Here is a 72089-nt window from a genome sequence, read left to right as displayed (position 1 = left end):
AGCCCGCTCCAGTCTCTCCAGAGCCCGCTCCAGTCTCTCCAGAGCCCGCTCCAGTCTCTCCAGAGCCCGCTCCAGTCCCCACAGAGCCAGCTCCAGTGCCTGTGGGGATTTTAATTGTATTTGAGGGGATGAACGAGCCCTCTCCAGTCTCTCCAGAGCCCGCTCCAGTCTCTCCAGAGCCCGCTCCAGTCTCTCCAGAGCCCGCTCCAGTCTCTCCAGAGCCCGCTCCAGTCTCTCCAGAGCCCGCTCCAGTCTCTCCAGAGCCCGCTCCAGTCCCCACAGAGCCAGCTCCAGTGCCTGTGGGGATTTTAATTGGATTTGAGGGGATGAACGAGCCCTCAGCTCCAGCCGCCGCCTACGAGCCCTCTGCTCCAGCCGCCGCCTACGAGCCCTCTGCTCCAGCCGCCGCCTACGAGCCCTCTGCTCCAGCCGCCGCCTACGAGCCCTCAGCTCCAGCCGCCGCCGCCGAGCCAGCCGCTCCAGCCGCCGCCGCCGAGCCAGCCGCTCCAGCCGCCGCCTACGAGCCAGCCGCTCCAGCCGCCGCCTACGAGCCAGCCGCTCCAGCCGCCGCCTACGAGCCAGCCGCTCCAGCCGCCGCCTACGAGCCAGCCGCTCCAGCCGCCGCCTACGAGCCAGCCGCTCCAGCCGCCGCCGAGCTTACTGCCCCTATGAACTGTGTTTCTGAACCCGCCAGCTCTAAGACTGTTTTCCCTCCCTGCCTCCCTCTCCCACCTCCATCCATTTATGTTTACACTGAACCTCCACCTCAAGCCCCCTCGCCCAGATCTCCACCTCGGACCTCTGGGCGATTACCTTCACCCCGGCTCCAACCTCCCTCTGCTCCACCGTTACCCATCAGTCCACCAGCGTCACCAGTATCCATCCTGCCTCCACTCACACCTTGTGCACTCGTCAGCCTGCCCTTCCCTCTGGACTACACTCCTCCGTCTCCGCTCCGTCACTCCGTCCCTCAGTTTCAGTTGGCTTCCTCACTCCCCCCGGTGTTCTTTTTGTTGGCTGTCCTACTGCTTCCACTGCGGCCTTCTGGAGTCCCGGCTGCGCTTCGGTCGGCAGAGCCTTTGGTTCCGCCATCTCCCGCCGGTCCTTCTGCGCCGACTGGGCTCAACGCCTCGAAGGCTTCGGATCCTGACCCGCCATGGCTGCCCGCTGCACCTGACCCGCCATGGCTGCCCGCTGCACCTGACCCGCCATGTATGCCCGCTGCATGTCTGCCCGCTGCACCTGACCCGCCATGGCTGCCTTCAGCCCCTGACCCGCCGTGGCTGCCTTCGGCCCCTGACCCGCCGTGGCTGCCTCCGGCCCCTGACCCGCCATGGCTTTTGAACCTGCCCTGGAGACCTCCACTCCAGTCTGCTCCTCCCCCTGCACCAGCTTGAGGTCTCCAGGGCGCCCGCCCCCCTCCCGGTTGTTTCATCTACGGCGCGAGGACGCGCCTACCGGGAGGGGGGGGTAATGTCACAGATCCCTTGTTCCCCTGGACTCTATTTCCCATAATCCTCCTGTTTCTACACCTGCACTCACTTCCCTCGTCAGCTCCTCATCAGCACTCATCACCTGCACCTGGACTTGATCATCTGCACTCCCTTTATAATGCACTCACTCCCTGCACTCCTGGTCCGTTCTCTGTTTATGTTAAGTGTATGTTTGGTTACTCCTTGCCCGTGTTGATTAAAGTATTGTCTATAACTGTGGAAATCCGTATCTGCCTCATCTCTACACCACCATACCGTAACAATAATATAATATAATATAATATAATAATTACTGGCTGTTTACAAACTCTGTTTTTTTAACTATAGCTTTTATTAATATTTTGAATTAGTTATTTGTTTATTTTCCATTTTCATTTTAGTTAAAGTTTTAGTAATTTTGCTTTTTTTTTTGTCCTTTTTATTATAATTTTTTTACTTCTTTTACTTCATTTTGATGATTTTATTCAGAAAACAAGACTTAATATCTGAAGTTTCAGAATGTAAAAAAAATAAAGGTATAAATTCATTTTAAAAGATAATATAATATAATATAATAATTACTGGCTGTTTACAAACTCTGTTTTTTTAACTAAAGCTTTTATTAATATTTTGAATTAGTTATTTGTTTATTTTCCATTTTCATTTTAGTTAAAGTTTTAGTAATTTTTTTTTTGTCCTTTTTATTATTTTTTTTTTACTTCTTTTACTTCATTTTGATGATTTTATTCAGAAAACAAGACTTAATATCTGAAGTTTCAGAATGTAAAAAAAATAAAGGTATAAATTCATTTTAAAAGATAATATAATATAATATTTTTGTCCTATTTATTAATTTTTTTATAACAATGTCTATTTAGTTTTATTGATTATTACAGTTTTCAGTTATTTTAGTAAATCAAGTTAAACTAAATGAAAATGAGAAAACTTGCTCTGGCAACTAGCTGAAAATGAATGTTTTCTTTTTTTAATAAATATTTTATTTTATTTTATTTATATTTTTTATCCCAAGTAACAAACTTGTTTTTAATGGTTTTTGTTTTAGTTAACTACAATAGCCCTGGCATGAGAATCAGCATTCAGCTTTTCAGCCATTGATTCCACGTCTGAATACATTTACGCCACATAAAGTTTGTGTAAAGCTGCCTTGTTGTTGTGATTACAAGCTTGTCAAGTGCTTTGTTGTCAGAAAGAACAGGAATCATGGAGGACACCAGGTTTATTCTTGCCTATTTATGGAGAAAATCTTATGAAAGCAAAAAAAGGATATTATGCATCCCATTCTTTGACATCCATATAAACTAGATAATCAGCTGGCTGACGATTCTGGAATTTCTGCCAAATACAGGCTATTTTTGCTGCCTATAAAACATACAATACACTTCAAATGATTTATCATATATGTAAATATGTACTTTAATGACAAGAGCAGGCGATGTTGCTGTTGTGGAAAAACTAATAAAGAATAGCAGTCGCATCAATCGCTCTTCCCTCCGGCATGTTTAAAGTTCATGGATCGCCCAATTCAGGAACTTATCCCTGAGCTTCCCAGTGGTAAATATGACTTCATGTGCAATTTTTAAGTAGGAAACTCATATTTATGATAATTCTGAGTGAAGGCATTATGAATGCAGCTGTAGATTAAGCAGATTTCTGTGGTAATCATCAGCAGCAGCTGGAGGGGTTTATTCCCTGTTCCTCGTGTTTGTCCTCTCTGAAGGTCAGACTCAGACCCGTGAGATTCCTCTGTGTGTCGCCGGGTAACTGAGTCTCAGCGCTGCGGATCTAACAGCTCAGACCCATCAGAGACGCAGGCGGCAAGAATAAATCCCTCACGTTTAAATGTTTATCATGTTTAAATTCAGTCAGTGACGGAACATTTTCTGTTAACGCAACAAACATATGAACTTTTGTTCAAGTGTTTCAAAACAAGAGGAATACCTTGTATCACTAGTGTAAGATAAGATAATATTAATCAATTAACTGACACATTAAGTTACATATATAATACAGCATGTAAGAACATTATTTAATGCACTCTTACTAGATGACAACATGATGAAACATCTCAGGTGAGAGCTTCGAAAGAGCATGTGTGTGTGTTAATATGCTGATTAACATTAGCGTCAGCTCGTTAGAGGTCATTCTGTGTGTGTGTGTGTGTGTGTGTGTGTGTGTTTGTGCTTCATTGTGTTCAGAGTTTATAGTCTCTCTTAAGATTCAGAGTAACGACCTGCCAAACCAGCAGCGGACAAACGATTCATCCTTTACAGCGGCTGTATTTCAGCCTCCAGTGTGTGTGTGTGAGTGTAAAATAAATGCATTTGTGAGTGTGTTTGCACCACGACCATCAGTAGTCACATTTACCACCTGCAGTGCATTCTGGGAGTGTTTAGTCATTTATGGACATTCTGTTTCATTAGAAACTCAGACAGACAGATTTGACCACACACACACACACACACACACACACACACACACACACACTCACACTCACACACACACACACACAGTCCCGTCCTCCACTCACCATTGGCTGTGAGACACAGAAGCAGCTGTCAATCAGGACGTCCTCCAGAAGCTCCTGATCTACACAAAAGAGATCAAATAAACATGTTCAGACACACTGACGAAAGCAACGAAACAGACTGATATAGTTTTAGATCGCAGGGGAAAATGAAGAAACTGCATGAGAGAAAATATCCAAAACCATAAACCGAATCATTTGACTCGAGTGACTCGTTCAGACCTCAGAGACGCTTTAAAAGACTCGCTTTGACAACAAAAAAGGATGATCTAATTACAGTTTGTAATGAGAGATTTTATATTAAACAGCACTGAAATAGTCAAAACAATTTCATTTTAACCAAATAATAAAAAGTTAAAACCTTAAAACACATTTTATTGTTAACTATTTTTTTTAATAAATAATATTACATAATATAAATATTAGATGAAAAAACATAAATATTAGAAAGGTTGCCTTGGAAACTAAATTAAATAAAATACCTGACATACTAAAATTATTAAAACAAAAACTGAAATAGGAATGAATTAAAGCTATACTGAAATATTAATATTGCAAAAATATACTAATACACTAATAAAAATGACAAAATCACAAAATTACTAAAACTAAAATGATCTGATTCTGAAAAATGAAAGTTAATTCAAAATATTAATAAATACTATAATAGTATATGACTAATACAAATGGTGCATGATGATTTGTGTGAGGAAAAGACACACGTTTAGATAAATTTAGACACATTTTTTGATGGTATCAATCATCATCCACTTTTCTTGTGTGGAAAACCGAAGCTCAGACATTCTGCTGAAGATTAAAGAAAGAAAATTGTACAGTACAGAAGAAGAATAATTCCTTTAAACATAAAACATCTCTCACATTTTCCCAAATACTCAGCAAAACCTTACGATGATCAAAAGAAGAGCTCGTGCAAATACATTTTATAGCTCATTTTTCCCTGAGTGGGTAAAAATAGAGACCCTAATTCATTTTTATTTCATTTCTCTGGAGAATAGAGCTTGGAATTACGTATCATAACGAAGGCATCTGTCTCCCTGAGCGGAGAGAGAGAGAGCTGGGAATTTTCCTTCATGTTACACGCGAGTAAAAGGGAAATCGGTCGTTGGGGATTTACGTGTGGCTGTTTTTAGTCGCTCCTGCGGGGCTTTCAGACGCTTCGGCAGGTACAGAATCACCTGAAGAGTCTCGCAGGAGTCGTGTAAATGATGCGTGTGTGAGTGAAGATAAGCTCTTATCTTGATTGACAGGTGTGATCCCCGCCTCTGCCCATCAGCGGTTTCCATGACAACCACAAACATCCCATTCATCCGCCCTGACAGGAGACCATCACCATGTGTGGGCAACAAATATCAACAAACATCATCATCAATTCGCTGAGAAGAGTCTCTCTCACACACACACACACACACACACACACACACACACACACACACGGGGTCTCGTGTTCCTGACCGCCTTGATTCAGTCATTAACCCTCTGATCTCTGACTCATTACACAATTAATTATGTTCAAACATTTTAAATGAACACAGGAGAAAACATGTGACCTCCGTTAGTGAAGCAATCAGCACTGCATGTGGGCGTGGCCACAGCACAGCTGCTATCCAATCAGAAGAGAGCTGGGGCGGGACTAAGAAAGAGGCTGAAGAATCACAAGAGAGCGGTAGAAACGGGCCCAGCGGTGGTCATCATCACATAGATCACATTTACAGCCGCTCCTGTGGAGAAACGTCTGACAGGATAAATCCTCGGCCGCACTAATGGTCTGGAGCTGGAGCGCAATGAGAACGATGTTTATCGCGGCGCTGATCTGTTCACGGCCATATACTGAGATTACGCCTAATTCTTGTTGAGGGTTGTTGGTTTAAAGAAGGGCCACTAATTGCTCTGGGAGGAGGAGCGAAGCAGGAGCGATGATGTCAGGACTGTGGGCGGAGTCATGATGTCATCATTCTGGATTCAGACCAGGGGTTTTCCATCTGGGGCCCTGGGAGGGAGTGCTTGGAATTCCGTGGAAAATTTTAAAGAAAAGGTGTACAAAAAATGTAAAAATAAATAACAGAAAAATAAATTTATGATTATTAAATTAATTAAATAAAATAAATAGTATTGTAGTTTTTAATAATAAAATATTATATTACAGTTAATGAGCACAACTGTAAAATAACATTTTTATTATTAAATTTATTTTATTATTATACTGCAAAAATGTGTTGTAATATATTATAGTAATATATTTCTCAATATTATATTGAATAATAATAATAATATTGTACGTATTAAGAAAAATGTAATTTTACAATTGTACAGTACAATATTTGTTTAGAGTATAACAGAAGTTAAATCGTAATATATTTCTTGATATTTTATTTATTAATAATAATAATTATTATTATTATTATTATTATTATTTTATTTTACAATTGTACTGTAAAATAAAATTATTATTATTATTAAAAAATTAATATTTAATTTAATAATAATAATAATAATAATAATAATAATTAATATATTTGAGTTATTTTACAAAAAATGTAAAAATGAATAATAGAAAAATAAATTAATAATTATATAAAAAGAATTTATGAATAAACCTTAGATTAAAACAAACAAACAAATAATCAGATAAAAATAAATAAGCAAATAAATTAGATTAAAATAAATAAAAAATTAAAAAATAGATTTAAAAATGAATAAATAAAAATTCATTGAATGAGTAAATGGGTAAATAAATAAACAAATAAATAAGTAATAAATAAATGATTAAAATACATAAAAAATAACTAATCAAAAATTAGAATGAGAATCAGAAATAGAATAAAAAATAAACGTTTTTATATAAAATAGAATAAAATAAATAAACATTATATTAAAAATAATTAAACAATAATTTATTAAAATAAATGAGCGAGTAAACAAATAATCAAAAATTAGATTTAAAAATAAATAAATTAAAATTGATTAAATTAAATAAGTAAATGAGCAAATAAACAAATAATAAATAAAGGATTAAAATAAATAAAAAATAACTAATTCAAAAATTAGAATGAGAATTAGAAAATATAATAAAATAAATAAACAAACATTATATTAAAAATTAAATAATAACTAAATAATTAAAATAAATGAGTACATAAACAAATAAAAAAAATAACAAATAAGTGGGTAAATAAACACATAAGTAATAAATAAATAAATAAATAAATAAATAAATAAATAAATATTACATTAAAATAAAAAATAACCAAAAATTAGATTAAAACAATAAACATTTGATTAAAAAAGAAAGTAGATTGAAATAAATGCGGTAAATAAATAAATAAATAAATAAAATACAGCACTATAATGACTAGGCAGAATGTAAATTAATAGAAACTAAATATTTTCCAAATAATATTTTACATATATATATATATATATATATATATATATATATATACATTTTTCACAGTATAAATTTGGTCTTTATACACAAAACTATAAAAATGTCTTAGGATGTTTTAGTATGGGCGTCCCTCGCGCGATTACGATCATATTTAGGGGTCTGACTGAAAACCTGAGCGTATCGCTGCAGGATCAATGATGTCATCGCTCTGGGTGGGGTCATGAAACACAACTGATGATGCCATGCCTATGGGCGGAGTCCTGCGGCCCAGAGAGTCCAGTGATGGACGACAGCAGAGAAAAGAACAGCGAAACAAAGGAAAGAGAAATGAACGGGAGAACACAATGGAAGGAGCTCCATTTCTCTTCTTTATCTCTTCGATGTGAGAAACACACTGTACGCATGTTCACAAAAACACGCCCATCTATCTGCCAGAAGACAACCAACCCGGCCTGAGGAACGTCTCATTCTGGCCCAGAGTTTTAATCAGGCCGTTTGCATGAGTCACATGCTCTCCGGCTGATATTTACCGTGGTATCACTGGCAGGGGAACCGTTGTGCTGCTCAAGGACAAAATCACAATCAGCCCTGTGGACTTTCTGTTCAAGCCTTTATCTCCTCCAGTGAACTGCAACAATCCCAGAAACCCCGAGATTCGGCTCCAATCTCCTCCGGACGTGTCTCCGCACTCGGAAGCCTGATGAAAACTGATGAAGCCACAGGGGAATCATGGGAGAATAATCTGCAGTCGCCAATAAGTGAGGTCACCTGACCAATCAAGTCTCTGCCCTTTATTCCCACAGCCTGCTTCATTTGCATCTGATGGATTTGATCTCAACGAGAGAGAGAGAGAGAGAGAGAGAGAGAGAATCGAAGCAGATCTACAGAGCACATTTTACACATATTGAATTTCACATTAAATCGTTCTGCATCTTTGAGCGCCTCGTATACTTGATTCTTACACTTTTGCAGGCTGTGATCGGCCTTTCTGTCACGCTGAACCGGCTCGCTCCAGTGCACAGACATTTTAAAAAGCACTGGGAGGGCAAATGTAGAAGTGAAAGTATTTCTCTAAAGATCTCCTGATGGTGTGTGTCCGGCACACAGAGAGCCGTGTGTATGTGAGTCACGTTTGTGTGTGTGTGTATTGATCGTGCAGCGTGGAGTTAAGACAGATTAAAGCAGCTTTTCCCAGGTGATCGACCTCATGTGAAACACGCTCGCAAACCAAACCAGCCACATCCATATCACCGGCTTCAGTCTCAGCTCTGATCGCGTCCGACTTTCACACTGAAACTGGAGCAGTTCTTCAGTGTTATTCAGCCTAACATGAAATCAGTCAATCTTCACTAGTGCTGACAGTGATGTGATCGAACCTCTAACAGCATTAAAGTTCACAGAAAAATTTTATGATTAATATTATTAGATGAAAATATAAAATAAAATAATAGATTAGTATTGTAATACTATTGTACTGTAAAAATGGAGTATTAAATAATAAAATATTATTTATAGTTAATAAGTACAACTGTAAAAAAATTTTTATTATTAAATGCAAGTACTGCAGTATAATAGTATTAAAATAGTTATATATTTCTCAATATTTTATTTAATATAATAATATTAATTAATATATTTTACACATTAACAATAATTTAATTTTATAATTGTACAGTACAATATTTGTTTAGCGTATAACAGTAGTTAATTAGTAATATATTTCTTAATATTTTATTTACTATTAATAATAATTATTATTTTTTATTTACAATATAACAGTATTACAATTGTAATATATTTCTTACAATTTTATTTAATAATAATAACAATAATAATAATAATGACAATAATGTTTTAGTATTAATAATTTTATTTCACAGTATAACATTAGTTAAATAATAAATTTCTTAATCTTTTATTTATTAGTAATAATAATAATAATAATACATTTATTTTACAATTAATAATTTTCACAATTGTACTGTAAAATAAAATTATTATTATTATTATTACTATTAAAAATTAATTATTTAAAATATAAATATTACACTTAATATTATACTTAATATATTATTACACTTAATATATTAAATACGTAATATATTTAATATTTTATTTAATAATAATAATAATAATAATAATAATAATTTTACTTTATTATATTATTATTATTATTATTAAATAATAATTATTACTACAGTTCAACAGTATTAAAGTAATATTTCCTAATATTTTATTTAATAATAATAATAATAATTATTATTATTATTATTATTATAATTCATATATTTTTACAGTTAATAATAATTTTATTTCACAATTTTACTGTAAAATAATTTTAATACTATTATTAGAACTCTTAAATAATATTTTTAACAATATTACACTTGTAATATATTTCTTAATATTTTATTTAATAAAATAATAATAATTTTGCTCTAAAATTGTACTGTATTAACAAAAACAATAATAATTATCACAGTATAACAGTATAAAATTAGCAATATATTTATTTATATTTTATTTAATAATAATAATAATAATAATAATAATAATGATGATAATTCATATATTTTAAAGTTATTCATAATTTTATTTCACAATTGTACTGTACAATATTTGTTTACAGTATAACGGTAGTTAAATAGAAATATCTTTCTTATTTATTAGTAACAATACTTTTATTCTACAATTAATAATAACAATTTAATTTCAATTGTACTGTAAAATAAAACTATAATTATTTTATTTATATACTTCCAGTGAAAATGGCCCTCAGTCATACAGGATCAGAATATGGTATATTCTTCAGTGAATGTGTTTGTATTTATTGAGCGCTTCACCGTGGCGCAACAAGCGTTTATAATTAACATTCAGCTCGTCTACAAGCTCCTGCATCTCATTACCGACTCTAATTAAGGTGCATGTAAAGGCCCAGAGACGTCTGTGAGACAACTGTGATCATGTCTTAACTCCTAATTCTGCCTAATGAATACTGATAAACCGCCAAACCTGCGAACGACAGCAGAAAGGCATTCTGGGAAATGTAGGATTAGTGTATATCCACATTCGGACACTGATGGATGGATAACGGCTGTCAGACCACCGGCTCTACATGATCTTCACTGACACACACACAGAAATCAATCCTCGCTCCTGACGGATCCGACACCAATCTCATCACATCATCCGGCAGATGCCCGTATCGCCTCCAAGCAGCTCAGACAGCAGATGATTGGTCGAATTGATCTGTTGCATTGTGGGTAGCAGACCCAGCTGACACAGTCATCGATCATCATTCTGTCTCTGACATGTTTAGAAGGTCCCACAGGAGAGAAAAGTCACGAATGAGATCTCATTAACGTCTCAAATGCTTCTCCTGCACTGCAAAGAGATTAAATGGAAAGTGAGTCTCCTGCTTCTCAGGTGTTTCTCAACACCAACATACAAATCTCACTATGAACTGAAGTAGCGACAGATCCTTTATTCTGTATCGCGACGTACATCCGAGTGTAAAGGATCGCTGAAAAAGAAAAAAATGTAGGGCGGGGCTTGTTTCTGTGCAAGGAGTTGACTGGATGTTGAGATGTGGGCGTGGCTCTCAAAAGTGTATGCAGATGAGTGTGAGCTTGAGGGGAGGAGTTTAAGCGCACTAAACGATTGGACAATCATGCATACATCACCAGAGGGTAACACATTAAAAGTTACATAATCAGATTACTTTTTTAAGTAACTAGTAAAGTAATGCATTACTTTTAGATTTACAACAAAATATCTGAGTTACTTTTTCAAAAAAGTAACGCAAGTTACTTTCTTTTACCATTCATTTCACTTCTGGTATTAAAGGGCCTTTACATTTGCCAAAAATAGAACTTTTATTTATTTTTTTGTTAAAAATCAAACAAGCAAGCCCAGCCCAGGAAGTAAGGCAAAAGTAACGTAATGCATTACTTTACATAAAAAGTAACTAAGTAATGCAATCAGTTACTTTTTCAGGGAGTAACACAAAATTGTAACACATTACTTTTAAAAGTAACTTTCCCCAAAACTGTTAACAGGTAAATAAAAAATAAAAAAAATGTAAACACGCACGGATGAATTATTAACAATATGATCTATAACTTGCATTTGAAAATTGATCAAGATCAAGTGAATTTCATGCCGACATTAAAGCTGCACTATGTAACTTTTTAAAAATAAAACTGCATTCATCTTGTGGAAGAACATTGTTTTGGTTGTGCTTCGGCTCTGTCTTCAGTCCTTAGGGCTGTGTATTGCCATGAATCTGCCGATACGATATAATGTGATATATTGCAATAATGTAAGAAAGGCGAAATGTTGCGATATTTTTTGATTGTGCTTCGGCTCTATATTCAGTCATTTTGCCTCTAAAGTAAATGTATCTTGATTTAAGAATGTTTAGATATTTTTACTGGAAAACAAGACCCTAACCCTACTGAATAAGGGCCGGTTCACACAGAGCGTGCTGTCGCTGTTAAAAACGTGAGATGCAGGTCAGTGAAACAGAAAAAGATCAAGGTCTAGAAGTGCCTTTTTTTAAAGTTGAACATTTCTTGAGCGCCCATACACCGCGTCGTGTGTGAGACGCTGTAAAAGACGTAAACGCAAGCAAAGACTAAAGTATAACACAAGACGCGTCACTTGTATTGTTTTGAATGGGAGAAAGTGCAATATGGTGGAATAAGTCCCGCCTTCTAAATAAGAGCCAATCGCCGACTGGTAAATCGACATCACGTCACTGCAGCGGCCAATAGAAGCTCCGGTTCCTATAGAAACAGTCAGACGCGCGCCTCCGAAATGAGACACAAGAGACGCACACTTTAGCGCATGAGCATTAGCTTGATCCAGCCTGAAAAATACAGTTTTTTGTCATGATTCGAGCGTTTAGAAACAGAATTTATGAGACAGTTGTTGTCAGATTTCATTGGTGATTTCAAATATGAAATTTAATCTAAAGCTTGGCAGACAGATTTGGAGAATTTGATGTTTCAAAGGCATTTCTAAGATGGCCGCTGAGTGAAACGACTTGTCTTAAAGGGACTTTGACACAATGGTTAAAGGCCGTTTACATTGAAAAACAATGGAAAAGTAGCGCAGTGCAATGGAAAAACGTGCTCTGTATGAACCCGTCCTCAGAACATCAGTTTTTGCATTGTATGAAAATGACATATGCAGGGCCGTAACCACCATAGACAATAGTAAGAAATGGCCAAATTGCCCAGCACTCGTCAATGTCAAAATGACTGAAATGGCCAATCAAATCAAAGAAGGCGGGCCTTACTGTTCACAGAAGACGAGTAGCTAAATATGTAATATTTGACAACTTTTTTATGATAGAAATGTTCAGTAATATCCAGTGATGCAAACTACTCAATATTTTTATGAAATTTCAACAAATTGAATTGAAAATATGCTATTATTTACAAATCAGGTAAATCATAACTGAATGTGATGAGACAAAAAAGTTTTGCGTATTCATATTAGACATACGATTAAGTGTGAATGTGAGCATATTTACAAATTACTTGAGACAATAGACCTTTCTTTTTTTATTAAAACCCTTTTATTCATTTAATTATTTAATTTAGTTTGAATAAAAAGACCAATAACCTAATAACATACCCCTGCAAAAAAACAAAACAAACTTTGGTGTTCAAGATGTTCAAGACATGCTTATGGTCTCGGATGTACAATTTCCTCTAAAGTCAGTCCTGACAGCTCTACAGTATAAATCACTATTAGAGCTTCATCACAGTGTATTTGAGTAAAGACATGCAGACGTAGTGTAGCTTTAATTATGACACATTAGCTCGATGCTGATCGTCACACGGTACTGAATGTAGTACATGTTGTGTCGTACCGACTCTGTCTTAGTCTCTTGGGCACAAAGTGGCTCATTAGTTAGCTGTCGTTTAGCACACTTTCTTCCACAGCGATGTGCAGCGCGCTCAATAAAGCAGACGTCCCTCTGGAGCTCCGGCACATTAATTATTCTGCTAAAAGGACAGCGATACTGACCATCACGCAGGACTAAATTATGCTTCAGAAGTCATGCTCCTATTACCTGCACACTGCCAGAGACGCCCACGCCGTCATAAATGGGAATAAACACTTAATATGATGGAGTCAATGTGAAATTAAAAATCACAATGTTTGCTTTCCAAATATACATTCCTGTTCTTAGTGTGAATGATTCAACGGTTATTCTAAAGAAAAAAGTAGTGGTAACAACAATACACTTCACTACATTTCAAAAATGTCTTTGTTAAAGCATTATAAGCCATGAATCTCGCCTACGAGGAGAATCACGACACCAGACTTTGATTTGAAGCAAAAAAGTATTTGAAAATCAGACTAAAATACAAAGGTATAAGACTGTGAACTAAACAGATTTAGTGAGGGAAAGAACTACAATCCCATGAAGCATTACGAACAGCATAATCAAATTAAAAACGATAGAGAAATATAAAACTATTCATTTAAAAATACTGATTTTATATATATATATAGAAACAACATATTTTAAGTTTAATGCAAAATAAGCATTTATATATATATCATGAGAGTTATGTATATATTGAGAGAGTAGGGAGACCGACTCGATTATGTCATTACGAGATACGTCTTTTGGCATGTTACGATTGTGGCGACACTGATTGGTGGAATTTTCTGTAGAGCATCATGGGTAATGTAGTTTTTCGCCACAAATTCTGCTGTTAAGTGTGATTATTTTAAAAATAAGCTGAAATAATGCAGGCTGATGGCTTCTATAGAAGTAAATACCATCGATTAAAAACCTCATAAAAATGTGAAAAGTTGCTTTTCATGAAGAATAGCTTTTTAAAACAAAGTGCATTAACAGATATTCACAGATACAACTTTTGATTTTAATAATGTATTAATAAATGTTGAAATTACCATTAATACTGTAGACGTATTGTTCATTAACTAATATAGTTAACTTATGGTCACAGTATTGTATAGTATTTTACAATGTTTTTCATTTTCAACAACAAACATCATCAATCCCTCTTATTTTTAACCACCTTCATCTAGAAACACTTTTCATAATCCAATCAAATTCTCAAGGAGAAAATCATGTTTAATGAAAATGGGTCAAAAATAAATAGAGTTCAATTTCTGCTCAATATCTGCTAATGGGGTCAGAAAAATATTCTTGTTTTTCCCTTTAAATATTTTTATGAGCCCATTGGCAGAAAATACTAATTTTAATACATTTTTCAGACTTAATATCTTCAGTCATTTCTCTTCTCCAGAAAATGTATCTTGATTTAAGAATGTTTAGATATTTGTGCTGAGAAAACTTTTTTCTCAGTGTGGCTAACAGTTTTGGGATGAATCTGCTTTTTGTTGCCGCAACTTGAGAAATTTCTCTTCATTACTATGGGAAACATGTTTTGCACTTACATTTGAGCGTGTTGAAGGCGAGCTGGAACGCTAATCGTTGTGACGCCTCGGCTCTGACCGCAGGCACGCTGACCTCTGACCTGCTGCCGTAGCTGATGAGCCTCTGAGCGGCGGGTTTCTCCAGGTGTGTGCTCTGAAAGATGGCAGCGGCGTGCAGGTACACCTGGTCCGGGCAGGTGGTACTCTCGTCTGGAGCGGACGGATCGGTCTGGAGCGGAGGAGGTTCTGCAGTGGCCGGATCCAGCAGAGAGAGACGCTTGAGAGCGGAGATGTGAGAGCCATGCTTCGATGAACGCCGCACAGCGCCGCCTTTCCTGACCATCCTGACCAAATCAATAATCAAACGCTCCATAAATATAGGGTTCAAACTCTGACTGTGAGCAGAGAATCATTTCAGTATTTGAAAACCTACTTAAAAAAAAATTCTGAATGTCACTTCATTAACAAAATATTAAATCATTTATTGTAAAAGATGTACAAACACACTCTGACAACAAAACATTTGAGAAAAAGGTGAGTGCAAAATATTGTTCTGACATTTATAAGTGCCTTTACAAGAAACAAGTGTACTTCAAGTTCATTTCAATAAGTATTCTAAAGTAAAGTTCAAGTTTATTTTTAAGTATACTTTATGTAGTAAGTACAAATAGTAGTATATTTGTAAGTGTATTATTCAATACTACTAAACTAGAATGGCCCACTTGTTAGTGTATAAAGTATACTTTTAAGTACAATTTAAGTGTAATAGTAGTAAACTTTGAGTACACAACTAATTTTGTTTGTACTTAAACTATACTACAAGTATACTTATAAGTTTTCTTTATAATGCAATATTTTCAAACAATATAGTATTGGATGCCAAAATATGTAAGTTTATAAGAAAATATATTCAATAGGCTACTCAATAAAAAAATAAACACAACTACAAGACAAGTATACTTAGAATACTTTTATTTATAATACTTTTAAGTATATTTCGATCAAAAGATTAAGTACAAGTATTGGCCACAATATATAATATAGTATAGTATTTTATGCAAAATATTGTTCAGACATTTATAGGTGCCCTTACAAAATCAAGTATACTTCAAGTTCCTTTTATCAAGTATATTTTCAAGTATACTTTATGTAGTAAGTACTAATATCAACGTATTAATAGTATACTTGTAAGTGTACTATTTCAATAATAGTTGGGACAAAAATGGCCCACTTGTTAAAGTATAAAAATATAGTTTTAAGTACACTTTAAGTGTAACAGTAGTAAACTTTAGTACACAACTAGTTTAAAACTATGTTTTTTGTTTGTACTTAAACTATACTACAAGTATACTTATAAGTTTTCTTTATAATGCAATATTTTCAAACAATATAGTACTGGATGCCGAAATATGTAAGTTTATAAGAAACTATATTCAATAGGCTACGAAATAAAAAAATAAACACAACTACGAGACAAGTATACTTAGAATACTTTTATTTATAATACTTTTAAGTATATTTCGATCAAAAGATTAAGTACAAGTATTGGCCACAATATATAATATAGTATAGTATTTTATTCAAAAATAGTATTTTATGTAAAATATTGTTCAGACATTTATAGGTGCCCTTACAAAAATCAAGTATACTTCAAATTCCTTTTATCAAGTATATTTTCAAGTATACTTTATGTAGTAAGTACTAATATCAATGTATTAATAGTATACTTGCAAGATAATAGTTGGGACAAAAACGGCCCACTTGTTAAAGTATAAAAATATACTTTTAAGTACACTTTAAGTGTAGTAAACTTTAGTACACAACTAGTTTACAACTGTTTTTTTTTGTTGTTGTTTTTTTCTGCAACTAGTGAACTTATATACTGATAATTTATTACTAGTTAAATACTTTTAGGACATTTTTTTTTATTTTATGAAAGTACACTTTGAAGTACACTACAAGCATACTTATAGGTTTTCTTTATAATGCAATATCAACAAATCTATTGTATTGGATGCCAAAACATTTAAGTTTATGTAAAATTATGTGGAAAATATAACAATAGGCTACTCAATAAAACAAGTAAACACAACTATGAGACAAGTATACTTAGAATACTTAATTATATTTTTAAGTATATCTCGATCAAATTATTAAGTACAAGTATTGGCCACAATATACTGTTTTCTGTCAGTATAAGTCAAGTATACTTAAGTGTAATTTTAAGTAGCCTATATAAGAAGTACATAAAAAGTTGTACTTATTTTTAGTTTAAAGAAGTATACTAATAATAGCATACTTGAATAAATGTCTTTTTTTGTAAAGGTGTCCAAATACTTTATATATTTACACTTTATAATAAGGTTTCATTTGTAAACATTAGTTAAGAGTGAAAAATACATCTAAAGTATTTATTAATCTTACTTGGTGTAATTTCAACATTTACTAATACATCTAAAGTTGTATCTGAATATATTTTTATTAACTAACGTTAACAAAGATTAATAAATGCTGTAATGTATTAGTTAACTAACATCAACTAATATATTATTGTAATTTGACAGATTATTATAACCACAGTGATTTAAATCATTTCTCAACATCATTATTATCAAGTTTTAAAGCAGAGATATTAAAAATGCAAACATCTGTGCTGAACAAACAAATCAAAACAACTTCATCCTCAGTTTCTGTCAGAAAGAGTAGCCGAAATATTCGCTGATTAAGTGATTATTATGATTTATTCGCTCTGAAAATAGTAATAATATCGTTAATATAATATTTTAGACCACTGGAGGATGTTGTTTTCCTAAAAAATGACAGAAAGAAACTCACCCGAAACTCTTTGCTCATGAAAACATCGCAGAATCTCTGAAGATCTGAGGAAACTTCAGCAAACGAAAACAGCCTGAAACTGTCACGTGACGCAGGATTCCGTCTCCATGGCGACGGGAGGCGGAAAGGCGGGAATGATGCGGTGAGGGAGCAGCTTTACTTATTTCAGCAGCAAAACAAACGTAAGTTTTTACTTTAAAGTTCACACTAGGGGCAAATAGTTTACTCGTTGTGCCATTATGAGTCACTTTATACTTAATCGACCGTTTAATCCAATCTGCACATTCACATTTATACACTAAAAATGGAGTGTCCGTGTAGATAAAACCTTTTATAAATACTCAAAACTCGCTGCACGCGATATTTAACAGTAAAAACGTTCAGTGAATCTGTTACCGCACTAAAATGAAAGCGTAAATTAGTGTGTAACTTTATAAACTGGTTTAGAGATTAACAACAGATTGTTCAGTTTCTCTGAGGATCTGCTGCCATCTGGTGGACACGATCGGAACTGCAACTGCGGTGATCATCTGAAGATTAATGCATAATAATAATAAACATCTGTACTGTTTTGATATTAATTCATACCTATGCTCGTTTATCATTTATTTATTTTCTTTTATTTCTATTATTGAAAGAGACCAGATTAGATATGTGATATATGACGTTAGGAGGCGCTGAAACAGGCACAGAAATACTGATGGCAAATTAATATTATAAATGTGTAAAATATTTCATTTCTATTACAGTACATCATTGCGTTTTTGTCTACTTGCTGAAATACTGTTGGATATAAGTGAGATTTATTTTAAATAAACTTATTTAATCAAATTTTAACATTTTTTATTTTAATACTTTCAATAATTTAATTTATTTTAATTTAGTTATTTTTACATTTGTACTTTTTATTTAAACCAAGTTTTATTTGTTTAGTTATATCACATTTATTTTTTATTTCTCTATATGAAATGTTTTTATGTAGTTATTTATTTTATTACAATCAAATTGTATTTATTTATGTTAATCCATTTACTTTAATCTGAAGTATTTATTAATTTATTTTTTTAATTTAAATAAAAATAAATATATTTATTTTAATCAATATATTTAAATCTAACTAATAATTTATTATTTAATTATTTAAATTAAATTGTATTTATGTATTTATTTTTATTTATTTTCGTTTTAATCAATGTATTTATTTATTTATTTATTTATTTTTTACACAGTTTTCTCTAAGTATTTCCACAGACACCGTCATTCCCTCGTGGCCCCGGACCCCTGAACTGAAGTACTGAAATGGGAGGGATTGGTGGGCCGGACGTGATACAATAAAGGGGTCTAAATCATTTTCTTTTCATTATACGTTTTTATGGCGTACAGTTCACTCTCTATTAAAGTTTCTCAGTGCCAGAATAACTTTAAACCAGGTTAAATCTCATGAACAGAACAGAGGAGTCAGAAAGATGATGTACACTTCATATATCACATCAAGTCCTTTGATTAAAGTCAGATGATCATGTTTATTTGAGCAGTATGTTAAGACCTGCTAACAACAGTTCCCATTTTAAGTCAAATAGCAGTTTTATTTGTGTTTTTGTTCTAATATCAGCACTTTCAAGTCCTGTCCACTAAACAATCAGAGAAAAATAAAACAATGTATATAAAGGAATCAACAGAGAACAGAAAACAGTGCATGAATTACACAAACCTCTTATGGCCAAACTGAAAAATATACATGACAAGATTATTTATAGGTCAAAACATAAAACATTAATTTATGTAAAACATTTCTATGTACACAAACACAGGTGACACAGAGGCTTCTGGAAATTTACATGTATGCATTTACACTGCATTAATGCATTAAAGGTACAGTATGTATGTTATCAATCCAGCCCATACTGAACGTCACAGTATAATTGTGCACGTGTTTATCTAATATATAAATCCATTATACGTCTATGTATGTGCTTATTTGCATAGCTGTGTGTGTGTGTGTGTGTGTGTGTGTGTGTGTGTAATGTAGATGGTTACAGCCTTCTAATGAACAACAGCAGATCTCTTTTCAGAAAGACGGACATAACTGATGTGCTCATTGAGAGGCAAGATAGTCTACATTATTAATACTCAGATTAACTTACACACACACACACACACACACACACACACACTTGTACGTTGTGAGGACATTCATTGACACAGCTTCTTACTCTACCCTTTACCCAATTATCACCTGATCCCTAAAACCAAGTCTGACCCTCAAACAGGCCTTTAAAAGGATCTCAGAGACTGAAGAACGGCCAAAATGACCTCACTTTACTCCCTGTCACTGATGATCTAGTACACAAATACACTCACACATACACTCTCACAAACACACACACACACACACATTTGAAGAAGTTAAGAAGACTCTTAAGACTCTTCTTAACTTAAATCACATTCTCTGAAATTTTCTGCACTGCAAAGTAAACATGAGTTTGAGTATTTCTGTCTTGTTTTCCAGTACAAAGATCTAAACATTCTTAAATCAAGATACATTTACTGGAGAAGCAAATTGACTTAAAACTAGGGATGCACCAATGTATCGGCTGCCAATATTTATCGGCCGATTTTTGCTCAATTTACAACCATCGGCTGTAGCAGGAAAAAGGCCGATATAACAAATCGATGGTTTATTAAAGGGTTAGTTCACCCAAAAATGAAAATTCTGTCATTTATTAATCACCCTCATGTCGTTCCACACCTGTAAGACATTCGTTAATCTTCGGAACACAAATTAAGATATTTTTGTTGAACTCAGTGAGGCCTGCATAGCCAGCAATGACATTTCCTCTCTCAAGATCCATTAATGTACTAAAAACATATTTAAATCAGTTCATGTGAGTACAGTGGTTCAATATTAATATTATAAAGCCACGAGAATATTTTTGGTGCGGCAAAAAAACAAAATAACGACTTATATAGTGATGGCCGATTTCAAAACACTGTTTCAGGAAGCTTCGGAGCGTTATGAAACTTCTGTGTCGAATCATGATTCGGATTGCGTGTCAAACTGCCAAACTGCTGAAATCACGTGACTTTGGCGTTCCGAACCACTGATTCGACACACTGATTCATTACGCTCCGATGCTTCCTGAAGCAGTGTTTTGAAATCGGCCATCACTAAGTAAGTCGTTATTTTGTTTTTTTGGTGCACCAAAAATATTCTCGTGGCTTTATAATATTAATATTGAACCACTGTACTCACATGAACTGATTTAAATATGTTTTTAGTACATTAACCCTCTGGAGTCTGAGGCTGATTTGGGGCCTGGAGAAGTTTTGACATGCCCTGACATTTGTGCTTTTTTCAGTTTTTCATAAACATATTAATGACAAAAGTGTCATTACACTGTATTCAGCACAAACTAGGCTACAATAATATGTGAGGAACATGTATGTGCATGTTTGTGTTTTTGAAGGAATAACATTTATGCGTGGTTACTGAAAAAACAAAAAACTTAAGTCACTGAAATAAGGCCAAAAAAAGTATATTAAATCTGTGTTTACAATACTTTAGGGTACTGGAGGTTGTAAACTAGAGTTTTTGCTTCAAAATTATGTAAAAATTATGTTGCCTACTCCTTCATATAAAACAATATATTGATTTAGTTTTTGTAAGACACTTTTTGCCAAGAAACACAGTATGCGAGGAGGCGTGAATCACCACTGAATAATGGCTCATTCTCACCTGTGAAGACAAAAGAATTGGATAGTAATGAGCTGAAATGACTTGCATATTAATGAGGCATTTCAGTCAGGTAGGCTGTGAAAAAAACCTTCTGTGATGTCTCAAGCTCATCATGATATATGAAACATACAGAAAAATATTACAATATAAAGTAATGGTTTTATATTATACTTTAAAATATAATGTATTTCTGTGATGCAAAGAGTCTGAATATAGGCTTTTAGTTTAAAAGCATGCACATTTGGAGAAATATTGGATTCTCATATGCTTATGTCAATTTTCTATACAGAGGAGTTATATTTATTTAATATTCATTGTCATTACTATGAGCGCTGGTGTTTTCAATTCATCCTTGAAGTCGGAGGGCGCTCTCTGTGCATTTTTAGTCCACAAATTCATCTAAAAGAAGAAGAGGCTATTCCATGAATGGAGTTTCCAATTCATACTGCAGCCGGAGGGCGCTAAAGAAACAAAAACTCATCTAAAATTCATCTATAGAAGAAAAGAAAACAGGAACTAACTGCATGTCTTCTAGAGCTCGCTAACCATGACTTTTACATCCAGATAAACACTTTTCAAGACAATAAATACACGATTGAGATGATGAATGCATGTATTGCCTCAGAATTTGTGTCTGAATAGCGCTGGCTCCGTGGGCGTGGCCGCATTAGCAGATAATGAGCTGAATCACGGACTTCTGACATGGCTCTCTTTTCATACAGATTACATAAACACAGAAGGTTTGTTTTCGATTTGACTTACATGATTTAAAACCTGACATCTTAACGTTTTTTTAGACATAAGTGTAATTTTTCTGTGATTAGTATTCACTAAGTTACAGTTCATTTTCTGAGAACTATCAGATTGGACTTCGTTCAGAGAGAGAGGAGAAATCACGCATCATGTTAGTTTTCTTTATTTTACAAAAAGCACAACATTTTGTTTTTACTCTTGAGTGTATACAAATAGAAGATATTCTATAGTTTCAGTTGATATATTACTTATGTCTCTATGACAAAAAATGACAGCGTATTTTAAGTCTGTTTTGCTGCAATGTGAAAAAAAACCTGCAACCTCAGAGAGTTAAAGGTCCCGTTTTTCGTGGTTTTTTGAAGCTTTGATTGTGTTTATAGTGTGCAATATAACATGCGTTCATGTTTCGCGTGTAAAAAAAACAGTATTTTTCACATAATTTACTTATCTGTATACCGCTGTCATAAAAACGGGCTGATGACTTCCTTGTTCTATGAAGTCCCTCCTTCAGAAATACGCAACGAGTTCTGATTGTGCCAGCGGTTCCTGTGTTGTGATTTGACAGCAGTTTAACCATAGAGTTTAACGCATCTTGCCCGGAAAGGTCACGCCTCTTACCATAACGTGGAGATGCACGCGCTCAGTGTTATTGTAAACATGTCTTTAATTTTACCCTATCAATTTGAGCCGGAATCAGACCCGGTGATTGGACTGCGGGATGAAAATAACAGCGTTTCGACGACATGGCGACAAACACACTCTACAAACGCAACTCTTGTGTATTCCTGTGGGCGGAGGTTAGTCAAAAAACTGTTTTAGTGACGTCATTAAAGAAGGAAGTAGAGGGATGTAGTCCAAACTGGCCGTTCGATGTAGGCGACTTCTGTTAAATAAAATATCTCGCTTGGCATTGAACTTTGAGCTTTAAAATTTTACAGATTTTATTTATACTCTAACAACAACATTACACACTAACTAAAGTTTGAAACATGGGATCACGAAGAACGGGACCTTTAATGGATCTTGAGAGAGGAAATGTCATTGCTCAGGCCTCACTGAGCCATCGGATTTCATCAAAAATATCTTAATTTGTGTTCCGAAGATTAAAGAAGGTCTTATGGGTGTGGAACGACATGAGAGTGATTAATAAATGACAGAATTTTCATTTTTGGGTGAACTTTGAACTTTAAAATCGGTATCGGCCCCAATAAATCATATCGGTGCATCCCTACTTAAATCAAGAATAAATATCTGCCAGTGGGGTCAGAAAAATAATCTTGTTTTCCCTTTGAATCGAGTTTATGTTTTTGACTTCACTGGCAGATATTTGCTTAAATAAAGTCAGCAAAACATGTGTTGTGGAACTTAGAGATGGTAACACAGATTGAATATGGCAGTCGAGTGTCAGGAGTCTCAAGGTGCTTTACCGATAATGAGGATACTCATGAGGAAGACCATGATGAAAAATATCCACATGAAGAATCGGTCCATCACCTTGGCGATCTTCTTCCATTCGGCCACTTTCAGGCACGTCGCCTTCTGCTCGCGGAAGCAGTTTGCGATATATTCGACATTCCAGACCAGTTTCGGGTCGCACCCGAGAATTCCACCGTTGCCACGACAACTGCAGTAAACACAGCGGTCAAAGGTCAGATGGAAGGCAGCCGATTTGTCATCATCAGGGCAACAGGGGGGCGGAGCTCCTTTGAGCTTCTTCTTGAGGTTCTGTTTGTGGTTCCGAAGGAAGGGCTCGGAATCCTCCGACTGTCCGAACGGTGACGCGCAGCTCTCTCCGACCTCATAGACGAAGAAGATCTTGGACATGTAGTCGATGATGAGAACTTTGGCCCAGTATGGCACCGGTTTGGCCTCCGCTCCACAGAAATGAATGTTCATGATGAAGATGGTCAGAGAAGTGGACGCTGTGATCATAGTCATCGTCGCTACGTAGTACTTACCTAACAGAGAGAGAGAAAGAGCTCAGCGTTAATCTCGTTCTCACTATCTTTTATCTGTCTGAAGAGAAACACTCACTGTCCATCTGATCTCAGATACGGACACACTTCAGAATAGCAAACTATCAGAGGTCAAAATCGAGTAAAAGCTTCTCGCCAGTCGGCTGTTTATATTATTTGCATAATGTGTGGATTAAAGTGAACTAGATGAGTAAAGCTTGACAAAGTCTGAAAGTTTGAAATAACGACATGCACACACAAATATATATAAAGCACATTTTATAATTTTCATCATAACATGTATAGTTATTGCTAGCGTGTTTTAACATGTTACTAGCATTAATTAGCATGTTTGTAACATGATTTAACACAATGCTATAATGAATTAGCATGTTGCTAGCATGATTTAGTACATTGTTAGCAAGTTTTAACATGTAGCTAGCATTATTTAACATATTGTTAGCACGCTTTAGCTTGTTATCAACATGATTTAGCATGTGGCTAGCATGTTTCTAACATGATTTAACATTAACTTGTTGCTAGTATGATTTAACACAATGCTAGAATGAATTAGCATTTTGTTAACATGATTTACCATTTTTCTAGCATGATTTGAAACATTGCAAACATATTGCTAGCATGATTTAGCACATTGCTAGCAAGTTTTAACATGTTGCTAGTATGATTTAACAAATTGCTAACATGTTTTAACATGTTGCTAGCATTAATTAGCATGTTTGTTAACATGATTAGCAAACATGATTTGCTAGCATGATTTAGCATGTTGGTAACATGATTTATTTAACGAATTGCTTGCTTGACTTGGCACACTGCTAACACGTTTTGGCATTTTTCTAGCAAAATTTAACATGTTAACATTAATTAACACACTGCTAGCTTGAATTGGCACATTGTTGGCATGTTTCTTACATGATTTAACACATTGCTAGCATTTTGCTAGCATTATTAAACCATTGCTAACATGTTTGCTAACATGATTTTACATTTCTAGCATGTTATTAGCATGATTTAACATGTTGCTAGTATGATTTAACATTGCTAGCATGTTTTAACATGTCACTAACGTGATTTAGCCTTTTGCTAGCATGCTTCTAACATGATTTAACATTGCTAACATGAATTAACATGTTGCTAGTATGGTTTAGAATTTTGTTATCATTTCTGTAACATGATTTAACACATTGCTAACATGTTGGCGGCTTGAATTAACAGATTACTAGCATTTTTTTAAACCTGTTGCTAGCATTAATTAGCATTTTGCTTTTTTTGCAACATGTTTGCTTTAATTGGCATGTTGCTAACATGTTTTAGGATGTTGCTAACATGTTGTTAACATTATTTAACACATTTCTAGCATGTTGCTAGCATGTTTTAACCAAAGTCCCTTTAAGACAAGTCATTTCACTCGGCGGCCATCTTTGAAACGCCTCTCGGGCATCCTGGGCCTCATGAAATCTCTTTAAATGGGGAAACATCAAATTCTCCAAAACTGTTCGCCAACCTTACGATTACATTTCATATTTGAAATCACCAATGAAATCTAACAACAACCGGCTCATAAATTTAGTTTCTAAACGCTCGAATCATGACAAAAAAAATTTATTTTTCAGGCTGGATCAAGCTAATGCGCATGTGCAGACCTAAATGCGCGTCTCTTCAGAGGCGCGCGTCTGACTGTTTCTATCTATCCGGTAATTCTAACGGCCGCTGAAGTGACGCGATGACTTTACCAGTCAGCGATTGGCTTTTTATTTAGAAGGCGGGACTTATTCCGCCATATTGCGCGTTACGCTTTCTCCCATTCAAAACGAGTGACACGTCTTGTGTTATTCTATAGTCTTTGTTTTAACACATTGCCTGCATGTTTTAGCATGTTGTCCTGTGATAGTTCTTAAGCTTTGCTAGTGAAGTTTTTCGTAATTTTGCTCATCCGGTTTACAAAAAACGTTAATCTGATCAGTTAGAAAAGATATAACAACCCGAGTTTAGTGGTCGCATTAATTTTAGAAATTTTGAATTAGATAATTAAAGATTAGAATAGATCATTATAAGAATGATAATATGACCCTCACTAAAACAGCTAATCAATACCAATCACTAGATCAGAGACTCACCGATCAGAGGAACGCTCTCGGAGGGAGGCATGCTCTCCGCCACCATCATCTGAAACACGGTGAGCGCCAGCAGAACGGTCACGCCCAGCGAAACCTTCTCACCCGAGTCGGCGGGCAGGTAGAAGCCCAGAGGTGCCAGGAAGGAGATGAGGAAACAGGGCAGCAGCAGGTTAAAGATGTAGAACGAGCTCCGCCTCTGCAGCAGAACCGTGTAGGTGATGTCGGGATACGGATCCGAGCAGCAGCCGTACATGATCACGTTCTTAGTGGCCGGCATTCCGTGACATTCCCACTCCACATTCTCCACGAAGTCCGAGAGGTCGCCGCTCTCCATCCCCATGCTGATGTCCACCTGGAGATGAATGGGCGGGTTAGATACCTGATAGTCGCACTTTATAACGCATGTCTGTCACACTATGGAATTATTTAAATGAGTCTGTTCTGCACTAGCCTATTACTGTAGTATTAACTACTATGATAAACTTGCCCCTAAAGTGCAATTGTTGTTTTATGTGTCAGTCTCTTTCTGTCGAAGTGGATGATTTTTGCCCAGAATTTTGCATCGGTTTTATCACTGTATCTACTCATGGCAATGCTCATGTATTTGGTCTTGGCAGACTAGATCGATTGCTGCTGATTATGATTGTTATTGCTGCTGCTGATTATTGCTGCTGATTATGATGATGCTTGCTGCTGCTAGTTGTTGATGCTGCTGCTGCTGATTATGATGATTATTGCTGCTGCTGATTTTGATTATTATTGCTGCTGCTGATTATGCTGATTATTGCTGCTGATTATTGCTGCTGATTATGATGATTCTTGCTGCTGCTGATTTTGATTATTATTGCTGCTGCTGATTATGCTGATTATTGCTGCTGATTATTGCTGCTGATTATGATGATTCTTGCTGCTGCTAGTTGTTGATGCTGCTGCTGATTATGATGATTCTTGCTGCTGCTAGTTGTTGATGCTGCTGCTGATTATGATGATTATTGCTGCTGATTATTGCTGCTGATTATGATGATTCTTGCTGCTGCTAGTTGTTGATGCTGCTGCTGATTATGATGATTCTTGCTGCTGCTAGTTGTTGATGCTGCTGCTGATTATGATGATTATTGCTGCTGCTGATTTTGATTATTATTGCTGCTGCTGATTATGCTGATTATTGCTGCTGATTATTGCTGCTGATTATTGCTGCTGATTATGATGATTCTTGCTGCTGCTGATTTTGATTATTATTGCTGCTGCTGATTATGCTGATTATTGCTGCTGATTATTGCTGCTGATTATGATGATTCTTGCTGCTGCTAGTTGTTGATGCTGCTGCTGATTATGATGATTCTTGCTGCTGCTAGTTGTTGATGCTGCTGCTGATTATGATGATTATTGCTGCTGATTATTGCTGCTGATTATGATGATTCTTGCTGCTGCTAGTTGTTGATACTGCTGCTGATTATGATGATTCTTGCTGCTGCTAGTTGTTGATGCTGCTGCTGATTATGATGATTATTGCTGCTGCTGATTTTGATTATTATTGCTGCTGCTGATTATGCTGATTATTGCTGCTGATTATGATGATTATTGCTGCTGCTGATTTTGATTATTATTGCTGCTGCTGATTATGCTGATTATTGCTGCTGATTATGATGATTCTTGCTGCTGCTAGTTGTTGATGCTGCTGCTGATTATGATGATTCTTGCTGCTGCTAGTTGTTGATGTTGCTGCTGATTATGATGATTATTGCTGTTGCTGATTTTGATTATTATTGCTGCTGCTGCTGATTATTGCTGCTGCTGATTTTGATTATTATTGCTGCTGCTGATTATGCTGATTATTGCTGCTGATTATGATGATTCTTGCTGTTGCTGATTTTGATTATTATTGCTGCTGCTGATTATTGCTGCTGCTGATTTTGATTATTATTGCTGCTGCTGATTATGCTGATTATTGCTGCTGATTATGATGATTCTTGCTGCTGCTAATTATTGATGCTGCTGCTGCTGCTGATTATTGCTGCTGCTGATTTTGATAATTGTTGCTGCTGATTATGATGATTATTGCTGTTGCTGATTACTGCTGCTGCTGTTAATTATTGATGCTGCTGCTGATTATTGCTGCTGCTGATTTTGATAATTATTGCTGCTGATTATGATGATTATTGTTGTTGCTGATTACTGCTGCTGCTGTTAATTATTGATGCTGCTGCTGCTGATTATTGCTGCTGCTGATTTTGATAATTGTTGCTGCTGATTATGATGATTATTGCTGTTGCTGATTACTGCTGCTGCTGTTAATTATTGATGCTGCTGCTGATTATTGCTGCTGCTGATTTTGATAATTATTGCTGCTGCTGATTATGATGATTATTGTTGTTGCTGATTACTGCTGCTGCTGCTGTTAATTATTGATGCTGCTTATTGCTGCTGCTGATGATTTTGATAATTATTGCTGCTGCTATTAATTATTCATGCTGCTGATTATGATGATTATTGCTACTGCTGCTGCCATTGATTATTGCTGATCTAGCAGATCTAGACAGGTGGTGCTGGGGAGGTGGAGGGTTTCAGAGGAACTCTGATAGTGCACCGAAGGACTAGCTTATAGCAAACACTGAACCAAATTATTTAAATGTTGAGCAAGCAATCTCATTGTCTGCTGGATCAGAAGAGACCAATCAACTTGTGCCATGCGGTAATGATGTGATTGCTTGCAGATTGCACCTCTCAGACTGTGCCCTCTAGAGTTTCACAGCTGAACTAGATATTCATAGAAAACATGTAAGATGCCAATAGTAAGATATAAGTAAGATAAAAATTTGTGTATACATTTTAAGATATAAATTTGTGTATTTTACATGTTTTTTTTTTTTTTTCCGGAATGCTCATTTGGCAAGTAAAGGCATATTCCGTATATTAAGTGAAGAACATATGTTATGCAATTATTTATTTTATTAGGAAAATACCAAAGAAGTGGACTCTTTGCAAACCAAATTTTTCACATTTTATATAATGACTATACATAAACCCTTTGAAACAAACTAAAAACAAACAAACAAAAAAAAAAAAAAATACTGAAAACTTTTAATGCTTTTAAAGCACTGAAATTTGCTTTTTTTCCCCTCTTTTTTTTTTTTTTTTCCCTTTCTGGCAGCTAATGTTAATAATGTGATTATGTAAAACCTCTTGTTCTTGTGGCATTGAATTAAACAAATTCTTGGCCAGAATTAACTGTAAACTGGACTATAGATTTGTATCTGACTTTAAAAACTTTTTAGGCACCACCAGGACAATCTGACGATGATCTCACCAAATTTTGTGCCGATACGTCAAAGCTTTCAAGTCTAGATGCAAATCTTTTTTAGTTTGTTTCAGTTTACATTTATTTTATTTCAAGAAACGAAAATATTTTTCATGGTTTTGGTTTTAGTAAACTATAATAACCCTGAAATGTGGGTATTTTACAAAAGATTTCATGCACTTCTAAAAATGAATTTCTTTCTCATTATTTTTGTCCAGTTTTCCAGTACAAATATCTGAACATTCTTAAATCAAGATTCTTAAATCTTTAGATATTTGTACTGGACAAAAATACTGAGGAAGAACATAATTTTTTGCAGTGTTCAGATGTTTGTTTAACATAGCGTTTAGAACATTGAGAACTTAACTACTTTAAACTTTAAAGAACGTTAAAGAACTTTAAAAAACATTAAAAGACCATGTTGCAGATAGTTTCCTTGAGATCTTTTATCAAATACAAATACTATCATACAAACCTTGTTTGTTTGAAGAACGTTTGTTCCTAACATTATCCAAATGTTTGGGACATGGTACAGCTGTGGACGTCTGTCAGATGTAATATATTGTGTTTGGTGTTTGTACCTGGTTTCCATTGTAGGTCCATGAGCCGAAGGTAAGGTTGCACTGCTGGCTGTCGAAGGGAAAGTAGGAAACATCCACCACACAGGAGCTCTTAGTGATGGCCGGAGCGTCCCACGTGATCTCACCATTATACCGCAACACCACATTAGTGTCCACCGGCCCGGAGAAATCATCATCCGCCCTGCGAGAGCACACGTGTGTTTTGAAGAGGAAAACACAGAGAGAGAGAATTCAAGTTAAAGAGGACCTATTATGCCTTTCTCAAAGTCTTGATTTAGTTTTTTGGGCTCTACTAGATAATGTTTTCCTGCTTGAATGTTGATTATTTTCCTCATATTTTCCATTGTTGCAGCTCCTCTCTTCCCAGTCTGTCAGTAACGCTCTGTTTAGTTCCTGTCTCTATGAAGCCCCTCCTTCTGAAAAGCACAATGTGCTCTGATTGGTCGGCTGGAGCAGTGTGTTGTGATTGGTCATTAGGGAAATGTCCCGCCCCTTACCATAACCACCAGTTTCAACACACTACTAACTAACTCAACCAGGCCCCGCCCCTTTATTCTGCGTATGAATTATTTAAATGAGAAATATTGTGATGAAAGGATCTGATCATTTTCCTCACTGCAGCTGTATAGAGACAATGGAAAAAATAACAGGAAAGCCAATGTGTGCGTGAACGTACTGGCGTACTTGTTATACAGCACCAGGTCTGGTCTCCACACGAGGCTGCTGGGAATGCGTATAACCTCCAGACCGTCGTACTCCTCTTTATTCCACTTCAGGTAGGCGTCATGCCACGTCTGTCTGATCCACAGATACGCGATTAACACCTGGTTCCTCTCGTCCTGCACAGAGACGGACAGGTGATGTTGAGATAGTGATGTACAGGGTGATTCTCCACTTTACACTCTAAAATCTTAAAGAATTAAACTACTACATTATCTTTGTGTTCAAACATTTACACATGCAAGGTTAATCACATTAGCAGTTTGGAAATTATGTTTCATATTTGTGTTAAAACATCACATGACCTTAAAATAAAGATCTGATTTTGGTCTTGACAACCTTCTACTAGATTTTAATATGTGTAATAAAGTCATTCAGCAGAATATAAATTGCACATTGTTCTTTCTTTCTCTATTCCTTTCACACACTATGTCTGTATGATGTTACTAAAGGTCAGTTGAGCAGAGACACTCAGACTGCTGTTAATATTAGATGCCAACAAGAGACAGAGAGAGTGAGTGAGAGAGAGAGAGAGAGATGGCTATATATATCACATACGCACTCTTAAAACGGAAGGGTCTTTATTGGCATCTGTGGTTCCATGAAGAACTTTTAACATCTATAAACCTTTTTCATTGCACAAAAGGGTTCTTTAGAGTGAAAAAAAGAAAACCCACTTTTGGAACCTTTATTTTTAAATGTGTTTGATGTCGCTTTTGGAACCATTTTTCGAACTTTGTATTTTTACGAGTATATGATGTCACTTTTGGAACCTTTATTTTACTTGTGTATGATATCACATGATTGACAGCTGTGAAAATTAACTTTTGGAACCTTTAATTTTACGAGTATATGTTGTTTGCTTTTGGAACCTTTATTTTTTACACGTGTATGATGATGTGTGATTGACAGCTGTGAAAACCCACATTTGGAACCTTTATTTTAAGAGATGTTATGATGTCGCGTGATTGACAGCTGCGAAAACCCACTTTTGGAACCTTTATTTTTTGTGTATGATGTCATGGCTAGTTCTTCTGCTACTAAGACACACATTTCCCAACATGCACCAATAAACGAATGATGAGTTTCTGACCATGTCTTTGATCTGAGACAGCGTGACCTGCAGCGTGACGTTGAGGGTTTTGTCGGTGTCGTCCACCGGTCGCAGAGCAGTGGAATAATTCTCCATCAGATCATTCAGGAGTTTGTGTGCATATCGACCCTGAGCACAATGAGCAACTGCAGAAACATGTTAGAAATGTTAGAAATCCCTCCAGATGATCAACACAGGATAAATGAACATAAAAGCTATATATATATTTAATGAATTATTTCACCATTTTCTGTAACCTGAACATGCAAACAAAATAAAATGACTAATTTTACTTCATTACATTTTGATTTCAGTTTTTCTTTGACTCTGGATCTCAACTGTCTTAGGTTGTATCTGATATGAAGTAAAGCTCTCAGACTAAAACACTTTTCCCTTCTGGAAAGATCAACATTTTCATGTTATATTATTCTGGTTATTGCTGGTTTGGTACTGGTGGCCATTAAGTTATGAAAACATTATTTCAGAATGTTCAAAAAGTCATTTTTTTTAAATGTTCTATAAATGTTTTTCTTGGTTATGTGAACTTTAAGGGAACATGCCATTTTATCGTTCTTCAAACATTATGTGAACGTTACTTTAGAATGTTCTATGAAAATTTTCTGAAACAAGTGACATTTAAAAAATGTTAGACGAACATCCTACTAAAACATTTCAAAAAAAACATTCAATGAACGATGTATAAATAATGTTGACTACATTATTACTACTGTGAACCTTTACTGAAATAACATTTGTTTATATCTTGACAGAACGATAGCTTCTGAGAATGTTCCCTGTTAGCTGGAAAGCTGATTAAAATGTAACAACAGTAATGTGTCAGAGAGCCAACAATATTCATAGTATGCCAGGTTTTAAAACAATTTTAACACATACATGTTTTCTTGTTACAGTAATGGGGTCGGTTATAACAACAGCACCGTTCGCACCATTTTGGGATAAATTTGATATTTCTAAAACAGTTTATAAATGTGAGAATATTATGTCAAAGTTTAAGATGCTTAGCAAAAAAACTAACAAAGTCTGTCAACTTTCCCCCGTCTCCCCTACTGCGTAACAATATTAAAACATTTAGATATGTTTAAATAATAATTTAAGTAAGACAAGTTTTAAAGCTTAAAACAAGAACAAATATCTGTCAATGGGGTCAGAAAAATGAACTTAAAGGATTAGTTCACTTTTAAATAAACTTTTCCTGATAATTTACTCACCTCCATGTCATCCAAGATGTTCATGTCTTTCTTTCATCAGTGGAAAAGAAATGAAGGTTTTTGATGAAAACATTCCAGGACTTTTCTCCTTATAGTGGACTTCAATGGACTCCAAACGGTTGAAGGTCAAAATGTCAGTTTCAGTGCAGCTTCAAAGGGCTTTAAACGATACCAGACGAGGAATAAGTGTCTTATCTAGAGAAACCATTTTTTCTAAAAAAAAAAAAAAATAGAACTGTATATGCTTTATAAACACAAAATATCGCATTGCACGTGCTTCCGCTTTCTGCATTCTTCAAAACGCTTACATTGTATGTCCTACACCTTCCCTATTCAACTTACAGAACGAATGCACCGCCAGTTTTGTTTTTTTCTGTAAGTTGAATAGGGAAGGTGTAGGACATACAGCGTAAGCTCTTTGAAGCTGCACTGAAACTGTAATTTTGACCTTCAACCGTTTGGAGTCCATGAAGTCCACTATAAGGAGAAAAGTCCTGGAATGTTTTCATCAAAAATCTTCATTTCTTTTCAACTGACGAAAGAAAGACATGAACATCTTGGATGACATGGGGGTGAGTAAATTATCAGGAAAAGTTTATTTGAAAGTGAACTGATCCTTTAATTCAAAGGGAAAACAAGATTACTTTTCTGAACCCACAGACTTTTTTTTTTTTAAGTGACAAAAAGTCACTTAATTTTGATACATTTTTAAGAAAACAAAATATCTTAAGTCATTTTTCTTCCCAATAAATCTTGATTTAAGAATGCTTAGATATTTGTTCTGGAAAACAAAACATTTATCAGAAATTATACTGCGCTGTATGTTAAAATACAACATTTTGATAAATAACTTAACTCAACTGATTAAGTAACCCAGAGAGAAAAAAAATTCTAAAACGCTTTTGTTGAACATTTAATGTTTCTATTTGTTTTCAGAACGTTCAAAGAAGATGAAAAAGTAACGTTCCCAAAATGTTTGCAAAATTCTGAAATGGAATGTTCGCTAATCGCTCGCATGACGTTAAACCCATATCAGAGAACATTCAAAAATAACGTTAACAAAACGTCCTTAGAACATATTTTTGTAATCTGGGAAGAACATATTGCTTAATTAGCTACCACTACCAAACCAGCCTGGAGTTAATCTGCTAGAATATCTCACCTTCAGCGAGCAACAACGCAGAAAAGAACAGCATCTCCACCCAGACCCTCTCCATCACCCTGAGCAGAGATCATCCGCGGCAGTGCTGCTCTGTTCTGGCCCGTTACGCGCTGGATCTGCCGTCAGGCGTTTAGGACACTGGAGCTCCGGGTGTCGCGTTGCGCTCCGGGTAACCAGATGCGCCGCTATTCAGCTGTCAATCACGCGCGCAACAGGTGGGCTCGCGGACAGGTAACAGAGATGATGTGGGGATGGAGACGGAAATGACACCTTTAACAGTACCGTGTCCTGAAATAACACGGGAGCGAAATGCAATCTAGGTCATCTCTCTAGTGCGCCTTTGGTTTAGTTTTTGATGTCAAAAGCGCGTTTTAATCCCGTGTTGCGGGAAGGTGATGCAGTTTACCCGTCCATTCAGCACAAAGATACGCATCTAGCCAACAGAAACACGACAAAACGGGCGTTACCTGAGAATCCTGTTCAGTTTGGACTGGAACCAGAGGACCGGAGCTCACTGTAATACTATGGTACTTTAATATAAACAATGGTTCTGAATTATTACCATATGCATGTCACTGTAAACTGCTTCAAATCTACCTATAGGCAAACGTCCAAAAATATATTATTACTACTATGTCTAAATACTGTATATAAAATCCAAAAATAGTAAAACAAGTGATATATTATGCCAAGATCTGTCTCCGTGATCATATATTCAGAGAGAAAGACATCTGTAGGAACCTGCAGTCAATGCAAAATACAGATCATCCAAACATCACATGCTCAGCCATGAAACTAGTGTTTATTTCACTATTCCACAAAGCAATAATAAATAAAGGCATTGCCACATTGCTTTAATTTATACAGACTTTAATAGCTTTATTTACAGATGAACTCTCGTCTTTCGTATATTTGCGTGTGTGAGTGTTTTTTCCAGTCTTGAATGTTTGAGATTAACATCTATGAGTGAAGGTACCATTTTTGACACTGTAGTTTTAAAAATGTTTTCCAGATTAAAGGGCCAATGATTGTGCGGGAGGGAGAAAGACTGCAGTGCTGATTGGGTGTGTGTGTGAGGGGGCGGGGCTACAGTCGGGCTAGAGTCAGATTGCTGGACTGATGATGATGATGATGATGATGATGAGGAAGATTGTAAGAGAGAAAGAAAAAAAAAAGGCACATCCAAACCAAAATAAGTAAACAAAAGAAAGAGATAGAAAAGAAAAAAGATCACCCCAAAATGAAAGTAAACGTGTCTTTTACTCACGCTCATGTTGTTCCGAACCTGCATTTTTACTGCAAAATTACCAGCCGCTTTCTTGGTACAGAGAAAGAGCAGCGCGAACATTCAGCTAAACTACTGAAGAAATACAAGTTCAGATCAACATGAAGAAGACATTTTCAGTTTGGGATGAACTATTTTGAATGAAGGAATGGAAAAGATGGAGAGAGTACAGGAGGATAAAGAGAATGAGAGAGAAAACAGGGAAGAGGGTGGGATTGTGTCAGATAAGGTGCTTTGGCCCCTCAGGTTGGACTCAGTTGCTGAGCAGCAGTTCTGTCGCCGTCTCCACGTCCCATGATTTCGACGACAGCGCCACTATTACTGCGTTCTGCAGAGAGGAAAAGACGTGATTCTGAGGGGAGGAAATACTCGTTGCACAATTACTACATCTACTAAATAGTATGAAAAATCACATTTGTGGTATTTAAATCAGAGCATTAACAGAATATTCAATCAAACTTTTCTGGTCTTTAATAATGTCCTCAAAGTATTAGCACAAAACATTATTCATGGAGCGTTCTTTTCTGAAACATTTTAGTTGTGTTTTTTAAATGTTACTATTTGTTTCAGAGCGTTCCGAGAACATTCAAAAGTAACATTCCCTTTTGATTGAAGAATGATGAAATGGAACGTTCTCTTAACATTCGTATAACCAGGAATTTAAAACATTTTGAACATTTAAAAATAAACATGTTTATAAGTGTTTTAGCAAGCGTGTGTTTATTTCCTCACTTTCTCAAAGCCCATAGAGCAGAGTTTGTCTATTTTGCGTGTGTAGTCCAGGCTGGAGACGGGAGCTCCTGCGTAAACATGTGACCAGAGTCGAGCCGTCTGTTTGAACATCTCTGGGTTCTGTTTATACTGTGAGACAGGAAATAAACAGAGTGAAAAGAGGACAGCCTAATAAAATCAACCGCCCTCCATCAGAATCCCTCCCAGACTCAATTTTCACGGCCGTGTTTACTTTAATTAGCTGGTAAAACAATCTTTTCTAGCAGAAAGCTTTCTGAATTGCACGTTTGTCATTTGATGGAATTTTTAAAAATGTGGAAATGAAAGAGTCTCTTCTGTTCTCCAAGGATGCATTTATTTGATCAAAAATACAGTCAAAATTGTGAAATATTCAATTACTGTCAAAGGCATTGGGAAAATTTCCACTAGACCCAGACCCAATTCTGGCTATTTCTGGTGCCAGTAGTGACAATGAGGAGCTGTCTGAAAATCAGTGTATTGTTCGTGGAGTTATTACACTCTTGGCACGCAGATTGATTTTGCTTAATTGGAAACAAAAAAATCCACCTCACTGCTCTGTCCTGATTACAGATGTTATGCACCACCTTCAGCTCGAAAAGATTAGATTTTCTTTAAAAAACAAGACTGATCATTTTTATTCAGTATGGAAACCTTTTATTAATTATTTTAATAAGACAGCAATAATTAAACCCTATTTTCTCCCCCTTTTTTCCTTCTATATCATTACCTGTGTTCAAATATAAACCATTTACATAAGGAAGAATATTACTGCATACTGTATCAGCAAAGTGAAATTTGTTGGAATTTTTCTTTGTGCCAATGTTAAAAACCAATAAAGAGAATGATCAAAAAAAAAGTGAAATATTATTATAATACATATATACATAAATAGGTGGATGGAAACATAGCTAGTCAGTGCTCACATTTAATTAATTAAATCATTGCCTTTTGAAGTTTAACAATCACATTAGGACGTATCATGATTCCTGTCTTTCCATCCCCAAATTTAATACGTCTTAGTGTAAAAAAAAAAAAAAATTGTTATACCATTTAAGATATTCAAGACTTTTTATGGCCTTAAAATCGATCAAACTAAATTTAAGACTTTTTAAAGTCACCATGAAATCAAAATAGACAATTCTTGTTTTTTTAAACACTGAATATTGCAGTGATTATTATAAATGATTTATCAGTGCACATAAATTCATGTTCCTCATAATCTTGAATCAGAATCACTTCCCCTCTTCTTGCAGCATCTCTTCTCTTCTCTGATGACGAGGGCGGAGCAACCTGTCACTCACATCAGATCCACCAATAGCAAACCACAACCATCCAATCAATCAAATCAAGCCCCGCCCTACATTTGTTCTTGTTCAGAAGCGTTTCACTCTGATATACGGCACAATAGAGAAGAAAAGAACAGCGCAGCTTCAGTTTCATGACGACTTTTAGGTCCCATTGGGGTCGAGATTTTGCTATACTATTTGTACGGCCACTTTTTGTTGCACATTCCCGACATTTACCTGATTGGCGACTACTGCGTCCTGTGGATCATCTGGTTCAGCCGCGGCCAGAAGAGCCTGTAGTGACAGTAACACTGTTCGGAGGGTCATGGCTGCCGCCCTGAAACACACACACACACACAGAGAGAGAAAATATTTAATCAGTTTCAGCGTTTACTGTTGCTTCAGAGCTCTATAGTGGGTTCAGTAAGATCTTACCACTGGTCCTTCAGGATGTCCAAGCAAATGGCACCTGTTACCGAGCTGATGTTGGGATGCCAGATCTTCGTTATAAACCGAACCTGAAAAACATCAGTGGAATTGAGACCCTTTTTGCTTCTTGTATCTTGATTAATGAATGTTTATATATTTGTACTGGAAAACAAGACAAAATACTGACGAAGAACATCATTTTTTGCAGTGTAAAGTGTTAAAATAAAACTTGTTCTGCCTTCTTTTGTCTTAGGCTACTGAACTTATAGTGCTGATCATGAACTACTTACTCCACAGCACTCCTGACCAACAGTACCCTCATATCACACACCACATCAACACTAGCATATGCTTTTGTAAGTTAAACTAGATTAGCCAGCGTTTATCTCTGCAGACCAGCAGATCATCCTCTACATGAGGAACATCAGATGGGATCAATGTGACGTCTGCAGCTGGACGCCCCTCACGCCGCTCCCGTTACTCACCTTTGGCGGATTAAATGGATACGTCTCTGGAATTTTAATTTCTAGCTGATATCTGCCACCTACAAATGAGGAAAAGACAGAAAGTCACATAAAATATCATGTAACATCAGGAAGATTCATTGCTAGAGCTTTGGATTTTGGAAATAACATTAATTTGGTTTCATCTGCATTTAAAACCAGTTGAAGTGACGAGACTGTACAATATCAAATGCTGATTGCAAGTGTTGGAGAGCTTGTGAAGCTGATGATGCACAACAATAAATGGCAGTATCATCTGTAAAAAGATGATATCTAGCATTGGGAATGTTTTCACAGATATTATTTATGTAGGGTACAATGGGACTAAAAGGCACCTTTGATTCTATTTTCCTCTAAACCACTAGATGGCACAAAAACTTGCTGCAGCACTTTCCTAAACATCTGCTTTTCAAAATGCACGTGCAAATTTGTCTGATCCTTGACGTGATTGTGGGCAGCAACGCAAAGTTGATTCTGAGGTAGTTTGATCTAATGTTTGATGTTTTTTAAAATGTTGTTGATTTAAGTAGCAAATAAGAATCCATTAAATTAATGTTTGTATTTTCAGACAAAGTTCTCCTTAATGATTTTCAGTTTTGTTCAAGGTAATTTAAGCAACAGTTTTTCAATAACGGAAGAATATGTAAAAGTATGGTATTTGGGGTAAAAAGCGCCCCTGCTGTTGGGGCAAAAGGCACAATAATTAACATGATAATGAATAGCTGGCTGACTTTTCTATTTCTTGACATGACATGGTTAGATTCACATAGCAAATATCATATATCAAATTGGGTATCCATCTTAGAGATAATACCCATATTTATGAAACAATCATATTAATTATATCATAATAAAATATCATTTTATATATTGTTATTACTGTAAATCTATATTAAATAGGCTATTATGGGATCTCCTTCAATGCTTTCAGAATCTTTACTTTTGAAAATAATTTTGTTTCTGTATTTTTAAAATCTAGTTTTATATTTTATATATAAAATATATATCACATAGGCCTATTTTAATGACAGTATATTTATTGAACTAAAATGAATTCTTTTATTTATCAAAATAAACAGAAAATAGTACAAAGTTTGCTAAAGTGACCACCTCATACATTTATAAGATTTTTAAACAAAATTAACCACTTTATGATTTTTTTTTCACACAAAATATGTTGCTCCATCAACGTTCAATACAAACATATATATTTTTCCTGCAATCATACTTTGAGAATAGTGAAAAGCACAATTTTTCTTAAGGTGTGTACCCTACAAGGAAAATAAAATGGGTCCCAGAACAGACCCCTGAGGGACTCCTTCAGAGACAGACCAACAATGGCAAGTCTTTTTAAAAGAATGTCATGATCAACAGTGTTAAGCCTTCGATAAATCAAGGAAAAGAGTTGAACAAATTTGTTTACTATCTAAGGCATTAATAATGTCACTAAACACTTTAATAGCAGCAGTAATGGTGCAATGCTGCATTCTAAAACCAGGTTGAAAAGGAGAAAGATTTTTTATATCAACAACTATATATATATTGTTCAAAACAATAATACAGTTTGACAGCTGTTTGTAGGAGCTATTGGCAGGTGTGGCAAAACATTTGGACCCTGCGTATTACAGATGGTCTATAAAAATTAAAGCATGCATCAGATGTTTGTGCATGATCAGGTAAGACAGAAACACAGACAACAGATCAGATTAATCCCTTTTCTCTCACCTTCATAAGGCGTGTCTGGCGGTCCTGCGATTTCCCCCCTCAGTTCTGTAAAATTCTCATCCACTAAATCCACCTTGATCTGGTTTTTACTCGTCTGTGAAAACAAAAAGAAATGTCAGGAAAATTAGTCAACAACTGAAATATCTAAAAATAAATATTCAAAAATCCATTCCACATAATTCTGCCACTTTCATCCACAAAATGAGAGCAGAAAACGCCTAGAAAAGTCTGAATTAGGTTTCCAAGGTTGGGACGCTATTCATTTTCTCAAAAATAAACAAATTTAAAAATTTAAATGCCAAAATCCTATTAAAGGGTTAGTTCACCTAAAAATGAAAATTCAGTCATTAATTACTCACCCTCATGCCATTTCACACCTGTAAGACCTTCGTTCATCTCCTGAACACAAATTAAGATATTTTTGATGAAATCCGATGGCTCAGTGATGCCTGAGCAATGACATTTCCTCTCTCAAGATCCATTAATGTACTAAAAACATATTTAAATCAGTTCATGTGAGTACAGTGGTTCAATATTAATATTATAAAGCCACGAGAATACTTTTTGTGCGGCAAAAAAACAAAATAACTTTTCAACAATATAATGATGGCCGATTTCAAAACACTGCTTCAGAGCTTTATGAATCGAATCAGTGATTCGGATCTCCTATCAAACGGCTAAACTGCTGAAATCACATGACTTTGGCGCTCCGATTCACTAAGCTCTGAAGCAGTGTTTTGAAATCGGCCATCACTAAATAAGTCATTATTTTGTTTTTTTGGTGCACCAAAAATATTCTCGTGGCTTTATAATATTAATATTGAACCACTGTACTCACATGAACTGATTTAAATGTGTTTTTAGTACATTAATGGATCTTGAGAGAGGAAATGTCATTGCTGGCTATGCAGGCCTCACTAAGCCATCGGATTTCATCAAAAATATCTTAATTTGTGTTCCGAAGATGAACAAAGGTCTTACAGGTGTGGAACGACATGAGGGTGAGTAATAAATGACATTATTTTCCATTTGGGTGATTGTTGGGTGAACTAACCCTTTAAATCAGACAGCACACGTACATCTCAGACACGTCTATTCGTGTTTACATCTGGAAGACGTATTTGCTGATCTGAAATAGGACGTTTCCTGTCAGATGTCAATTAGATGTTTAGAAAATGTCTTTAAGATGTTTGATTTAGAATGCATGTAAAACTGACATCTTAAAGACGTCTATCAGATGTTTGTAAACAGCAGATGCTTTCAGATGAAGTGATCTTTAACAGACATCTTGTGCTATCTGGGATCCAAAGTGAAAAATCCCCCAAACTTCGCAACTAAATCAAAAATATTCAAACTCAACAAAGTCCAACTCGGACCAACTCTTGCAAAAACATCCCAGAAAGTTTTTTTTTAGCAAAAAAATTCTAATAAAACATATTTTTGCTAAATAGGATACTGTAGTAAAGTCATGATACAGTGATGGCATCAGAAGGTAAAGAAAACATGATGGTTTTGGTACCATGGTAATACTATGGTATTTTTGGCACTTCATTTGTGACTGACAGTTGTGACAACTTAACAAAGCCTTACTAAGAGCTCACTAGAGTTTGTTATACCCAACTAAACCTATCATTTAAGTTAAATAAATACATAATGAAGGATCAGATCAGAGATTTAGATGGTCAATTCAGTTCAAGTTTTAAATTCAAGTTTCACACAACACTCAATACACACATTAGTACATCATCACACACATTATTTAACATTTTTACATTAATCATGTCACAAATGGAGGTTTTAATGTAAATTCAAGTTCGTAATACCATAACAACAATCCTCAATCTTATCAGTGTTGTGATTCTGTCGATGCTATATCACTTCTGTCAAAACTGCCGTAAAAGTTTAAAAGCCTGTCAGCCCACACAAATTAACCCAAATATTAACTGTCGTGCATCTAAAATGTTGTTTTTAACGTCAAATGTGATGTTTTAAATCGTGAATGTGTGTTTATGAAGCATTAGCTGGCCTTCAGTTAGCACGCGGCTAATCACACACGGGCCTTTATTAAAAACACCACAAACACACCTGAATACACATCAAACCACTGAATAAACACTCCAGAATCGATTAAATGAGCACATTTAAACCCCAGAGCTGTGTTGAGACTCGTTTCGGCGGGTTTAGACTCATTTTAATGCGGTTCGGCCTGGACGGGACAAACATCCATAACATTCCCCCGAATCGCCTCTCTGACACCCCAAACACACATTAAACTGCATTATCTCAATGAACGAGACTAATCACAGCTTCCGGGTTCGGTCCGGATCAGCTGCATGTGTCTGTGAGTCACAACCGATCCGTCCATCATCTCACATGATTAAATGCACATGTGTGAGTCGTGATGATTGATTGACAGCTGTCAGGTGAAACGCACACGTGTGTGTATGTGTTAAACGAACCTCTTCGCTTTTCAGAACCTCTTTAAACTCCCGTTTGATCCGCTGGACCGCGATGTTGGCCATACTGTTCATACACCACCAACACACACACCTCTCTCTCTCTCTCTCTCTCTCTCTCTCTCTCTCTCTCTCTCTCTCTCTCTCTCTCTCTCTCTCTCACACACACACGCACACACTGTTCACAATAAAAATGTGCAAAAGTGCAATAACAGTACAGTTTATGCACATGTATCCAGTAATCTGGATTATATAATCAGAACCCACAAATCAATACTTGTAATTACAGTAAACTACTTTTTAAAATACTCAGACTACAGTTACTTTTTTATGTATTACATGATTACATATTATTTACTCAATGGCAGTAAGTTCAATTCATTGATTCTACTATTGTTTCATTTTTTTTTTTTTACATTTATATATATTTTTCATAATAAACCTGCCACTTATATACATTTCTGATTCTTTGAGTTTTTCCGGCGGTGGGAGGGAAATATAGATGAATATGAAATATTGATGAAATATATATATGAAGTAATAATATAATAATATATGAAATATAGATGAAATATTTGATGTAGCAGTGATATTGCTGTGAGTGAATATCATGTTTTTCAATATTTGTTTTTGTAATGTTTACTTAATTTTAAGTAAATATGCTTTAAAATCATAAGATGTGATATTGTTTTATTCAGTGTTACTATCAGTAAACACTAACAGGTACATTAGTGTTAGTATTTTGAAGTATTAATTCTCCACACATTGCACTTTAAAAAGAATCTGTTGAGGCTCTTGTTGGTGAATAGAATATATTTTTTCTTTGTATCTTTCAAAATAGCACAAGATTATCCTACAATATGTGACATCAAATACGGGTTAGCACAAAATTAATATAAATGTAATCCAAAAGTAGTCAGATTACGTCACCAAAAATGTGTAATCTAAGAGATTATATTACTGATTACAAATTTTGTCATGTAATTTGTAATCAGTAACTGATTACAGCTCATAAGTAATCTACCCAGCTCTGCATGTACCATGGTAATACCATGGCATGTTTTGATGTGCCTTGGTACATGAATATGGTAATCTTTCGATGGTATCAATGTACCTGTAATGGCTCCTGATACCAGTAATAAACACCACAGTACCTTTAGCACAACCTTCAGTTTTTGTCCTAGACTTCATTCAGAGTGACTGTGAGGGAATGTTGTAAGAAGTTTTAATTTTAAGGTGCTTTATTGTCATGACAAATGTTTTTACATTCGTATTTCCAAAGCATTTTCTGCCTTTCTGCATGCAATTAAAACTGCAAAATGAAAGTAGTGCAAAACAACACAAACAACATAAAAACTGAGTAACTGACAAATAAATATAAAACCGAATTAAATAATAAAATGAATTCATAGGTAAAAGTGCATTAAAATAATAATAATAATAACAAGATAATATAATAAAAAAAAAATATGAAAGAGTATTAATAAATTGTGCTGGGCCCAGTTGTTCAAAAAGTTGAATCTGGATCAGAATTATCTGTATTTGGAAATCCCAATCCATCTTACTTTTCTGTGCCGGTTTTTCAAAGCAAAATAGGATTGGATGACCCTGATCCAGATCCACACTTTTTCAGATAATCAAATCCAGATTAGCAGTGCTCCAAATGGGGTCACATTCACAATGTAGATGCTGGTAAAGAACAACAGGTAGAGTCAATGTGGGTCACTTTATGTGTTTTATTTGGAGAGAAATTAAATAACAAATGTCCCCTTCCATTTTTAATTTCCTTTAAACAATCAGACCCCTACAGAGGCCTAAAGAGACATGGTGATGGGGAAAAAAATGTGAAATGGGAGAAAAATTTAATATTTTAACGGTTTAATGTTCTTAATGTTTTGTGTCCCGCCAAGAAACTTTGTTTATGCGCAAAGAACTCATTTTGAGAATGAATGCAAAGTTTGTCAATGTAGTTTTTTTATATACAATGATTAAAAAACACTTAAATATATATTTTTTTGTTTTGTTTTATATTGACAGCTGTTTGGGGATTATTTTATGGTGTCAAATACAAAAAAAAAAAAAAAAAAACTACAGCATTTGCATCATGTAATAAATATTCACACTGAAGTTCTAGTACTGTATAAATAAATCATAAAGCAAGGCATTGGAGGGACATTTGATCCAGAATTTCAACATTTCAAGACGTTTGAAGAATTTCAAAACATCTGTTATGAAAAAGACAATTCATTGTCAGAGTCGTTGTTCATCATGCCAGTGATCTAACGATGGTAAACCAATCTTGAAAATCATTCAGTGAGTCATGGTTCAGTTATCACAGAAGGAGAAATTGGTTCATTTTGGGTTTTTTGCAACCTGCTCAATGCCTATAAAACTTTAGCAATTAACTGACAAAAGAAAATTTACTAATTTATTTTATAATATCTAATTTTAATTAATACTATATATTTTTTTGTACTCAAAGTCATCTAAATCTGCAAACAGAAAATGTGCATCATTCTATTTACTGTCAGTCGATTTTGGAACTGTTATATAAATAAAATATAAACTTGTTAGCAGGGGTGTAAAATATAGTAATTTTACTTGATTACTGTACTTAAGTATTATGTTGGGGGATCTGTACTGTACTCAAGGACAATTTAAACTGACAACTTGTACTTAATTGCATTTCTGAAGGAAAAAACAGGACTTTTTACTCTTGAAAAGGCATTTTTGCATTTTATTCTCTTCTCATTAAATATGGTAAACTGAAGCTCAAATGTGCGCACTTGATGTGCGAAAACCAATTATGTTTGTTTTTGAGCTTCAGTTATAACTTTCATCAGTGAAATTTCTGGCTTCAAGAGTTCGCCATCAAATCTGAGGAAGCATATTGAGGTAACAAAGCTGCTTTTCCCCCTAAAAATCATTATATCTGTCTGTTCTGATATAGCCATTAGCTGTCTATGTAGTAACTTGGCTGAATGCACAAGATTGAGTGCAAATAAAATCATTGATGAGAATTTAAGTAAAATTAATATTTTGGTGGACTTGATTGCTTTATGAGCCAAAACTGTGGTATTGAGCCAATTCTAATATACAAAGAGACTGATTTAAAAAAAACAACAAACAACAAAAACACTTTATTTGTGTTCATCTGAAGAAAGAGAGTCATACACATGGGATGGCATGAGGTTGTAAAGGATGGAGTATCCCTTTAAGGCTGTATTTTTTTGTGTTCCACTGTGCTGCATTTTAATTGTTGTTGTATGCAGGGCTTGACATTAACACTCACCAACCCGCCAAATGCGGGTGTATTTCATATATACATTTTTCAGATGTAGTCTTTTAAAAGGCATCTGAAATAATAAACTAAGTGCAATGTAGTGTTGTTAAGAATATAGATTTTTCGATACATATCGATACTGAAATATCTGAAACTCTTCCAATATTCATATTCTGCAGAATCGATACACGATACTAGCTGCTATTTCTCTCTCTCTCATCTCTCCCACAGCGAGTTGACACACCCGCCTCATTTCATTCGCTCCGGATGAATACTGTTAGTGTTGCAGGGCTTGAATTTCGGTGTGGGATTGTGTGTATTGCACATAATTTTACTCATTTCTCAGATTTTGTTCTCCAAAGCGCGCCACATAAAGCCGCCTCTCAGTACTAAATTGAGTTCTTTTTTTAGCTGCTTATTGCACTTAAACAGTCAAACACACACCAAATGCCGGTCTTGGTGAGTATTCATGTAAACACAGTCAGTTATGTTTGAAGCAAACATGAACAGTTGAGAAAGTAAACGTATGTGTAACAGTATAATGGATCCGTGCGTCAGGGCTTAAAGTGACAGCAGCCTAATAAACCTGCTGCCAAATTATGAGATAATATGTTGAATGTTAAAGTTCATGACAGTACAATTAGAAAAATTTGGGACAAGTATGGTATGTTTGGACGGCTTGCCAGAAGGAAGCTTCTTCTTTCTAAAAAAAAAAAAAAAGCAGCACTTAGGTTTGCAAAGTTGCATCTGAACAAACCACAAGACTTCTGGAATAATGTCTTTTGGACAGCAAGACCAAAGTGGAGATGATGCACAGAAAATGCACAGAAAACCAAACCCTGCATATCAGAACAAACACCTCATACCAACTGTCCATCACGCTGGTGGAGGGGTGATGATTTGTGCTTGTTTTGTAGCCACGGGACCTGCGGGCACCTCACAGTCATTGAGTCGACCATGAACTCCTCTGTATACCAAAGTATTCTAGGGTCAAATGTGAAACCGTCTGTCCGACAGCTAAAGCCTGGCTGAAATTAGGCCATGCAACAGGACAATGATCTGAAGAACACCAGAAAATCAACAGAATGGCTGAAAAAGAAAAGAATCAAGGTGTTGCACTGGTCCAGTCAAAGTCCAGACCTCAACCTGATTGAAATGTTACTACAGGACCATAAGAGAGCTGTGCATAAACAGATGCCCACAAACCTCAATGAACTGAAGCAACGTTGTAAAGAAGAATGAGCCAAAATTCCTCCAGAATTTCATATAGGCTTTTAGCTTAAAGCATGCACATTTGGAGAAATATTGATGGATTCTCATATGTTTGTCAAATTTCTATACAGAGAAGTAATATTTATTCTATATTTATTCTATATATCATCACTATGAGTGCTGGATACAATTCATACTTGCAGCCGGAGGGCGCTTTGTGCACCTTTAGGCCACAAATCCATATAAAGAAGAAGAAGAACCAGGAACTAACTGCATGTCTTCTAGAGTTCGCTAACCATGCTTTACAACAACGCTTTAACATCCAGATAAACTGTTTTCAAGACAATAAATACACGATTGAGACGATGTATGCATGTATTGACTGAATTTGCGTCTGAATAGCGCTGGCTCCGTGGGCGTGGCCGCATTAGCGGATAATGAGCTGAATCATGGACTTCTGACATGGCTCTCTTTTCATACAGATTACATAAACACAGAATGTTTGTTTTCGATTTGACTTACACGATTTAAAACCTGACATTTCAACGTTTCTTTAGACATACGTTTAATTTTTTTGTCATTCGTATTCACTAAGTTACAGTTCATTTTCTGAGAACTATCAGATTGGACTTTGTTCAGAGGGAGACGAGAGATCACGCATCATGTTAGTTTTCTTTATTTTACAAAAAGCACAGCATTTTGTTTTTACTCTGAGTGTACACAAATGAAAGAAGATATTCAACAGATTAAAATGGTGTATAACTCTTAATTGTATGTGCAACATTGACTGAGTATTTTGAGTCTCTTTCACACTGGTAAGAAAAAAACGCGGTGGTATCGCCGGCGATACCCTCAGACCTCAGAGTGTTAAATATCTTTCAGTGAGTCAGCTGTTACAGAAGGAGAAGTTGGTTCATTTTGCAACCCGCTCAAATCACTGGTATCTACTTTAGAAGACTTTAGCAATTAACCAGTAGACAGCAGAGGTACTGCTGATACAGTGCAACTTAATGATGACAAAAGTAAAATGCACTAAAAATTGCAAGCTGTGACGCCACCCATTTCAGTGCTCGGCAAAACACTAACCCTGATATGGGCAACCTGGAGACACTTCCCCGAGAATCTTTGTTCTGCCACTGGCTTTACAACTTCTGCAGTGAGGAGCTGTTTCCTCTGTCTCTGGGTCTCAAGAGGGCACGGTTGGCACTGTGTGACACTATGCCTTGCCACTCTCATCCCCCTCTTCAGCAGTGTGTGGTTCGAGGACACGACCCAATTGTGGAGCCAGGTAAGTGTTGCACCGCACACTCAGACACCACTTCGGGATGCTATGGCTTCTGAGTCGGGTCCCTGCACCCCACATCACTGCCCCATTGCGGGTATACCTGTGGTTCCTCTAAACCTAACCCTAACCCGCTTGTACAGTCTCTGCGAGTCTGGCTAGCGCTCCCCAGCCTGTCTCGCTGGCACATTCGGACCATCAGACTCGGCTACACAATTCAGTTTGCCCGGCATCCCCCCAGGCTCGAACTCTTAACCTGTGGCCGGGGATTGCAGTCCTACGGGCGAAGGACGTGCTACAGCTGGTCCCTTCAGCCGATATGAAGTCAGAGTTCTACAGCTCCTACTTCTTAGTCATCTGGAACTTTGGGTTAACTGAGAAAAGAGCAAACTGTCCCATGCAGAGGATCTCTTTTCACGGTAAGGAGTTGCCTGTCATTCAAAGGCAAGAATGCGGTTCCACTGAAACTGTTTCAGAGGCTCCTGGGGCTAATGGCATCCACAGCTTGCAGTCACGCCGCTCTAATTGCTTTAAATGAGACCACTTCAGTGTTGGCTTTGTGAGTCCTGAGATGGGCATGGTGACGTGGCACGTAATGGGTTACAATCACCCCGTTCTGCCGCCGAACCTCCAGCTTGTGGTTGGACCTTGCTTTCTTTCGGGTTGGAGTTCCCCTAGTAAAAGTGTCCAGGCACGTTGTTGTCTCAACAGATGCCTCTGCCACCAGCTGGGGTACCATGTGCAGCAGGCATGCAGCATCAGGCTTCTGGACAGGACCCCGACTGCATTGGCATATCAATTAGACAAATAATGAGTCTCAGGTTGCTAGCAGTATGGCTGGTCTGGTCTGGTCTGGATGGACAATACTGCAACCGTTGCTTACATCAGCCATCAAGGTGGTCTACGCTCCTGTCGCATGTCGCAACTTGCCTGCCATCTCCTCCTATGGAGTCAGAAGCTGTCAGGGTTTTGAAGGAGCAAGGACTCAAATGCAGGATAGAAGGCTTTTTATTAATAATAAAAATAAAACAAAACACAACAAAAACTACCCCGTGGGGGAAAACAGGCTTGACAAAAACTGGACTAGACTTAAACAGGACTCGACTTGGCTAGACTCATGGAAAACATCAGGGAATACACGACAAAGAACGACAACGAACCAGCACAGGACTGCAAACACAAGGAGAATAAATAGGAGAGCAAACAAGGCAGGTAATGAGGGAGGACAGGTGGGGAAAATCAACCAATAATCAGGTAACAAGGTGGGCGGGGTCAAGACAATAGACATGAGAGCACATGGCACAAAGAAAGCCATGTGCTCACACCAAACAAAACAAAAACACCAGCACAAGACGAGACACGAACACGTGACTATGAAAACTCATAAGCCACGTGTTCACACAAAACAAGACAACATGAGAGCATGCAGCCCGTGAAACAGACCGCGTGCTAAACACCACAAGACAAAAACACAACATGAAAGCACGCGGCAGGTGGAATTAACCGCGTGCTACACAAAACACAAGACGAGCGCACGGCAAGTGAAAGTACACACAAACCGTGCGCTCACAATAAAGACAGGACTGGGACCGCGAGTGTCCGAATCCCGACACGAAACCGAAACCAAACTAGACACGAGTGCCGGGATCCGAATGCCACGCTCCCAACATGAAACAAGGCACGCAGACAAGAGAGCGCATGGCTCGAGAACACTCGAGACCGTACGCTCACACAAAAACATGACAAGAATGGGAGTGCCAGAGCTCTGTCACAAAACCAAGAAATAAACTAGACCGAAGTGACAGAACCCTGACAGAAGCATCTAAGGCCGCTTCGTGCCTTTCACATCCTCGGCCTGGAGGAGTGGCGACACCACCCCCAGACAGTCCAGCTGTTCTGGAGATGCTTCGGGGATGCTCAGGTAGGCCTGTTTGCCTCTTCAGACACGTCCCAATGCCAGTTGTTCAATTCCCTGTCCGAGGCGATCATCAGCACGGATATACTGGCCTCGGGGCTCACACAAGTATGCATTTTCCCCAGTAAGCCTTCTTGCACAAACACTGTGCAAGGTCAGGGAGGACAAGGAGCAGGTCTTACTAGTTGTGTCCTACTGGCCCAACCGAACCAGGCTCCCAGAACTAATTCCCCTTGCAACAGCCCTCCCTGGCAGTTTGCTCTGAGAAAGGATCTGCTTGTTGTGCTATTGCTGCACATCACAATGCAGTAGATGGTAAGTCCATGGGGAAGCAAATCCTCCTTGCCCTCATCTCATGCCCTCTTGGGATCTCTCTTTGGTCCTTACAGCCTTACAAGGAGAACACTTCGACCCTCTGCAGTCAGTTGAGCTCAAAGTAAAGACAATGCTCCTGACTGCACTGGCTTTGTTCAAGAGGGTGGGGGACCTGCAGGCATTTTCGGTTGACGAATCATGCCTGGAATATGTGCCCAAGGTTCCCACCATGCCTTTCAGGGATCAGGTGGTGAAACTGCAAGTGCTGCCCTTGGATGAGGCAGACCCAGCCCTTGCTCTGTGCTCTCCTGTTCATGCATTGCACCTTTATGTGGACAGAACGCTGAGCTTTAGAACCTCAGACCAGCTCTTGTCGGCTTTCCCACTGCATGGATGCTATAGTGTTGGCTTATCAGGCCCAAGATCAGCCATGTCCCCTCAGGTTAAGGCAGGGCTATTCAACTATGCAGCACGGCCCAGTGGTTAATGGAACGAAAGCTTAAAGGAGCTGCGTTTATTCCTGGTTGTGGATACCATTATTAAACAGCGTTGCGACATCCATTGACAAGCGTTTCAATTCGACACACACCTCTCGGTTACAAACCTCAAATCACTTGATGATTAAACTAGATTTAAGTCGGATGAAACAGCCATTCCCATTCCCAACATTCCCAACAAGACTGATGAGGAAAACAGGATAAACGTGCCATGAATAAAGTTAGAAAATTTTTAAATCCCAAAATCACCACCCTTACAAACATTTACCATGAATGAACTGTAGTAATTTACTATGGTTTGTGGAAATGTGAAATATTTATATTGAATACTATGTTATAGCCATTTATATTGCAATAGATTTATTAGGTGGGTAGGGGAATATATAATTCATTTGTTTGTGAAGGTGTGTATAGTTTTTTACAGGCCTATATAACATATAATAATATAATATCATTTGACAGTGGTAGTGAGTAGCCATGTATGGTTTTACTTGTGGTTACCCAGTCTCACTGTCAGAATAATTTAATTTAAGCCTAAAATAATTATTACCAATAAGACCAGTCATTGCTGGACCACCGCGGCCATGTCACCGGCTCGCCTCCACAGCGAAAACCTGAATGTGCATTGCATCTGCTCCTGCATTTATACCTGTGCTGTGGGGCAGAGTGCAAGATGCAAATAAAAAATTCATGCCAATGTGCATTGACTCATTAAGTTTACATTTGAAGGTGATTGGGCTCTCAGGCGAGATCCCCGATTTGTAAGCCAGGGAACGAGGGTTACATACATAACCAAAATGTTATCTTATGTCATTTTGCTTTTCAAAATATCTTGATTTAAATTTTAGACATTTTTACTGGAAAACAAGACAAAAATACTGAGGAAGAAAAGCACTTTTGTAGTAGACGTTATTTATATTGTAAAATGAACATAATGGAGAGCTGCATGAAGTTGCATTTTTAAACTGTTGTTAATACAACTCATTTTCTGCTCCATTAAATAGAGAACACACTGACATATTGTGTTCTCTTCAATTTGGTTTCATTTAATTGGTCTTAAACAGGTCTTAAATTGATCTTCATAAAACCTGCACACACCCCATAAACCAGAATTTTCTCATGTGAAGCCCATATGAGTATTGCCTATTTAGTTGATTAATACTTAAAACAAACAAAAACAACAACAAACACAGCTTTAAACAAACTTTTATTGCTTCAAAATCAAAGCATGTAGAAAAGCTTGAAGTCATGAGCAAAATTTCATCACATTTTTATTTAAAAGGACAATGGTGTCAAATTATTATTATTTTATGTGCAATTTTCCCTCACTGAAAGCTGATGGGACATGCTGGTCAGATGATAAAGTTGATGAAAAATTATTTATTCATTACAATTAAATTTAGCCTCACACACAAACTTTAATCGATAATGAAAATACTTAATAAAACCAAAAGGTAACATAACAATCATAAAGAAGTAGTCAATAGTTAATAATAAAATTTAGAGTATTGTATCTAATAGATGAAGATCAAAAAGAGCAATAATTAAGACATTTGCAGATAAGAGACAAGAAGTAGAAGCCAAGGAGAGCAAAGGAGGGAAAAAGCGGAATTATCAACAACTCAGTCCATATTATACCATAAGCATACAGGGAGATTCCCAACCCACACAAACTGATGTTTTCGTTCTAAAAGAAAAGGTTAATTTCACCCATTACGTCATCCACTGGTCCAGTGTCAAAAATAGTTGTTTTAACCCTTAGGGTATTTTGCAAATCTTGCACTATTAAATGTCAGCAAACATTAATTCTGAAAAAACATTACTTCTGCCGTACTTGGCAGGCGTCCAATGTCTAACCACAAACGTGTCAGCATGACCTGGCTGTCACACTGGAACACTTGAAGAACAATTGAACATAGCAATCATACTTTTAAATATAAAATAACCATAAGGGTACAATAACAAGTAAATACTTGAAAATATGATAAGAATTAATCTATAAAGTATGAGTACATAAATATATGAAAGCAAAAGTAAAACTGATAAATCATAAGCCATAAATGATAAAAATAAATATTAATAGAAATGCATGAATATGAATATTGACCATTTCGGATCCATCAGTCTTTTTCACACGACTATATTAGGGGCGCCAGCGCAAACCCTCTTTTGGCGTTAAAAAACTGCTGTTGAGATTTACTAAAGACACGCAGTGCAAAATTAGTGCTGAAAAGGAGTTTTGCGGCTGACCTTATTGCATATGCATTTGTAGGAGTTTCCCTTTCAGACGCAAAATTTTTGTGAGGAGAATATTTAAATGAATCAAGCAACGTGATTTACTAATCGTTGCACTCGTCAATTTACTGGTATTTGCGCCATTATTGAGCGCCCAAAAAAAGTATGTCTTAACCCATTTTGCGACATGGCTGCATGGCACAGAGAGCATGTGATAGAAGAGAGAAGAGACATTATCCGAACATATCATTTGCTAAGCCATAAAATATATATGCCAGCATGGCTTGGTAAACAATATTAGACCTATATATGTGTATGTGTTTGTCAGATTACAGATGAAGTTGAACGGAGTGATGGTAGCATCTTCTCTTTCAGTATAGAGCAGTACATCTGTGAATTCATGATGCCATCAGTGAAATGCAGCTCCCGACACCAGCAGCACTCGTGCAGCCTCACATAAGGACACTGACACCACCATGTTTCACTGTAACGTTAGGTGTTACGAGTCCCGGGCGTGGAACACGTAAACAGATTACAAAAACCCCTGAATTATCAGAAGTAGTAAACACAAGAAAAGATCAGTGGCTTTCCTCAAACGCAGCTTGTAGCGTCTGTTTATTGACATCATATCATCATACTTATCAATATCACAAAATATACATTAGCACATCTGTAGTCTTTACTGTTATATTAGTATCTTTTAAAATTAAACCGTTTTACTGTACAAAATGATCACCGTCACGCTCATAACATATACACACTACTTTAAGTCTGAACAAATATACAAATATACTTTTTCTGAGTCATTTTTATATTAATAAATTAGCGCATACTGAAATAAAATGTATTATTTACATGTGAATTGACTAACTACGATCATAACAATCAACCTTACTTTCACATTTAACACAAACAAGTTATTAGATTTAAACACATAGGAAATGTGAACTGACATGTTTTATATTGGCAATGGCACATTTTTCATTTCTTTTATGAATATATAACTTACCTGAATTATCAGAAGTAGTAAACACAAGAAAAGATCAGTGGCTTTCCTCAAACGCAGCTTGTAGCATCTGAAGTAAACGCACGCTCATCACCATAGCAACCCACAACGGACTCCCTCTAGTGGCAACAGTTGTATTCTTTTAAAACTTCAGTCTTAAGTAGTAATAATTAATGACTCAGTGTACAATAAACTCTTTGTCAGATAAATAAAGAAATAAATACATAAATAATTAAATAAATGTATATATAAATAAATAAATATTAATACCAAAAGACACATTACCTTGTGACTACACATGGGTGTATCACATAGGCACCATGCATTTTTCTTTGTATTCCTCACCTTTGCGACGCCAGTTCAAAAACATTTATCTTCATCACTCCAGAGTATAGAGTCCCAGTAGTCTTCATCTTTGTCAGCATGGGCCCTGGCAAACTCTAGGCGGGCTTTTTTGTGCCTGGGCTTTAGGAGAGGCTTCTTTCGTGGACGGCACCCATGCATGCCATTCCTCTGCAGTGTACGCCGTATTGTGTCACGGGAAATAGTCACCCCAGTTTGTCTTTCTACTTCTTTACCTGCAGTGAACTTGCATGCCGATTTTCTTCAGCCCTTCCCATCAGAAGGTGTCGAGGTGTTAACTTCTGTGGACGACCTGGACGTCTCTGTGAGATGGTTGCAGTTCCAACTTTTTGAAATTTTTGTACCACTTTTGCTACAGTATTCTGACTGATAAGTATCTTCTTGTAGCCTTCACCTTTCTGGTGTAAAGAAATTATTTTCTTTCTCAGGTCTTGTGACATTTTTCTTCCATATGGTGCCATTGCTGACAGCATGAAATGGGAAGGGGGTTTAACACACTTTTATAGTCAACTGTCTGCTGGACACCTGTGCAATGAATAATTAGACTCACCTGTGGTTGAATTCTTGTTAAATTAGACATTTGTAGTCTAAAATGTAGCTTTGCTCCAATGACTTTCAGTGAGGTGTACTCATTTTTGCATCACCCTAATTTGAGTAAAACTGAAAATTTTTTCTCTAACTTATATTATTAACCTTACTTTCATGTTATAAGTTAAAATAAGTTAAACAGATGTTATATTAAACTTAGATTTGTCAACACTGTATGTACACAATAAAGGATAAAATTGTATGAATATTACATGTAATGCTATTCTTGTCTTCATTTCTAAATATTTTTGTTTTATCAATATATAGCTATACATAGTCAATGCATTGCAGTATATTGAAAAATATAAGCATTAGTTTCCCATATATGGAAATGTAGTATTTAATATATTGCATTACATTTTGCAGTATATTCCCATATATTTTTGTTCCTTAAGGGTAATCATAAACTCACTTCATTTTGATCAGTTTCTCAGCAAACAACACTTGTTATCTTTTGTCTTTTTGCTTTCCAATGCATCTTGATTTAAACTTCAGACATTTTTACTGGAAAACAAGACAATACTGGGGAAGAACATCTCTTTTTTGCAGTAGATGTTATTTACATTGCTTTTTTTGTAAACTTAATTCAACTATAATGGAGATCTGTTGGAAGTTGTATTTTCTAACTGTTTATACAACTAATTCTCTGCTCCCTATGTTTATGAACACATTGATATATTATGTTCCTTTCAGTTTGGTTTTATTTACTTGGTCTTCAAGAGGTCTTAAATTGTCCCAAAATAAACATTTTCCTAATTCATATATGAAGCCCACATGAGTATTGCCTATTTAGTTGATTAATACTTAAAACACACAAAAACAACATATTGCTTTGAGAATAAACCTTTATTGCTTCAAAATCCAAGCACACAAAGCATGTAGAAAAGTCATGAACCCAATTTCAATGCATTTTTATTTAAAAGGACAATTGAGGTCAAATGATTATTTTATGTGCAATTTTCCCTCACTGAAAGCTGATGGGACATGCTGGTCACCATATTTTAAGAAAGATCCACATGAATGCATAATAGTGGTGGATATATGTGCACAAGCTGCAGTCGTGAAGCATTTGTAACCCCTGGTCTACATCACACGTGTGATCTTCATGGTGATGGCCTTCAGAGATTTATAGTTGTTCTTCCAGTGGTACCAGTTGGTCGAAATAACCGAAGCGCTACCCTCTTTCCCCCACAAATACAGACCAGTGGGGTTTGTGTGATCACAATTGTTGTACCAAAACCCTCCCATAGAGTATGTTAAAGCACAGTTACTGCTTGAAAGGTCTTGGTCTTTGTCAAAGGTGGAGAACTTCATTCCATTTTGGTAAGTCAAAGAGTCACCTGCAGAAAGGAGAAACCTTCATTTAGACAAATAAAATAAACAGTTTTTTTTTAAATAAAATAACTTAAAAAAAAAAAAAAAAAGCATTAGTTTAAACATGGTTTAAAGCATTCTCTTCCTCCTTCATTACAATAATCCATTAGAGTCACACAACTGAATACTGGAAAATTAAACATCTGCAGATTGTTTTACCTGCTCCTCCATTTACAAAGCCGCTGACATGCAGTTTGTACCCATCAGACTCAGAATCCACAGAGAAGGACTCGTACACAGCGTAAGCCTTCGTCCCATCAAAGTCCTCCAGATCTACTCTCAGTTTATACCGATTCCTGCGTGTCAGCAGGTGAATAAACTCTAAACCTGTTGAAAACATGAAATGAAACCGGTTTAGTAGATTAACTAATGCCCAAATAAATCTGCATTTATACTATGGTCCAGATTAAGGGTACATTCACACAACAATGATGTTTTCTTTTGCATTTTTTTGCATACACACGGATCCACAAAATAACTAAAAACCCTTTATATGCCGCCAGGCCAGTAGTTGGTGATGTGACTTTGCATCACGTCACTGTTTTCACAAATTCATGTTTTTGAGGTTTACATGGAGATGATTACTGTGTCATTTTCAAAAACTTGCTCTTTGAAATCCATTTTCAAAGCTTGCATTTTCAGGCCCTCAAAAAATGCTGTTGTCGTGTAAATGAGCAGCAAAAACACATTAAAAGTTTTCTGTTTTAGTTTTTAGAAAACAGTGTCATGTAAACGGCCCCTTAATGTGTGCCCAAAACATCACAAAAACACTCACCCAGCCAGTATTCTCCTTCTTTATTACCAAAACCCCGTTTATAACTGTCCCATGGCCTGTAGAAATTCACCTCGCCGTCCATTCGCCTGACAATCACCTGAAACATTCATAAATCATTCATTTATCACTTTTCCATCATTCATCTTTTTTTAAATTAAGATGTTCAGGGTGTAAAGCATCAAAAAAGCTTTTATTTTTTAAAGTTAACAGGCTTTCTTTAGCAACAAATGTAAATTCCAGAGTCATTAAATGTGTCTTTTATGAAACTATTTCATACTCAGATACTGTATAAGTCTAATAAAACAGCACAAATAAAAGCACTAGGTGACAATTTGGATAAGAGTATATGTTACTATAAAATATGCAAATGGTATCATTCACACTGCTAATAAAATAAGGTCTCAGGATAAAACACTCTTGCTCAGATTGAAACTCTTACCGTCCAGTGGCCTTTGCTGTGATTTTCTCCATTGGGGATCATGTCACAGTAGATCTGCACCGGTCCATCTATTGAGGAGACGGTGTACACGCCACTGTCATTTTTCCCACTTGAATAAACATCAGAGCAGTCAGTGGCAAGAAAGCAATTAGAGTTGACCACTTCAGTCCCCATCAACACGGGAAACACCGCGGACAAACACAGCAACACCTGAGAGAGACACACAACTGATGTTTGATGTCTGACTAAATCTTACTTACATTCTTACACACAAAAACTCACAATCATGTTTGAGAAGTTTCTTCAGAGGTTCAGCTCAGAGGATTCAGTGGGATTTGCTCCTGAAATACAGTTCAGACAAATGAAATCCTTATTGTTACGACATGAACAGAAGAAAGAAACTGTATCATATTTATATTTCATGAGATCTGCATAATATTCAAAATGACCATAAATAAAACTCACCGTATCTGTGAATGTTCAGGCAACAGATGCATCTTTAAATATCTTTCTGATTGTCAGGCTCCTCCTCTGTATCAGGCATTTACAAAATAAAAAAATAAAAAAGGAGGAGGAACATTTTGACCATTTCATTTTGTTTTGCAACCTGCTTTATCATCTCTGGGGGAATCAAAAGATAAATTTATTTCAAAACTTGTAACAATTTCAGCAACAAAAATTTCATCATTTCAATGAAACTCTACTTTCCAAGCAGTTCTACTGATGGAGCTGCTGTCACTCAGTCATCATCTGATGATCGTTCAAAAGACTTTACCATGATGTTATACTTTACATTTGATTACACATTTAATTAGTGTTACTGTTATGCTTTAATGTATCATAATTGTTTGGTATTTTTATGCTGTCTGGTTCTGATTGATGCCATTATTGAGTCAGCATGTAAAACTCATTGAAATCTCAAGGGGACTAATCTGGATAGGGTTTAATAGTGTGGCGAGGAGGGCATACCTGGACGTGTTCAGTTTTCATTAGTTTGAGAGAGACACTAAAGAAACTTGCTGATGTCTTTGTCCTTTTAACCTGCAGTTTACAAACAAGAACAAAATACTTCATGTCCACGTTTTGAGCCATAATCCCTCAATTCTTTCCATTGTGATCGCATATTTCCTTGCAGTGTATTTCTTCAGACTACATGGGTATTTTGTAGTGAACAGCTCATTCCAGGCCCAGTTTATGGCAGGTTACAACAGTAGAGAAAGGTTGGCTACATTTTGATTGGATCTTGGTGGACTAGCCCAAACAAATATGTTATTATATATAAGTATTTCTTATGCACTTTATTCCTTTTTTATTCCTGGTAATTATTTAGTAAAGTTGATTTACTCTTGTTGATCTTTTTGTTTATAAAATACACTCATGTCTTCCTTGTGCTGATAATACAGAAGAGGCAAATCATTACATTTTTGAATGGCTGTTAATGGATAAAGATGTTCTTTGCAGTCAGATGAAACATCACACAGCTCACAAACACTCTCAGAATCAATGCACCACAATCACCTATTAGAATGAGTAAATTATGAATCTAGAAAGAGATATTATATAGATTCATGGATCACTGGAGAGAACAAACCCAAAGCAGAATGAAATGCTATCTTGATTTGAACAAAGACAGCTCAGCTAAATATCTCTTCTATGTCAGAGACATTATTTCAAGCTCGAGTTGTTCTTGCATTTTCCACAGACGTTTCTGGTGTGAAGGTAAAAAGGAAGTACATATACACTGCTTTGCAGAAAGGAGGAAGTTAACTAATGTCTGGCACATCAAGTCCAAAGATGATCAAAGAACTGACAAGAAGTGAAACTCAATAGAACGTTCCATTGCAGCACCGGCGCCCAGCCGCAGCCCTACGCTTCAGCCATTTTTGTGTGAAAGGCAGCGAGTCAGCAGTGCACTAGATTCTATGGCAATATCAGCTGCTTTGTTAAAAAAAAAGTACCTTAAAGCTGAAATCCATCCTGAATGATGACAACACAGAATAAAACACTATCACTAGTGATCATCAAATCCTTTTAACCGTTTATTTTACAGACTTTGTGTTTAAGTCTTCCACTTTTTTCACAAAAGCTTTGCTCTCTAGAAACCCAGTCAGTTTGGGTTAAAATTCTTTGAAGTTCAAATATTAGCATTATAAACACTGAATTAACGTCCAAATTAAAGTCCAAATGAGGAAAGTTGGGTGGGGGCTCTGGAGGAGGATGAGGGGATGATGAAGGAAGAGGCTGATGGTAGGTGGAGCTAGGGAGGCAAGGATAGGAAGAGTAGCCAGGTGAGAATCCAAAGTGCAGACAGGATGAAAGAAAGCCCATGGCGGAGTCGATGGAGGGAGGAGCCATGGTGGAGTTTTGGCTGATGACATCAGAGTGACTGACGGAGATGAGGCCAATGGAGAGCAGATGGGACTGGGCGACACAGATGGTCCTGAGGGTGAGTAAAGCTTGGGCTAATTTTCATTTGAAAGTGAACTAATCCTTTAAAGGGGACCTATTATGCCCCATTTTACAAGACATAACATAAGTCTCTGATGTTCACAGAGTGTGTATGTGAAGTTTTAGCTCAAAATACCCACAAATAATTTTTTACAGCATGTTAAAATTGCCATATTTTGGGGCTGAGCAAAAATGCACCGTTTCAGTGCGGGCCCTTTAAATGCAAATGAGCTGCTGCGCTCAGCCTAAGAGGGCGGAGCTTCAAGAGCTGATTCTCCAGTGTCAGGATTCAGTCAGGACGCACTTTAATGTCAAAAACTGCGAATACATGCTGCATGGAGATATACTGCAGGTATAGTTATATTACGGTTTTAACTTATATTGTCTTCTTGTTTTTATCCACTATATTAGCACAAGCCAGTTGTACCGGACCCCGTTCGACTTTACCAATGAGTTTTATGACGTTTATTGTACTTCACATAAAATATGAAGCATCCGTTTTCACTCTAGAAAATCACTTTAAGAGCTTAATAAAACACAGTGCAAGTGTGCATTAAAATATTATCCATAAACTCTCTCTCTCTCTCCCTTGCATTATCATCAACATACACAGAAACACTCGTTACAACTAACAGTGAACAAATATATAAAGACCTTATGCCTTTTTGGGTGGTGCTTAATAAAGTGGTAAACTTTATATCCGTAAATCAACTCCGATGAACTGTAATAAAGTGCTCTCACCTTCATTACTGCCGTATCCAGTATCACTCTGGAGACTGTAAGCTGGATCACAAACTGATCTATCCTTGAGTAACACATTTTTAGCACAACCTCTGTTTTGTATTGTCCTTTTCTTTTGACATTCGTTCACAAAGTCCGGTGTGAAATGATTCATGCAGACATAAACGAATTTCAGTAGACTTGAGGGAGCATTTTCTTCGAAAACAAAAATGAATTCACCACGTCTTCAGAGGCTCAGATTTAGGGAGTAAATGAAGAGAGTTATGTGGATTAATCCATCCAGCTACAGAACACCTAAAATGCTTGGGAGACGTTCTCATCAGTGAATGGCAAACTGTAAACTCGCTGTGAACTCGCTCAGGGCGGTTCTGTTATAATGACAAGGATCTTGTGAAGAAAAATGCATGGATGTGGCAAATTACTCAAAAGCAATCTTTGGGAACAGTTTTGAACAGTTAAACATCTAAACAGACACTGTAAATGAAATCAACCAAAGCCAACAGACTAAAGTAAAAGACCGAATGACTCCAGATGTGTAAAATAAATGTTGGATGGATGTGAAAGTCTTGGCCGTTCTGAAGTGATTTCTCATAGATGTGATGAGATCTGCTGCTGCTCTCATCAATCTTCTGCTGTGTGTTCATGTCCTTCTCTAAATCTGCTCATTCTCACTTGTTGAACTTCCTGTTTCTTTCCTAAAATCATCAGATTCTCATCATCATCTTCACACTCTTAATATTTGCATGTCAAATCCATAATGATGATAATAAATGTCTCTGACCTGATGTGTGTCTCATGTAGATGTGAAAACCTCCTAACAGACCCAACAGAAACATCATCTGAAAACACCAGACCAGAACATGCACCACAGACTCTGAAAACAACACAGACACACCAATTAATCAATCAATCAATCAATCAATCAATCAATCAATCAATCAATCAATCAATCAATCAATCAATCAATCAATCAATCAGTTAACACTAGAAGTCCCAGAGATTTGTAACCCTCCTTTAGCCAAGTGGATGCTAACTGGCTAGTCTTTTGGCTATCATTAGCATCAATGTGTAAATATGGTCATTACCTGAGCAATCTGCAGGGGGGTTGGGGGTGTGTGTGTGAATGGTTGCTGGTGGCTTGTTTGTATGTGTGGGGGGGGGGGGAGGGAGGGCTGCAAAAAGCAGAGAACTTGATTGACCATGTCTCACATTGGCATGTAGGGTCTTGCCTAGGTGTAAACAGGTATGAATTAGCACATCTAACTGCATGCATGTAGTGTAGTGATGTAATGTAGTGATGAGGCTGATGGAACCATTCCTAGACAAGGGCAGAAATGTTACCACGGACAATTTCTTCACATCGCTGTCACTTGCGCATAAACTTCTTAGCCGGAAAACCACCATCCTCGGCACAGTCAACAAGATTCACCGGGAAATCCCTGGACAGATTGCAATGAATTCACCACTCAGGTATGTTGCAGGTCTTTTGTGGTTCTATGTTTATGTGTTTCTAATTTTTAGAATCAACACCGCCAAGTGTGTCATTGTGTGTAAAAGTGCTATGAAAATAACAATTTATCTTATTTATTAGGTGTTTTCAACCACTGCTGCTACGCTGACGGCATATGCGCCCAAACGGAAGAAGACCGTCTACATTCTTAGCAGCATGCACAGCGTGATTCAGACTGATAATACCACCAAAAGGAAGCAAAACACTGTCACCCTTTACAACACCACAAAGTGCGGCGTGGATGTGATGGACCAGATGGTGTGGGAGTACACTGTCCGCACAGGGACACGGCGCTGGCCAGTTGCCGTGTTCTATAACATGATTGACATGGCAGCACTGAATGCACATGTGCTGTATCAAGCATGCACCGGAAGGCAGGAAAGACGGGTGGACTTCCTGGTGGAGCTTGCAAGAGAGTTGTCTAACTCTCATATGTGTGCGAAGAAGGCAAGAAAAGAACAATTGCTTCGGACACAACCCTCCACACCTAGCCCTGGAAAAAGAGCCATGTGTCAGGTCAAACACCAATGCAAGAACAATCATGCCACTGTGCGGTGTTCACTGCTACAGTTACACATGTGGTAAATGCAGACGGGAGATACCATGGCAGTGCCAGGATTGTGAGTGATTGCTGGAATGTACTCACTCACTTTTTAATATTATTTGTAAATATGTGTACAAATGGTTGGTTTCTTTATTTTATTTTGTACTATTTTTATCAATAAATCTCAGCAACAAAGGGAAAAAAAAAAAAAATGTGTGTTGATTTCTCCCTAAGATGGCAAAGTGAAACACAAGTTTCCTTGAAGTGGCTCAGCATGGCCCCACATTGTTTACATAACAAAAGCAACTGTTCACAGCTGATTAAGGATATTAGCCTAAAGCCTTCCAGCCCATCGGCTGTCCTGCGGGTTTTATAGGTAGAAAAGCCAAATGGCTGCTCTCTGGGACTTCTAGTGTTAATCTATATGAGTTGATTATATCTGTAGATGAACAAAAATCATCTCACCAGGACAGTGTTTTACACTAATGGTCTTCTGTCGGTGACTGACGTGGTTCTTCACGATGCAGCTGATGTTTCCATCAGTTCCCTCATCCAGATCAATGATGTTTCCATCCATCAGTGGATCCCCATTCAGAGTCCAGCTGAAGAGGAGCAGATCTCCATCAGAGGAGCAGGATGCCCTCATCACCCCACTGGAGGAGCAGATGATTGACACTTCCACTGAGCCAATAGGAGCTGGAGGGAGGGACACATGACAGTCACATGACAAACACAGCAGAATGCCATCCTACACTACTCCTATATTCCTGGAGTATGTAGTGAGTTTACTGTGTGTTACATGAATAAAAACCTTCACAGAGATTCATCTGATTGATTTGCATGAGAGTGAGATCTTTGGAGAACATGAGATTGTAATGAGTCTGATGAGAGAGTTACTGTACCTTCAACAATCACTGGAAGATCTGCAGTCTTCGAGTCTTAAAGTGTAAGTCCCTGAATCTGCTCTGATCACACCGTTTATTATCAGAATCCCTTTATAGACTGACACTTCAGGTCTTTTATTAAAAAGATCACATTCCTTCATCATGTCATTTTTTACTCTACAAACTGGATCATCTGAGTTGAAGTTTATTATCTTTAGTATCTTCAGGTCATATCTACTAGTGTCCACCATCAGCAGATTGAGTTTGTGTCCCAGAGCTGCGTAACAGGGATCTGACTGATTAAAACTGCAGTTAACCTCCAGACCTGAAGAACAAAACACACACACACAGAGACGGAGAAAGAGAAAGAGAGCTATAAGACAGGAAAAGCAGCCGAACCATGTGATGAGGTGTGAAAACAAGAATAGAATTGCGGGTAAATTTCTTAAAATAAAATGTTAGCTTAGTTTTCAGACTCATTAAAAGGTAAAGTAACAAGTTTTAATCAATCAGAGAATGATATTTGAATTTTCTGGTATGGAAGTACAAAAACACCTGTTACACTTTGTCCATGAAGACCATATGCAGAATATAATTTTGATTTCATGGGTCTTTAACACAGACGGTGACTGTTAATGAGACTTAAACACTGACATCTAACGTATCATAAAACTCCATTAATACACACTGTTAAGACCAGAAAACACCATGTCTAGATCCTGCGGATGTTTTTGGACATACTCTTAATGTAATATTACAGTGTTTTTATTGTTAGAGCTTCATCATTAGATGAGTTTGATCTGAAAGTCGACTCACATGCAGCAGTTTTCAGCAGCATCAGTCCAAAGATGAGCTTCATTTCTCTAGAGTCCAGAAGAGCCCAATAATCCAGCCGAAGAGAGAAGATGCTGCTTCAGTCACACAATCAAGATCTGCTGACCTTGATTGTGTGACCCACTTATCTGTGCTCTTGATATATTCAGACTATTGTACACTTCTGAGAGAAGAGGAAGTTCACATTGTTTACTGGAGAAGCTCAAGCACGAGGATAAAAAAATAACGCAATCGTTTCTTTTCTACCCTGCTATCTATCGGTTTTCCATCGACTATTGCTTCTGGAGTTTTTCATATTAATGAAGACATTATCATGTTAATAAGCTGTTTTTGTCACCCATTGGTTATTTTTTATAACCACAGGATCCAAAATTAACACTTGACAAGCATCGACCGTGGTTTGGTAGTGCATAGTATAAAAACATTGATAACTAACAAACATCTACTAAAACTTTACCCACGTTTGAATCTGTCACGGTGGCACACAAAAACAAGATGGTAAGGATCCAAGTGCAGCGTACTTTATTAAAGGGTAATCCAAAGTCGAAATCCAGAGAACAGGCAAGGGTCAAAATCCATATAACAGTCCACATCAAACAGAAAACCAGAGGTAACAAAAGTGCACGTAACAATTAATAACAAACCACAAACAAAGGCAGAAACAACTGAGACTAAATAGACAGAACTAATGAGCAAACACAAAACAGCTGGGTGCAATGAAACGTACTCGGTTACTAACGTAACCTCGGTTCCCTGAGATATGGAACGAGTACTGCGTTACTTGCCGTGCCACGAGGCTGCGGCTTAGGTTGTCGCTTCAGTCGATATGGCCTGATGGCCTATGGCGAAACGCCCGCTTATATAGCACCTTACCACGCCCCTTTTGGCGGGAATGTTCGCGCACTCTTTTCCCATAGGCCGCGCAGCTGAGCCGCGCCACCATTGGTTCAACAACTTGTCTATGAGTGAACCAATGACGGTGTAGTTACACTGCGTTATTGAAAAGGCTTCAGTAGCGGGGAAAAAGGGAGACTTTTCCCCCATACGCAGTACTCGTTCCATATCTCAGGGAACCGAGGTTACGTTAGTAACCGAGTACGTTCCCTTTTGATATTTCACTCGTACTGCATATGGGGGAACGAATTCAACCGCGCCGTGCCACGGCTGGGGAATGACAGAACTTGACCGGACGCCATTTAAGGGGGGACCAAGGACAAGTGAAGGCCGAAGCCGCCGTTACCCTGTTACACTACAAAGGAGAGAACTCCTGGGTTTGTGCAAAAAGCGGAACACCTAGAGGGCCGCAAATTTACACTGAAAGGACCCGAGCATGTAAGGTCGGAACGTCCAACTGGTAGAATCTGACAAAGGTGGACGGCGAAGACCAGCCGGCCACTTCACAAATGTCTTTGATTGAGACTCCACTGGACCAGGCCCACGACGAAGCCATGCCTCTAGTGGAATGGGCCCTAACTCTGATGGGACAAGTAGCGCCCACAGAGGAGTATGAAAGAGCTATAGCGTCAACGATCCATCGTGATAGACGTTGTTTCGAGACCGGGGACCCTTTGGTATGACCACCGAAACAAACGAATAGCTGATCAGACTGCCGGATAGGCTGTGATCGCTCGATGTATACGCGTAAAGCCCTAACGGGGCATAAAGATTCCAGCTCTGGATCGTCCGATGAATGGGGAAGCGCAGAGAGTGAAATCACTTGTGCTCTGAACGGCGTTAAGAGCACTTTGGGAACGTAGCCAATTTTTGGTTTCAAAACGACCATGGAGTCGTTTGGACTGAACTCAAGGCATGCAGGGCTCACCGAGAGTGCCTACAGATCGCCAACTCGCTTTACTGATGCCAAAGCAAGTAGTAAGGCAGTTTTGAGCGTTAAGGGTCTGAGGCCCGCTAGACGCAGTGGCTCAAAAGGAGGACCTTTAAGAGCTCTGAGGACCACGGAGAGGTCCCAGGGGGGAACAGTGAGGGGACGAGGAGGATGCAATCGCCTAGAGCCCCTCAGGAACTTAATGATCAAATCGTTCCGCCCTACTGATTGTCCAGCAATGGGCAAGTGAAACGCTGCAATGGCTGCTACGTAGACCTTAAGCATAGAGGGGGCTCGCCCCAACTCTAAACGCTCCTGGAGGAAGGTTAGGATGGAAGAAACATCACATCCTTCCGGGTCTATGTTGCGTGTGGAACACCAGCTAACAAAGACCGACCACTTCTGGGCGTAGAGGCGTCTTGTAGACGGGGCTCTCGCCTGTGAAATGGTATCTAGCACTTCCTTCGGAAGGTCAGATGATTCCCGTCGAGAATCCACAGATGTAGAGCCCAAAGCTCCGGCTGCGGGTGCCAGATTGTTCTGTTCGCCTGAGAGAGGAGGTCCCGTCTCAGGGGGATTGGCCATGGGGCTTTTGTGGAAAGCCGAAACAGCTCCGAGCGGCTGGACGAAAGTGGCTGGACGAAAGACCCCCCTGGCGATTTATATAGGAGACCACTGTCATACTGTCCGACTGGACTAAGACGTGGCGATCCGTCAGATAAGCCCGAAAGGCATGGAGGGCTCTTGCCACTGCCAGCATTTCGAGACAGTTGATATGTAGGTGGCTTTCCTCGTGTGTCCACGAGCCGAAGACCGGACTGCCCTCGCACAGAGCGCCCCAACCCGAGTTGGATGCGTCTGTCGAAAGTACCGTTCTTCGTGATACCGCCTAAAGGGGTACTCCGAGTGTGAACCAAGTGGGGTTCATCCAGGGCTTCAGGGCTGCCAGACAGGCCTGATTGACCTTGAGGCGCAGGCGACCGTGGCGCCAAGCGTAAGGAGGTACCCGAACCTTCAACCAGTACTGCAGAGGCCGCATGCGAAGTAGGCCAAGCTGAAGAACTGGGGAGGCGGAAGCCATGAGCCCTAGCAACCTCTGGAACAGCTTCAGAGGGAGGTAGGCTTTGTTCCTGACGGAGGCCGCGAGCTGCTGAATGGCCAGAGCGCGCTCTGGCGAGACTACTGCCGTCATACGGACAGAGTCGAAAACTGCGCCCAGGAACGAGATACGTTGAGTGGGAAGCAGCGAGCTCTTGGCTGGGTTGACCCTGAGACCCAGGCACTGTAAGTGGCTGAGAAGCACGGATCTGTGGTGCTCTAGTTCTGTGCGCGAACTGGCTAAAATGAGCCAGTCGTCGAGGTAGTTTAAAACGCGTATTCCCATCTGTCTCAGAGGGGAAAGGGCCGCGTTCATGCACTTCGTAAAAGTGCGAGGAGCCAGGGAGAGCCCGAAGGGGAGGACCGTGTATTGGTAGGCCACACCCTCGAACGCGAATCTCAAGAATCGCCTGTGATGGGGGGCTATCTGGATGTGAAAGTAAGCGTCCTTCAGATCCAGTGAACAGAACCAGTCCTCGTGGCAAATCTGCGCGAGGATCTGCTTCAGCGTCAGGACTTTGAACTTTCGCTTCACTCTTTCAGTCCAAAGAGTCCTGACGGGGACACGGGGGCATCTAAGAAGGCCGTCTTGTCCTGCTCCTTGATCTCCGTCAGATTCAGCCATAGTTGGCGCTCCAGCGCAACAAGGCTGGCCATTGACCTGCCAATGGCCTGGGCCGTGGCCTTCGTGGCCCGCAGGGCTAAGTCAGTAGTGCTGCAGAGGTCCTTAAAGGCAGGCGCATCTCTCGTCCAGAGAGCGGAGGAGTTTGGCTTGAAAAACCTGAAAGATGGCCATAGAGTGAAGTGCTGAGGCGGCCTGGCCCACTGAGGCGTAGGCTCTTCCTACTAGGGCGGAGGTGGTCCTGCAGGGTTTGGACGGGAGGGCTCTCTTGGCTTTCCATCCCATGGCCGCGGGAGGGCAGAGATGAGCGGCCACTGCTCCGTCCAGGGGCGGCAGGTGTTCGTACCCTTTTTCCTCCGCGCCGTCCACTTTGTCAGCTCCTCGTGGACTTCGGGGAAGAACGGGGCGGAGCGCTGGCGAGGGGCCTGGTGGCGGCCTGGAAGAAACCACTCGTCCAAGCAGCTCCGCGATGGCTCCTCTGGCGGAGCCCAGTCGAGGTCCAGTTCCTCTACGGCCTTAGACAGGACACGGAATAACTCGGCGTCCATGCCGGTGCCATGTTCAATAGGCTCCAATGAAGGCAGGGGGGCAGCCCACGCTTCATGCTCAGAGGCTGCCATGGATAAAGAGTCGAAGAGCGGCTCTTCATCCGATCCACCGAAGGGGACGAGGTCGCTCGCATCTACCGAGGGACGCTGGTCTGGGCAGGAGAATGAGACGGGGGTCTGCTGTCTGTGGGGAGAGGGCGAGGCACGTGGGCGTTGGGCCGACGTGTGCTCACCCGACTCCATGCGCTGAACTGTTCTGCCCCGCGGTCTTTTCCTGGCAGGCGAGGGAGACGGGAGGGCATGAACAGGGGGGTCACTCTCGGAGAAGAAGGCGGCCCGCGAGCGCAGAGACGCTAAACTCATGCATTCACAGTGTGGGCATGAGCCGCCGGCAAGCGCGTCATCCGCATGGGCAACGCCCAGACATCCAACGCACTCCCCGTGTCCGTCATCTTCGTGCAGTGGGGCTCTGCACGTAGCACAGTGGTGAGGCATTAAAAAATGCCGGTAGCGCCGTGAAAACGGCGATTGGGAGGCTCTTTAACGGCGAGGGCCGGGCTCGTAGCGATGAAAACCGCTGGAAAGTTGCTCTGAGGCGCGGTAAGGTGACCGCGGGAAGACGCTCTCAGGGCGCGCCGGATGGCGGCAGGAGACACGCTGGGAAGCGGCCGGTTCGCGGGAGCTGAGCCGCGCCGCCATTGGTTCAACAACTTGTCTATGAGTGAACCAATGACGGTGCAGTTACACTGCGTTATTGAAAAGGCTTCAGTAGCGGGGAAAAAGGGAGACTTTTCCCCCATACGCAGTACGAGTGAAATATCGAAAGGGAACGAGGATAATGAGTCCAGGAGTGAATTATGGGAAATGCAGTTCAGACAGGTGACAAAAATCCATGTTGGAGTGCCCTCTGGTGGCTAAACAGGGCACTCCAACTCATGATCATGACAGAATCCACGAGGCCTGGAACAAAATCATAATGGATGATGTTTTCTGTTATCTTCACTGACAATGGAAATTTACCATAAGAAGTTTATCTAAGATAAAATGTTTTTCTACAGACACAAATGAGGAATGTTCCTCATATTAAACCACTGAAACTGAAATATGAGGGACAAATGACACAATGACCAGTGCTGCAAGTCAAATATTAAAACAAACAGCTAAATAAAATAAGCCTATAAAGGATATTTATATTATCAGTTTTAAAGCCTTCTTTTTATTGTTGCATGTGTGTATTGAAATATTTTCCCTGATAAAGAAGCTCAGTTTGTACTGCTGAAATGACACTCTTTACTCGTGTTCACCACACGAGGTCTCCATCAGCACACTTACCAGTCTGTTGCCATATTAATAAATGAGGCTTTTATCATGCAGAAAAAAAAAAAAAAAAATAAATATATATATATATATATATATATATATATATATATATATATATATATATATATATATATACGGAAACAGTTGTACGGCACATGACTTACATAGAATGGAAAACAATGCTATGGAAGTCAATGGTGTCCCACAAGTGTTCTTCATTCTTCAAATGATCTTCCTTTGTGTTCAGCAGAAGAAAGAAATTCATATAGGTTTGGAACAACTTGAGGGTGAAAATATGTGTTGACAGATTTTTCATTGCAAACTGTCCCTTTAAGATCTCTCTAAACCTTCTTCTCCACATAAACCACAGTTTGACATACAGAAACAACTTAACATCTTAATGTGATGGTGGTTTAATACATGCATATGTATGATAGATAGCATCATTGGAATCACTTTCAGAACTGCTGAAAGTGCTTTTCCTGCATCCTTGCACTATCGACTGAAAATACAAAAGGACTTTAGGGTTGGTTAAATTTTGGGTTAGTATCCGCCGTATTTTGCAGTGTGGACGAAAAGCTATTTTATGTGATAACGGTGTGCATTCAGGTTGAAGTCCCCACCGGGATAGAAACACACACACACATGTCTGGTTTACTATCTTTGTGGGACTCTCCATAGACGTAATGGTTTTTATACTGTACAAACTGTATATTCTATCCCCTTAAACTAACCCTACCCCTAAACCTAACCATCACAGGAAACTGTCTGCATTTTTGCAGACACAGACAGACGAGAGGAAGTGACCATGACTCAGATCCGCACCAACATTGTACAGCAGATGCACTGGGCTCAAGGAGCTTGTTCAGCCAAAATACAGTATATTTTGATTTTGTATAAGTAAACATTTGAAGTTTTTAAATAAATATATGAAATAATAATCTTTGAAATATAACCTCATCAGTTAATTCAACCCAAGGCTGCTTGGAGAGATAACAGGTAAAAAAAATTCAACATTCGAATTGCAAAACACCCATTATAAAAACTCAACTCATTGTTGTGCTTCGAGTTCATCATTCAAGCGAAGTTGTTTTATTTTACTTTGTTTTGCAACCTGCTCAAGTCACTGGTGTCTTTATAAAACTTGAGCAAATAACATGTAGACAACAGAGATACTGCTAATAGAGCTCTGGAGGTTGACGTCATGCAATCTAAACTCCGCCATTTTGGCAGGCCATGCAAACCGGACATGTTTAGACCTTACAAACCATACTATTTCAACATGCTGGACAGCTGCTGTGTGCCAGGATGCCAGAACAGGCAGGGGAAAGCAAAGGGGAAATCCTTTTAACATATTCCTAAGGATCGCAATAGACGACTGAAATGGTTCACTGCAATAAATTTTGCTAACCAACCCAACAAAACAACAGATGGTTGTATTTGAATTTTTTGTCTTTTATCTCAGTATTCCTATAAGTGTTGTGTAAGGGTTTTTATGTTTAATAGTAACCCTAAAATGATATGAAAGAGTTTAAAATGTGTTAAATAACTGGGCTGATAGGCTATATTTTCAGTATAATGTAACGTTACACATTATTCCACCGGTCACAATTGTGGCCGAACATAAAACACAATTTTTCACACAC

General features: G+C 37.8%; 4 protein-coding genes across 6 annotated transcripts in view; all 4 read right to left on the bottom strand.

Moving 5' to 3' along the window:
* Positions 1 to 17812, bottom strand: part of LOC125267452 (putative methyltransferase NSUN7) — a 37929-nt gene extending 20117 nt beyond the window's left edge. For both annotated transcript variants that reach the window (XM_048189120.1, XM_048189110.1), the window contains exons 1-3: positions 17687 to 17812; positions 14873 to 15195; positions 4021 to 4079 (exon numbers count right to left, since the gene is read on the bottom strand). In XM_048189120.1, coding sequence (XP_048045077.1) covers positions 4021 to 4079; positions 14873 to 15194 — 381 coding nt within the window. In that variant the 5' untranslated portion in view covers position 15195; positions 17687 to 17812. The remainder of the gene's footprint in view (positions 1 to 4020; positions 4080 to 14872; positions 15196 to 17686) is intronic.
* A 5430-nt stretch (positions 17813 to 23242) lies between these two features.
* On the bottom strand, positions 23243 to 34994 carry LOC125267477 (neuronal acetylcholine receptor subunit alpha-9-II). Its single transcript, XM_048189161.1, has 6 exons — positions 34349 to 34994; positions 31958 to 32103; positions 30829 to 30983; positions 30145 to 30325; positions 26266 to 26617; positions 23243 to 24133 (listed from the first exon to the last, which is right to left on the bottom strand). The coding sequence occupies exons 1-6, from the start codon at positions 34401 to 34403 to the stop codon at positions 23589 to 23591; spliced, it is 1434 nt and encodes a 477-aa protein (XP_048045118.1). The 5' UTR covers positions 34404 to 34994; the 3' UTR covers positions 23243 to 23588.
* Positions 34995 to 35201: 207 nt separating this feature from the next.
* Positions 35202 to 42941, bottom strand: ube2ka (ubiquitin-conjugating enzyme E2Ka (UBC1 homolog, yeast)). Of its 2 annotated transcripts, none has more exons than XM_048189170.1 (7): positions 42789 to 42941; positions 40330 to 40423; positions 38587 to 38645; positions 38108 to 38190; positions 37910 to 38009; positions 36366 to 36494; positions 35202 to 35961 (listed from the first exon to the last, which is right to left on the bottom strand). In XM_048189170.1, the coding sequence occupies exons 1-7, from the start codon at positions 42858 to 42860 to the stop codon at positions 35887 to 35889; spliced, it is 612 nt and encodes a 203-aa protein (XP_048045127.1). In that variant the 5' UTR covers positions 42861 to 42941; the 3' UTR covers positions 35202 to 35886. The 2 variants fall into 2 exon arrangements, with proteins under 2 accessions (XP_048045127.1, XP_048045135.1); XM_048189178.1 differs by lacking the exon at positions 42789 to 42941 and adding an exon at positions 42415 to 42555.
* A 13367-nt stretch (positions 42942 to 56308) lies between these two features.
* On the bottom strand, positions 56309 to 59698 carry LOC125267447 (microfibril-associated glycoprotein 4-like). Its single transcript, XM_048189096.1, has 6 exons — positions 58535 to 59698; positions 58352 to 58410; positions 58070 to 58279; positions 57631 to 57727; positions 57015 to 57182; positions 56309 to 56821 (listed from the first exon to the last, which is right to left on the bottom strand). The coding sequence occupies exons 2-6, from the start codon at positions 58355 to 58357 to the stop codon at positions 56565 to 56567; spliced, it is 738 nt and encodes a 245-aa protein (XP_048045053.1). The 5' UTR covers positions 58358 to 58410; positions 58535 to 59698; the 3' UTR covers positions 56309 to 56564.
* Between the last annotated feature and the right edge of the window lie 12391 nt (positions 59699 to 72089).

This window comes from Megalobrama amblycephala, linkage group LG1 (assembly GCF_018812025.1).
Source record: "Megalobrama amblycephala isolate DHTTF-2021 linkage group LG1, ASM1881202v1, whole genome shotgun sequence".
In the NCBI taxonomy this organism is placed as follows: Eukaryota; Metazoa; Chordata; class Actinopteri; order Cypriniformes; family Xenocyprididae; genus Megalobrama; species Megalobrama amblycephala.
The sequence above is the reverse complement of the archived record's forward strand: the minus strand, read 5'-3'. Positions and strand labels throughout refer to the sequence as shown.

Excerpts from the sequence above, each read along its gene's own strand:
- LOC125267477 (XM_048189161.1), bottom strand. The coding sequence starts at position 34,403 with ATGGAGAGGGTCTGGGTGGAGATGCTGTTCTTTTCTGCGTTGTTGCTC. Across the intron at positions 30,326-30,828 it reads GACCTGGTGCTGTATAACAA|GGCGGATGATGATTTCTCCG; the intron begins GTACGCCAGTAC and ends GTGCTCTCGCAG. Across the intron at positions 26,618-30,144 it reads GGACCTACAATGGAAACCAG|GTGGACATCAGCATGGGGAT; the intron begins GTACAAACACCA and ends ATTCATCTCCAG.
- ube2ka (XM_048189170.1), bottom strand. The coding sequence starts at position 42,860 with ATGAACAGTATGGCCAACATCGCGGTCCAGCGGATCAAACGGGAGTTT. Across the intron at positions 38,646-40,329 it reads GCCAGACACGCCTTATGAAG|GTGGCAGATATCAGCTAGAA; the intron begins GTGAGAGAAAAG and ends CCTCATTTGTAG. Across the intron at positions 35,962-36,365 it reads GCTCTATGGGCTTTGAGAAA|AACGCAGTAATAGTGGCGCT; the intron begins GTGAGGAAATAA and ends TCCTCTCTGCAG.
- LOC125267447 (XM_048189096.1), bottom strand. Across the intron at positions 57,728-58,069 it reads ACAGCAAAGGCCACTGGACG|GTGATTGTCAGGCGAATGGA; the intron begins GTAAGAGTTTCA and ends TGAATGTTTCAG. Across the intron at positions 56,822-57,014 it reads CTTTGTAAATGGAGGAGCAG|GTGACTCTTTGACTTACCAA; the intron begins GTAAAACAATCT and ends TCCTTTCTGCAG.